This window comes from Castor canadensis, chromosome 16 (assembly GCF_047511655.1).
Source record: "Castor canadensis chromosome 16, mCasCan1.hap1v2, whole genome shotgun sequence".
Taxonomy (NCBI): domain Eukaryota; kingdom Metazoa; phylum Chordata; class Mammalia; order Rodentia; family Castoridae; genus Castor; species Castor canadensis.
In genome coordinates this window covers 23,352,737-23,414,878 of record NC_133401.1, presented here as the reverse complement: position 1 = coordinate 23,414,878, position 62,142 = coordinate 23,352,737, and the positions used below count along the sequence as shown (strand labels likewise).

Here is a 62,142-nt window from a genome sequence, read left to right as displayed (position 1 = left end):
TTTCTCTGCTTTCTGTGTGGCTAAGTAAAATCAAGAATGAATTTTTCAGTTTAATCACTTACCTAGACTCTTAAATGGATTTTCCCATTGGACTTTGCCTCTTAGATTTCACATGGAACGACTCACAGACTCCATCTCTTTGTCAGAATGGCGATCTCAGTGCAATGGTCTCTATGAATAGGTCATGAGCTTGAGGGAGGCAGCCAGTTCCCGAGTTATGGGTCTGAGATTCTGTGACCTCACATCCCCTCAGACCTGCAATTACCATTTTACCTGTAGTAGCAAAAGGTGTGCAAACATGGGAAATCCAAACTTTTTGGAAAGTTTTTTTTCCCCAAGTGACAATTATCAAAGAACAATGACAAGTTCCTTGTTAGGATGTTTTATGAAATTATTGAAGACTATTAAGAGGCCCTTACTTATCCATTATTCCTGGAGGCAAAAGGACTTTCCCAAAAGGGAGCTGGAAATAATGAGGTCTGATATATGAGGGACCAGCAGTGAGCCATACATGTCTCAGCATGTTCCCTGAGAGATTATCTAACTCCAAATGTTGTTATTTCCTACTACAATCTCAGCAGGGAAGCACAATTATTTAAGTTAGCAGGAGATAAATGGAATGAAGCCAAATGCTTGAGAAGGCTTTGCAAAGAGACAGGAATAAAAGATGTTAGTGATTCACCTGTAAACCCTTAGATGCATCTGCAAATATAAGTCAGTTAATTTGTACTTGCTCACACAATGCAGTGCCAATTCTTACTGAAATTTTGTTTAAAAATGTGTTTTATCAATAATGACCAGCAATAGTAACAAAAGGAAGATGACAGAACAATGTTACCTTGAAGAAACAGGATTTAAAAATGACCCCTCATGTAGAGAACATCAGGATTAGATGGTACAGCAGATCAAATTTACCATTTCTGCAGCTGTTAAACTCGAGTGCTTCTTACATTAGCTTAAGAACCTCAACTGGTGACTATGAATGGGAGAGTCCACTCCATTTTTCTAATGCCTCAAACTCTTCACCATTTAGCAAGGATTTGAGTATTTCTGTGAGCCTCACTGCTTAAGGAAAGACAAGTGGTAGAAAAGTGGATGTTTTGGGGCATTGACATTGCAGAGGTGTGAATTAAAAGTGGGAGAAAGAGAACATGGAGAAAAGGGGGTACAGGGTCAAGATATTGGTGCAGATTCTAGGTGCTAAGGAAAAAGAGAGCAAGAGAAGAGAGGATAGAGGGAGATAAAAGGCAACAGTTTGTGAAGTATCCCATAGGAGACCAATTCTTTGCTCAATGCTACCAAACATTAAAAAAAACTGACAAAATGCTCTCCAAACTGTTCCATAAAGTAGAAAGAGAAGGAATGCTGCCAAACTCATGCTATGAAGTCTATCTTACACTTACACAAAAACTGGAGGAAACAACAAAATGAAAATTTTAGACCAATTTCCTTGATGAACAAACCTGAAAAATTCTCAACATACTTGAAAATTTAATTCATTAACATATTAAAAAGCTCCTTGACCATGATCAAGGGAGGTTCATGCCAGGAATGTTCAGCTTATGCAAATCAATAAAGGTGTGACCACACATAGAAGAATCAGGGACAAAACTCTCAAGATCATCTCAATGGATGAAGAAAAACCCTTGGACAAAATTAATCATCTCTGCATGATAAAATCCCAACAGAAACTAGGAATAGAAGGAACATACTTCAACATAATAAAGTCTACATACCACAAACCTATAGCCAACATCATACTAAGTGGGGAAAACCTGAAATCATTTCCTGTAAAATGATGAAGTAGACAAGGGAGACCATTCTCATCACTCTTATTTGATAAAGAGCTTAAATCTTAGTCACAGAATTAAGGCAAGAGGAAGAAATAAAATGGATACAAACAGGAAAGGATGAAGTCAAATTCTCTCTATTGGCAGGTAATATGATTCTATATTAAAAGACCCTAAATGCTCAACCAGAAAATCATTAGGTCTGATAAGCACTTCCAGCAAAATTGTAGGATGAAAAAATCAAAATGCAGAAATCAGTGATCTTTCTCTACATCAGTAACAAACTTAGTGAGAAAGAAATCAGGTATATTATTCCATTAGTAATAACATAAAAAAAGAACACACCAAGGAATAAACATAATGAAGAAGTGAAAGACTGTAAGCCATTTACTGGTGGAACTTGGGTGACCGAAGCCAGAAGAGATGAGGGGACTACTGAGTCTTGTTCAATAGCCACTTTAATGAAGCATACTTTGCTTTTTATAAACTCCTTTTACACAGAGAGCACTTGGTCAGAAGAAGCATGCCAAGTATTATGTATCAAGGTTACATTAGCACAGGGAAGCACAGTTAAAATTAACTCTTTGTTATGTCTCCTTTAAAATGTGAACAGAGAAGCAGGAGAAGCACATGGTGAACATAACTTTCTTATTTACATCTGAAGGACACAAAGCCATCTGGGAACCTTGAATACTGTTTTTATGGACATCTGGCTTTCTCACAAGGCCAGATGCCAACTCACACAGGCACAGTCTAGTTCTGAGGCCTTTGCCTCAGTTCCTTGGAGTTTTCTCACAAGGCCAAATGCCAACTCACACAGGCAAGGTCCCACTGCTGGCTCCAACAAAAGACCTCTACAATGTATCTACAAAACACTGAAGAAGGAAATTCTGAAGGCAGTGCAGATGAAAATAACTTCCTTTTTCAAGAAGTGGCAGAATTAATATTTTGAAAATGGTATATTACCAATTTAATTTAATCCAAAATAAAATGTATTAAATTTTTATTCTTACAAATAAGATGTTTGCAAGAATAGAAATAAGAACATTAAAATTCCTATGGAAGCTCAAAAGATACCAAATAGCCAAAGCAATCTTAAACCAAAGCATCAATACTGGAGGTATTACAATAACTGACCTCAATTTAGACAACAGAGTCAGAGTGAAGGAAAATCAGAACGGTACTGGCACAAGATAGGTGTGTATCACACATGTTCACCCAGAATTAACACACAGGTACAACAGAGTTATCTTTTACAATCATGCCAAAAACTTGTGCTGAAGAAAAGGCAGTCTATTCAACAAATTGTGTTAGGAAAACTAAATATCCACATGTAGAGGACTGAAACTAGATCTCTATATCTGACCTGAGACAAAAATCTATTTAAAATGTATAGATAGTATAAGACCTGAAGCTCTGAAATTACTCGGGGAAGCACTTCAAGGTCTAGAAGTATGCAATAATATTGTGAACAGATCTCAAAGAACCAAGACAAAAAGACAAGAACTGACAAATAGGCTAGCATCAAATAAAAAAAATCAAAACACCAAAGGAAATGGTTATCAGGGTGAAAAGAAAGCCTACAAAATAGGAACTTGAAAAAATAAACACCAAAAGAACAAAGAACCCAGTGAATACATGGGCAAATGAACTGAATAGACATTTCTCAAAACAACTACAACCAGCAAGTTAATAAATGAAAAAAAAGTTCAAAATTTTAGCCATAAAGGAAAGTCTGATCAAAAGTACATCAAGAACAACTCTTGTGATGATGGATTAGAAACACCCAGTACTTTCCTGCATCTCCATGAATTTGAAACAAAATCACCAGATTCATGGCTCAGGAAGAGGATGATGTTATGATAAATTAAGGGAGGGCAACTGTAAACAGTAGACAGAAAGCAAATGAAATTCAGAAATACTGAAATTTAGAACTATAAAAGAAATGTGAACATTCCTGTATACCAATTAGCACAACAGAAGGAAGAGAAGCCCTTTGCTCCAGCAAGGTCACAAAAAAAGAGACAAGTCAAGACTCAGAAAGACCCACATGTGTGCACCAGCTGGCATGCTATGGGAATAAAATTCATGACAAGCAATCCAAATACTCTGAAGCAAGCAGATACAAGTGAAGGTGGCCATCCAACTTCCTAGCTCCCTTACTGGCAAAGTGGAAGGGATTCACGTGGGAGAGGCAATAGTCGAACCTCTTCCTTGGGAAAATAGTAGAGAGCCTGCTTGCTGTATTCCTTTTCTTTTCTTTTTTTTTAAATCTATATTTTCAGACTCAGAAAAATTTTCTCCTTCACTGCCTGAGTGAATGACCATTTTAAGAACCACTGTGGACAAAGGAAGTGGGTGAAGCTTGGTCTCAGATTTATCAAGACAATTTACCATTGTGGGAAGTCCCAGATGGAGCCCAGGTGAGTATCCACGGACTAAAACACCAAAACAATAGCAGCAGAGCTGTGGGTGAGACCTCTGCAGGGGTGGGTGAGTGGAGAGCTACACACAAATTCTGAACTCCTTAGAGAGGAGACACCATATAGATATGTATACACATACGTATATATCACACTATAGTTTTTTCGTTTAACTTATGAGTTTTTCATTTCCATTTTTTCAGAATGTCAACATTTCATCTAAACTTCTCATCCTTGCTCCTGATTTTCTCATATGGATCTTGAATTGATTTCCTTACTTCATGCCACTGATTGCTTGAATCCTATATGAGGTCATTGATAATTTTTAGAAGTATACTTCGAATTTTTCAGCTAGCATTTCAGCCATTTCAGTATCTTTTGATTTAATCATTAGGGATTTATTTATTAGGAATGTATGAACTTTTGGAAGGGACATATTGACTTGCTTTTTCATATTCCTTGTTTTTCTTCATTGTAATTTGTGCATCTGCTGGGATGGATTTTCCTGTCTGGATAACTTCAAAACACCACATTCAACTATATCCACTCATTTTTTATAAAGGTGCCGAAAATATATGATGGAGAAAAGACAGCCTCTTCAACAAATGTTGTTGGGAAAAGTGGTTATCCATCTGCAAGAAACTGAAACTAGATTCATGTCTATCACCCTGTACTAGTATCAACTCAAAATGGATCAAGGACCTAAATATCACACCTGAAACTCTGAAATTAGTACAGGAAAGAGCAGGAAACACTCTGGAACAAATAGGTATAGGCAAATATTTCCTCAATAGAACCCCAGCAACTCAGCAACTAAGAGAAAGGATGGACAAATGAGACTTCATAAAATTAAAAAGCTTCTGCTCAACAAAAGAAATGGTCTCTAAACTGAAAAGACCACCCACAGAGTGGGAGAAAATATTTGCCAGCTATACATCAGACAAGGGACTGATAACCAAAATATACAGGAAACTTAAGAAATTAAACTCTCCTAAAATCAATGAACCAATTAAGAAATGGGCAACTGAACTAAATAGAACTTTTTCAAAAGAAGAAATTCAAATGGCCAAAAAACACATGAAAAAATGCTCACTATATTGCCATAAAGGAAATGCAAATAAAAACCACACTAAGATTCCACCTCACCTCTGTTAGAATAGCCATCATCAAAAACACCACTAACAACAGGTGTTGGCGAAGTTGTGGGGAAAAAGGAACCCTCATACACTGCTGGTGGGAATGCAAGCTGGTGCAACCATTCTGGAAAAAAATTTGGCGACTTCTTAAAAATCTAAACATAGACCTGCCATATAATCCAGCAATCCCACTCCTGGGGATATACCCAAAGGAATGCAGCACATGTTACTCCAGAGGCACCTGCATACCCATGTTTATTGCAACTCTATTCACAATAGCCAAGTTATGGAAACAACCAAGATGCCCCACTATTGATGAATGGATCAAGAAAATGTGGTACTTGTATACAATGTACTCAGCCATGAAGAAGAATGAAATCTTATCATTTGCAGGTAAATGGATGGAACTGGAGGACATCATTCTGAGTGAGGTTGGGTAGGCTCAGAAGACCAAAAATCGTATGTTTTCCCTCATATGCGAACATCAGATCTAGGGCAAATGCAGCAATGTGGTTGGACTTGGATCACATGACAAGGAGAGAGCACATACAGGAGATATAGGAATAGGTAGAAAACCCAAAATATGAAAGCATTTGATGTCCCCACTCCAGAGGAACTAATAAAGAAACCTTAAAATGACAGAGGTTATCATGAGCAGGGATCGGGAACCAATGTAAAGATCAGTTAGAGTTGAATCAACATGGGTCTTAACACCTGGTACATGAAAGCAATAGTAAGAATCTCTCTGTATAGCTATCCTTAACTCAACTAGCAAAAATGCTTTGTCTTCCTTACTATGCTTATGTCATTTCTTCAACAAAATTAGTGATAAGGGCAGAACGGGACCTGCCTGGAACTGAGGTGGGGAGAGGGAAGGAAGGGTGGAGAAGGAGGGCAGGGTAGAGAAATGACCCAAACAATGTATGCACATGTGAATAAATGAAAAAAATAATAAAGGTCCCTTCAGCCAAAAAAAAAAAAAAACCACCACATTCATCAGTAAGTATAGCATCTAGACAAAAAAATAAATGTAGACTCTTCAGAGTAAAACTGCACCATAGACCAAGCAGACTTAACAGATATCTACAGAATATTCTAGCCCAGTGCTATGGAACACACATTCTTCTCAGTAGGCCATGTAAATTTGTAGTAAATAGGTCATATTTTGTATTTGTCTTAACGAATACAAGAAAACTGAAGGAATTTCTTGTATTGTATTGAACACAATGAAGGAAAATTAAAATGGAATGGGGGAAGGGGGATAAAGGAGACTGATAGAGGGGATAAAATTCAACTATGACATATTATAAGAAATTTTATAAATATCACAATGTACACCCAGTACAATAATAAAAATGAAGTATAAAAATTAGATATCAGTAGCAAGACTATTTACAGAAGCTACCCAGACACATGAAGTCTGAACAGTAAACTGTTGAATGATCAGTGCATTTTCACAACAATGGGAAGAAATTAAAAAATTCCTAGAATTAAATGAAAATCAAAACACAACATTCCGGAAACAAATGTTTGCAGTTAAAGGTTTACAGTTTCTCTTCTAAGCAGAAAGTTTAAAACTATCAGTACCTAGTTTAATGTCAGTGAGATCTCAGATAAAAAATATACAGTTCAAGGTCTTAGAAAAAGAGGATATCTCAGATAAAAAATATATAGCTCAAGGTCTTAGAAAAATAAACCTCTAATTTGTAGTTGGAAAGAAAAAATAAGATGGGGTAAAATTCAGTGAAATAGAGACCACAATTATACAAAAATGAATAAAATAAAAGCTGGTTCTTTGTATACATTAACAAGATAAATAACCCCTTAGTCAAATTAACCAGAAGCAAGAGGGAGGGAAAACCCCAAGTCTATTAAATTAGAGATGAAATGAGGATGTTATGACAGAAGATTGTTAGGGAATATTTTGAAAAATTGTATTTCAATCAATTGGAAAACCTAGAAGAAATGAATAAATTTCTAGACACGTGATTAAATAAAAACTGAGCCAAGACATAAAAGACTCAAATCAAAACATCACTTAGATTTCATGTCACCCCAGTTAGAATGGCCAGAATCAAGGGCAATAACAACAACAAATGCTGGTGAGGATGTGGTGAAACAGGAACGCTTACACACTGCTGGTAGGAATGCAAACTAGTACAACCACTATGGGAAGCAGTGTGGAGATTCCTCTAAAAAGCTAAAGATAGAACTGCCATATGATCCAGTGATACCAGTCCTGGGCATCTACCTAAGGAATGTTAAGTCACCATACAATAGACACACCTGTACTCAAATGTTCATCGCAGCGCTATTCACAACAGCTAAGCATGGAAACAAACCAGATGCCCTACAACTGACAAATGGATCAAGAAAATGTGGTATATATACATGATGGAGTATTACTCAGCCATCAGGAATAATGATATGTGGTTTGAAGATAAATGGATGCAATTGGAGGACATCATGTTAAGTGAAGTATGCCAGGATCAGAAATACAGAGGCTGCATGTTTTCTCTCATACATGAAAGATAGATCCAAAAGATAAACATATACACAAAAACAAACATGGTCATTTACAAAATCATATATACTACACAGCACTGGGACACAAGGCAAGGAGTCCTCCCTCTCCTCTTGACTGCCTAAGTGAAGGGGACTTTGTCACCAATGCAATGGTATTGACCGTGGTGGGTCATGTTAGAGTAAATTAGGTCATGGGGCATTCCACCCTCATGAATGGATTGCTGTTGCTTTCAGCAGAGTGGAGTAGGTAGTTTGAGGGTGGGTGACTATCATATGAGGTTAGATTTCTTCTCCCTTCTTTCTCCTCACATGCTCCTTCCACACAGGTCTGTGTTCCACTTTCCAGTCCTCACCATGATACTTTGCAGCATGAGGCCCTCAACAGAAGATGAGAAATGCTGACTCCTTCCCAACCTCCAGAACCATAAGCTAAAATAAACCACCTCTTTACAAATCACCCACCTGTAGACATTGTGTTATAGCACAGAAAATGGGCCAAGAGATTGACCTAAATTGGAGGGGTTTGAGTTGATACTCTGTTGGCTTAAGGTTCTCTCACCATAAATTCTATTTTTATCACAGAACATCTGGCATTCCACAAGGCCCCCATGGAAACAGAGACACTCAACAGGCTGCATTTCACAGTCTTAGTGGTTATCTGCCCAGACTTCAGTGAAAAGACCTCTCTTCACTTTTTCACAATTTCTGTCACCCTCTAAAAATCCCTTCTGTGTACGTTGTAGTGAGCAGAGCCAATACAGAGAATGGTCAGTTCTCTGTCTCCCTAATGCTGTTACTTTGCAGAGTGTCATATAAATGGAGTAATATAGTACATAGCTGCTGAGTTGGCCTTCATTCACATAACACAGTGAGACTGATTTTTGCATATGTTTTGTACACCAGCAGTTGGTTCGTTTTGCTCTGAATATAATTGTATTGTAAGGATGTATCATAATATGTTTCCCCATTCACTATTTGAGCAGCATTTGTGGTTTTTGTCTATTTTGGGTTACCATGGAGAAGTTTACCATGTGTGCAGGTAAATGGCAGTTTGTAGACACCAGCCCTTTCCTTAATCTCTAGAACTCTGAAACAAACATGAGGTGCATGGCTGTGGAGAGGGGTTGTTTGTATGGAAAATAAGGGAGGGAAACAGTAAGCAGTAAACAGTTGGAAACTAAATGAAATTCACAAATATTGAACTTTAGATTAATAAAAGAAAAAATGGACTCTGGCATGCAGCAATAAGCAAAATAGTATAGAAGAAGGAGAATCTCCCAACTCCCCACTGAGACTGCAGTCAAAAGAGAAAAGAGCCATCCAGGAAGTACTACAGGCACACAAGCTGCCACTCTGCAAAATCTAGTTTAATTAATTAATTTATTTTTGGGTGGGACTGGAGTCTGAACTCAGGGCTTTGTGCTTGCAAAGCAGGTGCTCTACTGCTGAGCCACATCTCCAGTCCCCACATCTATTTAAGACAGTTCCCAAATCTATTGCAGTGCAGCAAGCAGATGCAAAAGGGTTCCCTGCAATTCCTAGCTTGCCCACTAGAGCCATTACAGGGAACCATCTTGGGAGAGGTTCAACAATCAAACTTCTTAGCTAAGGAGAGCAGAGAACCCCACATTTTTGTGCCTCCAAACCCCCAAAACACCCAAACTCCTACTACTAAGTGAGTGATAACCCTGAGAATCATTGCAGACCCAGGAAATTTGTTGTGACCTGGACCAAATTAACAGACAGATCTACATGAGTGGGAAATGTAAGTTGCAAGCTATACCACAGAGGAAAGCTAAGGCTGAAAATATCAGTATCAGCAGATCTGCAGTCTGGACTGTAGAGGAAAAAGACCAGCTGTGTGTGCACAAGAGATGGTGTGTTGAACAGAAAACTGTGAGACAAGGACACACAGGATTAATCAGAGCCTGTGCCTTTCCCATCCAGTACATTCAACTTTGTCTTGGTTGCTTTGTACACACACAGAATGTGATAGAGATTTGTGGAAAGCAACACTACTTGGGAACTTCTTAAGCCAAACTGGGGAAGCTCCACTTGTGCAAGGAACCCAGGGGTTCCCGAGATTCAGTTGTAAAGAACAGTTTGAGAGCAACTCTTGTTTTTCCCCATTGGCAGGCTACATAGGGCAAAAAAAGAAAACAGTGACAGAAATTCAGCCCTATAGTAAAAGCCGTATAGGACTCATCTTGCTGATAGCTTTTTCTGTTTGAATTTGGACTTCAGAGAGAAAATGGCTGCCCCTTCATACTCACACCTAGTAAACTGCAAAAACATGCTTGGGAAAAAATATAAATCCATCTTTGTCTCCTAAAAATGGGTGTTCTGTTTTGTTTTGTCTTGTCTTTCTCTCTACTAATTTGTGTGCTCCCTTAGTATTATTTCTCATACCTTCATCCCATATATATTTACTCCTTTTTTTCTTGCTTTTTCTCTGTTTTTACCTTTTCCCGCACTTCATTCTTCTATTTGTTAATAGTATTAGCTTTAATTATTATAAGACTCATAGTTTGTCCTATCACGTCTTACTTCCTCTCTTTTGTAACCTTATGAGGGTGTAGTGGATGGTACTAATTTTTTAGTATATTTAAATATCTAGTTTCCTTTTGGCTAGCACTGTACCACTTGAGTCATGATCCCAGGACTTTTTCTTTTTGAATTCCTGGTTTTGCTACTGCTGTCTGCTTTTCGTCCTCTGAGTGGGGATTGTAACACCAGGATAAATTGCCCAATAAGAAGACCCCATTAAAAAAACAAAATTCATCCCCATAAATGCTTAAGTTGTAATGTACAAAGCTAAGAAACATTAGAAAGTATGGCAATGTGACTACACAAAAGGCTCAAACTCCTAAATAATTGAATCCAAAGTACTAAATGAACAAAAGATGTAAAAGTCTATTTTGAAAAATTACCAGTGGCTTCCAAGAGGATTCAAGTAAACAAACAAATGAAGTAAGGAAGTAAATTCAAGACCTACATAAGAAAGTAGGAAGTATGGTTGAGAAATTCAGCAATGAAATTAACATTTTTAAAAAAAATAGAAATGTTGAAAATGAAAAATTCAATGAATCACATAAAAAACAGTGAAAAGATTAATCAATAGATTAGACCAAGAAATAGAAAGAATATTAGGGATTGAAGACAAATGTCAGAGATATTATATTGAGACAATATAAAAAGAATATTGACAATATAAAGAAGAAACTAACAAGCATGACCACAACGTTCAAGAACTGAGACATAATCAGGAAGTAGCACAGAGGAGAGCGAAGATGGCAGATCAGAGATACCCTGCACTTTCCTGGATTTCCACTAATCTAAAAAATAATCCTCAGGTGATTGACTCACGTGGGTGACACAGAAAGACAAGAGAAGGCAAAAGTAAACAGCAGACAGTGGGAACCAGATAAAATCCAGACATCTTTAACTTTAAATGTAGAAAAGAAACAAAGAACCCTGACATACAGCATTGTCAAAATGGTAAGGAAAGAGGAGACTTCCCTGCCCCACCCCACAGTGGAGCTAAAAGCAAACCAGAAAAGGCAAACTCCAGGAAGATCCACAGGCTCACACCAGTAGGAATTACATTTAAAAAACCTTAAAGAAGTATATACATCAAGCAGGTGCTGGGGAAGAGACACCTTGCATTTTCGAGCTTGCTTAGTAGTGAGGTGGAGAGGAGTCAGTGCAGGAGAGGTCTTAGTCACACATACAACAACAACAAAGTCAGCTATAATATCTTCAGAATCAATTTATATACATTACCTTTATGGAAAAAGCACTCAAATCACTACTTACACATGAAAGAAATTGATCTGAATGGCCAAAAAAATTTTATAGCCATAAAATATTTTAAAACTAGTGAAGGAGAATATCTCTCAGATTATATAAGAAAGGGGTTCTGTATTTTTTGTGATGGGTATTTATTTATTTTTTCTTTTATTCATATGTGCATACAATGTTTGGGTCATTTCTCCCCCCTTCCCCTCGCCCCCTCCCTTATCTACCCCACCGCTTCCCTCTCCCCTCCAACCCCTCTCTATCAGGCAGAAACTATTTTTCCCTTATCTCTAATTTTGTTGAAGAGAGAGTATAAGCAATAATAGGAAGGATCAAGGGTTTTTGCTAGTTGAGATAAGGATAGCTATATAGGGAGTTGACTCGTGTTGCTTTCCTGCACATGTGTGTTACCTTCTAAATTAATTTTTCTCAAACTAACCTTTTCTCTAGTTCCTGGTCCCCTTTTGCTATTGGCCTCTGTCACTTTAAATTACCTGCATTAGTTTCTCTGCATTGAGGGCAACAAATGATATCTAGTTTTTTGGGTGTCTTACCTATCCTCATATCTCTCTTGTGTGCTCTTGCTTTATCATGTGATCAAAGTCCATACCCTTGTTGTGTTTGCCCTTGAACTAATGTCCACATATGAGGGAGAACATACGATTTTTGGTCTTTTGGGCCAGGCTAACCTCACTCAGAATGATGTTCTCCAATTCCATCCATTTACCAGTGAATGATAACATTTCATTCTTCTTCATGGCTGCATAAAATTCCATTGTGTATAAATACCACATTTTCTTAATCCATCATCAGTAGTGGGGCATCTTGGCTGTTTCCATAACTTGGCTATTGTGAATAGTGCTGCAATAAACATGGATGTGCAGGTGCCTCTGGAGTAACCTGTGTCACAGTCTTTTGGGTATATCCCCAAGAGTGGTATTGCTGGATCATATGGTAGATCTATGTTTAGATTTTTAAGAAACCACCAAATTTTTTTCCAGAGTGGTTGTACTAGTTTGCATTCCTATAAGCAGTGTAAAAGGGTTCCTTTTTCCCCCACATCCTCACCAACACCTGTTTCAGTGGTGTTGCTAATGATGGTTATTCTAACAGGGGTGAGGTGGAATCTTAGTGTGGTTTTAATTTGCATTTCCTTTATGGCCAGAGATGGTGAACATTTTTTCATGTGTTTTTTGTCCATTTGAATTTCTTCTTTTGAGAAAGTTCAGTTTAGTTCACTTGCCCATTTTTTATTGGTTCATTAATTTTGGGAGAATTTAGTTTTTTGAGTTCCCTCTATATTCTGGTTATCAGTCCTTTGTCTGATGTGTAGCTGGCAAATATTTTCTCCCACTCTGTGGGTGGTCTGTTCAGTTTAGAGACCATTTCTTTTGATGAACAGAAGCTTTTTAGTTTTATGAAGTCCCATTTATCTATGCTATCTCTTAGTTGCTGTGCTGCTGTGGTTCCATTTAGAAAGTTCTTACCTATACCTATTAGTTCCAGAGTATTTCCTACTCTTTCCTGTACCAACTTTAGAGTTTGGGGTCTGGTATTAAGATTCTTGATCCATGTTGAGTTAATATTGGTATATGGTGATATACTTGGGTCTAGTTTCAGTTTTTTCCAGACTGCTAACCAGTTTTCCCAGCAGTTTTTGTTGAAGAGGCTGTCTTTTCTCCATTGCATATTTTTAGCCCCTTTGTCAAAGATAAGTTGGTTACAGTTGTGTGGCTTCATATCTGGGTCCTCTATTCTGTTCCACTGGTCTTCATGTCTGTTTTTGTGCCAGTACCATGCTGTTTTTATTACTATTGCTTAGTGATATAGTTTGAAGTAGGATATTGTGATACCTCCAGTATTGTTCTTTTGACTGAGTATTGCCTTGGCTATTCATGGCCTCTTGTGTTTCCAAATAAATTTAATGGTAGATTTTTCAATCTCTTTGATGAATGTCATTGGGATTTTGATGGGAATTGCATTAAACATGTAGATTGTTTTTGGGAGTATAGACATTTTTACTATGTTGATTTTACCAATCCATGAGCATGGGAGATCTCTCCACTTTCTATAGTCTTCCGCAATCTCTATCTTCAGAGGTTTATAGTTTTCCTTGTAGAGGTCATTCACATCCTTTGTTAAGTTTACACCTAGGTATTTGATTTTTTTTGAGGCTATTGTAAATGGAATTGTTTTCATATATTCTTTCTCAGTGTTTCATTATTAGTGTATAGAAATGCTAATGATTTTTCTATGTTGATTTTATATTCTGCTACTTTGCTAGAGCAAGGTATCTAGGTGCTTTTGAGTAGAGGTTTTTGGGTCATATCGTCTGCAAATAGGGATGTTTTGACACTTTCTTTACCTATTTGTGTTCCTTTTATTCCTTCTTCTTGCCTAACTGCTCTGGCTAGGAATTCTAGTACTATGTTGAATACGAGTGGAGATAGTGGGTATCCTTGTCTCATTCCTGATTTTAGAGGGAATGGTTTCAGTTTTTCACCATTAAGTATAATGCTGGCTGTAGGTTTGTCATATATAGCTTTTATAATGTTGAGGTACTTTCCTTCTATTCCTAGTTTTCTTAGAGCTTTTATCATGAAATGGTGTTGGATCTTATCAAAGGCTTTTTCTGCATCTATTGAGATGATCAAGTGGTTTTTGTCTTTGCTTTTGTTTGCGTTTATTGATTTTCGTATGTTGAACCACCCCTGCATTCCTGGGATGAAGCCTACTTGGTTGTGGTGAATGATCTTTTTGATGTGTTGTTGAATTCAGTTTGCCATTATTTTGTTGAGGATTTTTGCATCAATGTTCATTAAAGTGATTGGCCTATAGTTCTCCTTTTTGGAGGTGTCTTTGCCTGGTTTTGGGATAAGTGTAATACTGGCTTCATAAAATATGTTAGGCAGCTTTCCTTCCCTTTCTATTTCATGGTACAGTTGAAGAAGTGTTGGTATTAGTTCTTTAAAAATCTGATTGAATTCAGCAGTGAATCCATCAGGTCCTGGACTTCTCTTTTTTGGGAGACTCTTAATTGCTGCTTCAATTTCATTTTGTGTTATGGATTTATTCAGGTGATTAATGTCTTTTGTTTCAGTTTTGGATGGATGTACGTATCTAGAAATATGTCCATTTCTTCAAAATTTTCAAATTTATTAGAATATAGGCTCTCAAAGTAGTCTCTGATGATTTCCAGGTTTCCGGTTTGTTGTTATCTCCCCTTTCTGATATACTGATTTGAGTTTTTTCTCTCCTCATTTTAGTCAGGTATGCCAGGAGTCTGTCAATCTTATTTATTTTTTCAAAGAACCAGCTTTTTGTTTCATTAATTATTTGTATTCTTTTTGTTTCTATTTCATTGATTTCAGCCATTATTTTAATTATTTCTCTCCTTCTGCTTGTTTTGGGATTTGCTTGTTCTCTTTTTTCTAGGAGTTTGAGCTGTAGTATTAGGTCACTGATTTGAGATCTTTCTGACCTTTCAATATATGCACTCATGGCTGTAAAACTTTCCTCTCATGACAGCCTTTGCTGTGTCCCATAGGTTGTGGTAGGTCATGTTTTCATTTTCAATGACTTCCAGGAACCTTTTAACTTCCTCTTTTATTTCACCAATGACCCATTGATCATTATGCAATGTGTTGTTCAGATTCCAGTTGTTTTCATGTTTTTAACTGCTGTTTTTGTTGTTGATTTCTAGTTTTAATGCATTGTGATCAGATAGAATGCATGCGATTATTTTTATTTTTTTATATTTGCTGAGGCTTGCTTTGTGCCCTAAGATTTGATCTATTTTGGAGAAGGTTCCATGGGCTGCTGAGAAGAATGTATATTGTGTAGAAGTTGGATGAAATGTTCTGTAGACATCAGCTAGGTCTATTTGGTCTATGGTATGTTTTAGATCAATGGGTTTTTTTACTGTTTTTTTGTTTGGATGACCTATCTATTGATGATAGTAGGGTGTCAAAGTCTCCCATGACCACTGTGTTGGAATTAATATATGTTTGATGAAATTGGGTGCTTTGACATTGGGTGCATATAGGTTGATAATTGTTATTTCCTTTGGTGTATTTCCCCTTTTATTAGTATGGAATGTCCTTCTTATCTCGTTTGATTAATGTGTGTTTATAGTCTACTTTGTCTCAGATAAGTATTGCTAGTCCTGCTTGTTTTGGGGGGCCACTGGCTTGATAAATCTTCTTCCAGCCTTTCATCCTAAGCCTATGCTTATTTCTATCAATGAGATGGGTCTCTTGTAAGCAACAAATTGTTGGATCTTCCTTTTTAATCCAGTTTGTCAGATGGTGCCTTTTGATGTGGGAATTAAGTTTGTTAACATTAAGTGTTAGTATGGATAGGTATGTGGTGATTCCTTTCATTTAGTTGTCTTAATTGTTTGAGAGTTTGATTGTGTGTAGCTAAATCGATGCTACTCTCTACTTTCTTGCTTTTTCTTTTCCTGTAGTTTGGTACTGCCTGCGTTTCATAGTTATGTTGGGTTTCACTTTCTGTGTGCAGAATTGCTTGAAGAATCTTTTGTAGTGGTGGCTTTATGGTCATATATTGTTTTAGTTTCTGCTTATCATGAAACAGTTTTATTGCTTCATCTATTTTGAATGATAGTTTTGTTGGGTTGAGTATCCTAGGGTTGAAGTTATTTTCCTTCAGTGCCTGGAAGACCTCACCCCAAGCTCTTCTTTTTAATGTTTCTATTGAGAAGTCTGCTGTGATTTTAATGGGTTTTCTTTGTATGTTATTTGTTTGTTCTCTCTTATAGCCTTCAATATTCTTTCTCTAATTTTTTTACTTGTTGTTTTAATGATAATATGTCGTGGGGTAGTTCTATTTTGGTCAGGTCTGTTTGGTGTTCTGAAGGCTTCCTGTACCTGGATGGGTATAGTTTTCTCTAGATTTGGGAGATTTTCTGTTATTATTTTGTTGAATATATTACACATTCCTTTTGCTTGCACCTCTTCTCCTTCTTCAATGCCCATGATTCTCAGGTTTGGTCTTTTGATAGAGTCAGTAATTTCTTGCATTTTCTTTTCACAGGTCTTCTTTAACTATTAGTTAAACAACTAATAGTCCTTCAGTTTTCCCTTACTTGCCATTTCATCTTCGAGTTCTGAGATTCTGTCTTCTGCTTGTTCTAGTCTGCTGGATTGGCCTCCCAATTTGTTTTGCATCTGTTTCATTCTTTTTTCTGAGGTTTTCCCTTAATCTTTAATATTGTCTATTTTCATTCTGAGTTAATTTATCTCTTTATTAATCATGTTCTTTGTTTCACTTTGGTGTTTACACAGTGTTTCTGTAGTTTCTTTTATTTGTTCTTGTGCTTTCTCAAATTCTCTATTTTTGTTGTCTTGGAATTTCTTGAGTGTCTCCTGTACATTTTGGTTGACCACATTCAGTATCATCTATCTCTTTAAAATTCTCATTGATTACTTGCAGGATTTCTTCTTTTAGTTGCTCTTGTGGGCTTCATTGGGTTCTTTGGCATAGTTTATCTTCGTTTTGTTGGAATCTGGATCTGAGTATCTGTTTTCTTCTTTTCCCTCTGGTTCCTGTACTAATTTATTATTGGGGGGAAAATGTTTTCCCTCTTTTTTCTGTCTTCCCATCATTGCCCTTGCTATTGTTACTCTCCCTGTACTGTGTGTAATTCAGTACTGTCTAGCTTGTAATAATAACAATGGTGATATCTACATTGGAATGGTGAGAGGAGAGGGAAAGCAAAGAAGTTAAAGAAAAAGGGAAACAAAAGGAACACACACAACACACACACACACACACACACACACAGAGCCAAAGAAATAAACAGGGGGAGATAGTGTACTAATCAATGGTGAGCTAAACAAGCATTAGAGAGACAGAGATAGGATAATAAATTAAAAAATCCTCAAGTTCAAATGCAATAAAGTTTCAGTCTTAATTTTGATGTTAGTCCTCTGTTTCCAGTTCTTTGTTGGTGTCTGAGAAGTAGTTCTGTGGTTGTCTCATCAAAGGGGAAAAAAGAAACAAAAACTACCGTAAACCAAAACAAATAAATCCCAAGTTCAAATGCAATACAGTTTCAGTTAGTCCTTCAGCATCCAGTCCTAGTTCTGTTGTTGTCTCATCAAAGGATGAGAAAAACAAAACAAAACAAAAAGAGAGTCTGTAGACAGCTTTGTGAATGTCTATCTGAGGCTGTGGCTCACCTGCCACCTATTGTCAGCCATCTGCTACTGCAGTCTTTATTTATGCAGATCTCAGTAATGAGCTTTACACTCACCTAGCCCGCAGGCTTTGTTTATTTAGAGTTCTCCTGGACACGTGCCCCTTTTGTTTTCTCCAGTATACAGCCCTACCCACCTGTTGCAATTGCAGTCCTTTTTTAAAACTATTTTTAGAGTTCACATGGGGAGATGCCCCTCCTCCACTCTCTGGTGGATCGTGCCACACTTTAGCCACTGTTACAAGCCTTCCCCTCTCCAAGCACACTGGGGGAGGTGCTGCCACTCCTGCCTTCTTCCACCAGCTTGTTTATTTACAGTTTGAGTGAGAAGTGCCCCCTCCTCACTCTCTGGAGCTCAGGGCGCCCTACCCACTTTGCTACATGTCTATTTTTTTTCAGCTGCTTTTTTATTATTCAGTTTGGTTTTTATTCCCTGGGTAGGGGTCAGTTTGTCCAGGGGGCTATGCTGATTTACCATGTGCCGCTTAGCTGACCTGATGGTCTGCATTTCCCAAGCAGTCTAGGAGCTGGTGTCTGGCGGCATGGGAGCCCACCTGGTTTCTCCATTTAATGTGGAGTGGGAATGCTGTGCGTGGGCTGGGGGTTTGGAGGAGTCAGAGTTTTGCCTCTTCCTGGTGGTTTTATCCTGCCAGGCATATCTCTAGCATCTCTCCAGGGTTTTACTTTAGGAAGCACGCTTTCTGCTTCTTCCATCTAGTCACCGTCTTGGAAAATTCTGGGGTTCTGTTTTTAAAATTTTTTGTTGTTTGTTTGCCTTGGAGGTATTTAATTTGTGATGATGGGGACTGATGACAGAACTCACACACTAATCAGGTTAGGTAATACTGAGGTACGTTCCCAGCACTAGGACAATAATTCCTATAAGAATGAAAAATTCTAGGATTGTTAGAGGAAGCAATTGAAGATATAGGCATAGACACATACTTTCTAATCATGAGTCCCATACTGGAGCTGAAATATCCTGAACAGATGAGGCCCCAATTATGATACTGGACTTGATTGTTGTTCTCTAGGTGCATGTCCTGGCACAGTGGATGAATGAAGGTGCCAGACAAGCAGTTAGGAGTTAAAGCAAGTTCACACCACAGACCAGTAGTTAAGAATACAGCAAGCACAAAGTTTATTGGAAGGAGAGTAAAGCACCCTGTGAGGTGGGGCTTAGTGAAAGATCTAAGCCAAGCAGTGGCAGAAGTCTCGGAGATGATACAGGGCACTAACTGGCCTGTATCACAAATTAGTTGGCACTGAGTCAGCTTCTCGCTGAACTCAGGCACCTATCTGTCCCTTTCCTTATGGAACTGAGCATTTCAAGAAGGTCTGATCAGCTCATCCTGGTCTTGGGGCCTACATCTTGCAGCTGCATTTTGTTATTTTGGTTGGAGGTTTGTTATTTTTGTGAGAAACCTATTGCTTGTCACATCCCCTTTACATGTCTGATTCTAAAGCGCCTCTCTCATCTGAAATGGAGTCATCTCTGTCATTGCTCCCCTTAAAAGTCCAGCAGCACAGGAAATAAGAGTAAGAAATTACAAATTGTACTGAATCAAATTGAAAAAGCATCTGCATAGCAAAAGAAACAATTAACAGACTGAAGGGACATCCTACAGAATGGACGAAAGTCTACACCAAATATTCATTCAATGTTGGATTAACATCCAGAAAATGCAAAGAAGTCCAAAAGTTAAACACCAAGAGAACAAATAATAGAATTAATAAATGGGCAAATAAATTGAAGAGATTCTTATCAAACAAAAAAGTGCAACAGGCCAATAAACACCTGCTAAAATTCTCAACAGATTTAGCCATTACAGAAATGAAAATTAAACCTACATTGAAATTCCACCTTCCCCCATTCAGAATGACTGTTACTAAGAAAATAAATAATGATAACATCTGGTGAAGATGCAAAGTAAAAAGAATTTTTATTCACTGGTGGTGAGAATGTAAATTTGTCCAGCCACCATGAAAATCAGTATGGAGGTTCCTCAAAAAATTGAAAATGGAACATCCCTATTATCTAGGCATACCACTTCTAGGTATATTCCACAAAACAATCAACTGACCTTATTAAAGACAAGCCACCATACCCATGTGTAGTGTGACACTGTTCACAATAGCCTAATTATGGCATCAGTCTAGGAGCCCATCAATGAACAAATGAATAAAGAAAATGTGCTAAATCCACACCATCAAGTTTCCCTTAAGAAAAATAAAATTATGTCACTTGCTGGAAAATGGATAGAACTTGAGAACATCATGTTAAGCAAAATAATGTAGTCCCACAAAGATAAATATCATATGCTTTCTCTCATTTGTGAAAGCTAGGAAGAAAAAAACAAACCCCCAAAACCAAGGTCATAAAAGTGAAAGGAGGATGACTAGGGAGGTGAAAGGAGGATGACTAGGGAGGTGAGAGGGGAAAACAAAGGGGTTAGGGAATACAGATGATATGAAAGAGAAATGGAGAGGGTAAATAAAACCACATGTAAGGAAATGTCATGATGAAACCCCTTTGTGCAATTTAACTTCTGATGAAAATATTAAAGTACATTGCATTAAAATTGAGAGCTTTATCCTGGTATACAATTCATGCTATTATTTTGAAAGAAAGGTTTGAAATATTTTCTAAAACTGAGGTGTTGCAAACTCATGTAAGCATGTAAACCTGTGACCCAGCACATAAGCCCAACAGAAATCTCTACATGTAGGGCTGATCATGGTGGTACATGCCTGTAATCTCATCTATAGGGAGGCAGATAGCAGGAGAATCATGGTTCCAGGCTAGACCTGAACAAAAACCCAATCTGAAAAATTACTAAAGCAAAGAAGGGCTTGGGGGCATGATTCAAGTGAGCATCAGCCTAGCAAGTCCCTGAGTTCAATCTAGTATGTAAGTCAACAACGACAACAAAACCTACATCTACTACCCAAGCAGGAGGTAGAGCTTATATACCAAGAGGATTGAAGATGGGCCCAGACTGAAAGCTAATCACATGTGTGTCACAAAATGAGTGATAAAAATTGATTGTTGAATAGCTAGACAATGGAATTCTATCACTAATAGCTTGAAAATATAAATAAATTAGAAACATACAGAGTTTTATGAGTTAATCACTAGTGAGTTGATGCTGTGAGACTCCACATGTGTATAGTTCACAAGAGAGGAAAGTGATACATGCGGTTAGATTTCACATTGGTCATTCTTGGGCACAGTAATGGGAAAAATTCAAGGTGTCATTTGTGAGGCTGAGAATGTTCTGGTTTTGATGTCAGAGTTGTAGGCAGAGATGTGCTCAGTTTGTAAAATCTCACTGAGCATGGCACTCATAACTTGGGCATAAAATTGTCTTAAACACACATACTAGAAATTAAAAATTCATTGAAACAATGTAAGTGGATTTGTATACACTGATCTCATATTGTTCAAGGAGGAGGATAAAAACTAAATAACTGCACAATGTGACCAGTTTTGAAAATATATGATAATTTCAAAGTTGAATTCTCAAAGGTACTAAATATATACCACCATCAAAAATGGGAAACTTTAGAATTATGAAAATAAACAACATGGCAGAAATCAATATAGAAAGAATAAGAAAATACAGGTGTCATGAAGAATACATGACTTTTAGTAAATTATTTCTAAATATATACATTATTATATTAACCTGAAAAGCTAACTACTTATGTAAAGTTGAGTGCAATATATAAGTATTAATGTTTACATACTTTTCCCAGGAGAAAGAGGCAAGAAACAGAACTGAAGTGAATGAATGGGAATTCAATGACTATATTTTAACCAGTTGATCAGTTAGAATGGCAAGATAATGGTCCAATAAAAGAGATTTTCTTTTTAAGCAGATGGTCACTGTTTTAATAAGTAATGTATTGCATCTAAATTTTACATTTTGTTTTTGAGAACATTTAATATTGCCTCATGAGTAAACAACATAATCGAGATAGAAAATCTATATCTATCTATCTATACATTATAATATAACAAAGGTGTGTGTTAGCAGGTACATGGGAGTACATAGATTTATGCCACCTCCTTTGCTTATGAGACTGCCTTCTCGCACTAAAGAATGTGTGGTGATGAATAGTCAACTGAAGTTGATACAAAAGCAAAGGATTCACAAGCTCCTCATGTGACTAAGGAGTTTCCCTACTCCTTATCCAGGGAAAGCAGAGCCTAGATACACTCTGGTCACCACTCATCAGCAGGAAAGGACTCACTATCGAGAAACAAACATTGAGTATTGCAGCTGTGTTCAACAAAAAACAGCTTGGATTATAAGTTAAGACCCCCACAAAAATTAATGGTATTTGAAATCATACAAAAATAGACAATGGTGCTCAACAGAAGAAGAATGGTTTTAGTAGCTCTGGACTCAGGGGAGGATATGGGGGTGATGTTGGTCCTATGAATGTGCTGTATTCTCTGTGTGTTTCTGTACAGAATGAAAACAATGGAGCCACTGGACCAGAGCATGAACCTCACACAAAGGACATCAGGAAATGTCAGGATTGCTGAATACAGTATGTCACTGCGTTTATCATGAGGAACAGAAGAACAGTATCCATAACTTTTTACGCTGGTGATGTTTTCATTGCTTCACCTTGCAGTAATGAACATAAGATGAAGAATGTTTACAAGAAGAAACATGATCCAGCTCAGGAATATGGAGGAGCCAATGTGTCTGGGAGCTTTCACATTAAATTCTGCTCACATGGAGCCCTTGGGGTTGATGGTGATGGCCTGGAAGACACTCAGGAAACAGGTGCTGCCAACAGACACACCCCTACCCACTCTGTGGATATAGAAAAGCAGTTTGCATCCAATATCACTGACAGAAACTTCCAAACCAAAAGCTGCCATTGTCTGGGGAGCTCCTTTACACCCAAGATCTAAGATGTAAGCTACAATCAAGTGTTTAAGAATCATGTCTGTGGACCTTAGCCTGAACCCAGTGTAGGAAAGGAACACATAATAATACAGAAGACAGGAATTTCCAAGAATTCCAAGTAGAGTCTGTAATATGAAGATCACTCCTATAGCTGCAGTACTGCCTTCCATCCTGTGGGTTCCTGTTGTCTGAGTCCGAGTCCATTTCGTCAAGTGGTGCCTTTTGATGGGTGAATTAAGTACGTAAACATTAAGTGTTAGTACTGATAGGTATGTGGTGATTCCTGTCATTTAGTTGTCTTAGTTGTTTGAATGTTTGATTGTGTGTACTTCAGTTGGGGTTACTCTCTACTGTCTTGCTTTTTCTTATCCTGTGGTTTGGTGCTGCCTGCCTTTTCATGGTTAAGTTGGGTGTCACTTTCTGTGTGCAGGATCCCTTGCAGAATCTTTTGTAATGGTGGCTTTGTGGTCACATATTGTTTTAGTTTCTGCTTATCATGGAAGACTTTTATTGCTCCATCTATTTTGAATGATAGTTTTGCTGGGTAGAATATCCTGGGGTTGAAGTAATTTTCATTCAGTGCCTGGAAGATCTCTCCGCAAGCTCCTCTTGCTTTTAATGTTTCTGTTGAGAAGTCTGCTGTGATTTTGATGGGTTTGCCTATGTATGTTATTTGTTTTTCTCTCTTACAGCCTTCAATGTTCTTTCCCTAGTTTCTGAACTTGTTGTTTTAATGATGAAAACTTGTTGTTTTAATGATATGCTGTGGGGTAGTTCTATTTTGATCTTGTCTGTTTGGTGTTCTGGATGCCTTTTGCATCTGTATGGGAATATCTTTCTCTAGATTTGGGAAATTTTCTGTTATTATTTTGTTGAATATATTACACATTCCCTTTGCTTGCACCTCTTCTCTTTCTTCAATGCCCATGATTCTCAGGTTTGGTCTTTTGATGGAGTTGGTGAGTTCTTGCATTTTCTTTTCACAGGTCTTGAGTTGTTTAATTAATAGTTCTTTGGTTTTTCCTTTAATTACCATTTCATCTTTGAGTTCTGAGATTCTGTCTTCTGTTTGTTCTATTCTGCTGGATTGGCCTTCTGTTTTTTTTGCAGTTCTGTTTTGTTCTTTTTTCTGAGGTTTTCCATATCCTGGGTCATTTCCTCTTTAATGTTGTTTATTTTTGTCCTGAGTTCATTTATCTCTTTATTAATCACATTCTTTGTTTCACTTTAGTGTTTATACAGTGCTTCTATGGTTTCCTTTATTTCTTCTTTTGCTTTTTCGAATTCTCTATTTTTGTTGTCTTGGAATTTCTTGAGTGTCTCCTGTACATTTTGGTTGACCATATCCAGTATCGTCTCTATAAAATTCTCATTGATTACCTGTAGTATTTATTCTTTTAGATTATTCTTGTGGGTTTCATTGGGTTCCTTGGCATAGTTTATCTTCATTTTGTTGGAGTCTGGATCTGAGTATCTGTTTTCTTCATTTCCCTCTGGTTCCTGTACTAATTTTTTGCTGTGGGGAAGCTGGTTTCCCTGTTTTTCTGTCTTCCCATCATTGCTCTTGGTGTTGTTATTGTCCCTGTACTGTGTGCAATTATGTATTTTCTGGCTTGTAATAATAGCACTAGTGATATTCAGAATGGAAGGGTGAGAAGGGATGTAAAGCAAAGAAGTTAAAGGAGAAGGGAAAACCAAATAAGCAAGTAGAAAAAAACAAAACAAAGAAACAAACAAAAAAAGTTTCAAAGATATTAACAGGGAGCAACAGTTTACTAATCAACCATAAGCTGAAAAGGCATTAGAGAGACAGAGAGAGGATTGAAAATAAAAAATAAAAAATAAAAAAATATGTATAAAAAAAACCCTCTAAGTTCAAATGCAATAAAGTTTCAGTCTTAATAATTTTGGTGTTCATCCCTCAGCCTCCAATCCTGGAGAGGGTGTCTCAGATGTTGTTCTATAGTTGTCTCATCAAGGGGAAAAATAAAATAAAGCAAAACTGCACAAAATAAAACAAAAAACCCACAAAGTGTCCCAAGTTCAAATGCAATACCGTTTCAGTAAGTTTTTCAGCATATAGGCGTAGTTTGGTTGTTGTCTCGTCAAAGGTAGGGAGAGTGAAAAGACAAAAAAAGAGTCTGGAGACAGTTCTGTGAATGGCTATGTGCAGCTGTGGCTTGCCTGCCTGCTGCTGTCAGCCTGCTGTTTCTGGAGGCTTTATTTATGCAGATTGAAGGGGTGAGCTTAGCACTCACCTGGCCCTGCAGACTTTGTTTACTCAGAGTTCTCCTGTGTGTGACCACCACTGCTACAAGCTTTCCCCTTCCAAGCACACTGGGAGAGGTGACACTGCACCCACTTTCTCTGGCTGGTGTGTTTATTTACAGCTCACATGGGAAGTGGGTCTTCCCCTCTCCTGTGGAGTTTTCCTCCCACTGCCACTTTTACAAGCTATCCCACTCCTGATTGCTGGGCATGTGCTGCTACTCCTGCCAGCCGGCATGTTTGTTTACACCTCACGTGGGAAGTGGATCTTCCCCCGTCTCCTGTGGAATTTTCTTCCTTCCACCACTTTTACAAGCTTTCCCACTTCTGGAGCGTGTGCCACCGCTCCTGCCTTCTCCAGCCCGGCTTGTTTATTTACAGTTCCAGGAGATTCCCCTCCTCCCCTCTGCAGCACTCAGGGAGCCCCAACCTCTTTGCTACGTGTCTTTATTGTTCTTAGTGCTTATTACTCAGTTTCTCTTTTTTCCCTGGGTGGAGGTTGGTCTGTCCAGGGGGCTATGCTGATCTGGCCCAGGGTTGTCTCTGGGAGTACTGCATACTGCTTAGCTCACTTTGTGGTCTGTGTTTTCCCAAGCCATCTGGGCACCAGCATGTGATGGCAGCCTGGGGGGCCTCTTGGTTTCTCCATTTAACATGAAGTGGAGATGCTCTGTGCAGGCTGGAGGTGTGGAGGGGTCAAGTTTTGCCTCTTCTCTGTGGTTTTGTCTGTAAGGTGTATATCCAGCATCTCTCCAAGATTTTACTTTAGGAGGCACTCTTTCTGCTTCCTCCCTCTGGCCGCCATCTTGGAATCCCTCCTCAATCTCTTTCTTCAGGAGTTTTTAATTCTCCTTGCAGAGGTCATTCACATCTTTTGTTAAATTTACTCCTAGGTATTTGATTTTTTTTTGAGGCTATTGTGAATGGAATTGTTTCCATATATTCCCTCTCTGTTCATTGTTGGTGTATAAAAAAAGCAAATGATTTTTGTAAGTTGATTTTGTATCCTGCCACTTTGATATAACTGTTTATGGTGTCTAACAGTTTTTGGGTCTTTAAGGTATAGGATCATATCATCTGCAAATAAGGATATTTTGAAAGTTTCTTTACCTATTTGTATTCCTTTTATTTCTTCTTCTTGACTAATTTCTCTGGCTAGAAATTCCAGTACTATGTTGATAAGAGTGGGGATATTGGGCACTCTTGTCTCATTTCTGACTTTAGGGGGAATGATTTCAGTTTTTCACCATTAAGTCTGATGTTGACTGTAGGTTTGTCATATATAGCCTTTATAGTGTTGAGGTACATTCCTTCCTAGTTTTCTTAGAGCTTTTATCATGAAGTGGTGTTGGATCTTGTCGAAGGCTTTTTCTGCATCTATTGAGATGATCAAGTGGTTTTTGTCTTTGCTTCTATTGATGTGCTGTATTACATTTATAGATTTGCATATATTGAACGACCCCTGCATCCTTGGGATGAAGCCAACTTGGTCATGGTGTATGATCTTTCTGATGTGTTGTTGGATTTGGTTTGCCATTATTTTATTAAGGATTTTTACACCAATATTCATTAAGGAAATTGGCTTATAGTTCTCCTTTTGGAAGTGTTTTTGTCTGGTTTGGGGATGATAGTAATATTGGCTTCATAAAATGAGTTAGGAAGTGTTCCTTCCCTTTCTATTTCATAGAACAGTTTAAGGAGGGTTTGTATTAGTTCTTCTTTAAACATCTGATAGAGTTCAGCAGAGAATCCATCAGGTCCTGGACTTTTCTTTTTTGGGAGACTCTGTATTACTGCTTCAACTTCTTTTTTTGTGTTATAGATGTATTCAGATGATTAATGTCCTCGGTTCAGTTTTGGGTGGTTGTAAGTTTCTAGAAATATGTCAATTTCCTCAAAATTTTCAAATTTATTAGAGTATAGGCTCTCAAAATAGTCTCTGATGATTTCCTGGATTTCCATGGTGTTTGTTGTTATCTCCCCTTTTGTATTTCTGATTTTACTGATTTGGGTTTTTTCTCTCCTTATTTTAGACAGGTTTGCCAGGGGTCTGTCAATCTTCTTTATTTTTTCAAAGAACAAGCTTTTTGTTTCATTGATTCTTTGTATAGTTTGTGTTTTTTTTCTGTTTCATTGATTTCATCCCTTATTTTAATTCTTTCTTTCCTTCTGCTTGTTTTGGGATTTGCTTGTTCTTGTTTTTCTAGGAGTTTGAGCTGTAGTATTAGGTCATTCCTCTGACTCTTTAACATTTAACAAGTATTTCATTATTTCTGTGAGCCTCATCACAGACCTATAGTATAAAGGTGGAAGTTTTGCAGCATTGATACTGCATGGGTATGAAAAAAGAAGAAAGAAGACTTGGAGAAAAGGAGATTTAGGGGCAAGACATTGGTGCAGATTCTAGGGTCATGAGGAAAAACAGCAAGAGAAGAGAGAAGATAATGGGAGAAAAAAGGTCAAAGTTTGTTTAGTACCCAATAGGAGACCCATTCTCTGCTCAATTCCATCAGCCACTTAAATAAGAACAAAACACTGTTCCAGAAAACAGAAAGGGAAGAAATGCTGCCAATCTTCCTATGAAGCCAATGTTGCACTTATACCTAAACTGCAAGATACAATAAAAAGGGAGAAAATTAGACACCAGTTTCCTTAATGAACATACCTGCAAAAATTATTAATACTTGCAAACTTAATTCAACAACACATTTAAAAGCTCATTGTCCATGATCGAGTGGGTTTCATTCCAGGGATGCTAGGGATGGTCAACATATGCAAATTAATAGATGTGTTAACATACATGAATAGAAGAGAGACAAAACTCTCAAGATCATCTGAATGGATGCAGAAAAGTCCTTTGACAGAATTCAACACCCCTTCATGATAAAAGCACAGAAAAAATTAGGACTAGAAGGAACATACCTCAGTGTAATAAAGGTTATATACCACAAACCTATAACCAACATTGCACTAAACAGGGAAAACCTGAAATCATTTCCTATTAAGTGAGGAATAAGACAAGGTTGACTATTCTCTTCACTCTTGTTCAATATAGAACTTAAATTCTTAGCCAGAGCACTTGTCTTAAGACAAGTGGAAGAAATACAAGGCATATGAATGGGAAAGCAAGAAGTCAAATTGTCTCTATTTGCAAATTATATGATTCTATAATCAGTACTCAACCTGAAGATTATTAGATCTGATTAGCACTTTCAGCAAAGTAGTGGGATGCAATCAATATGCAGAAATCAGCCCCTTTTCTCTACACCAGCAACAAATTTGCTGAGAAACCATCAAGAAAATTATTCCATTAGCAATTGCCTCAAAAACCAAAATACTTAGAAATAAATATGAAGGAGTGAAAGATCTCTACAATGAAATCTATGAAATAATGAATAAGGAATACAAGAAGTAGAGCATGAAAAGTCCTTTCTTTTTTAAGAATTGGCAGAATTAATATTATGAAAATTATATATAACCAAAAATGATCTACAAATTCAATTTAATTCCCATAAGAATTCAAATAAGATTCCTTACACACAAATAGGAATAAAAATCTTAAATTTCATATGGAAACACAAAAGATACCAAATGGCCAAAGCAATCCTGAGCAAAAGTAGCAATGCTAGAGGTCTTGCAATGTCTGTCTTCCAGCAATTCAACATAAACACAATAAAGAAAAATTAGCATGAAATTTGCACAAAGCAGGCACATAAAACAATGGAATAGAATAGAGGACCCCAAAATAAGACCACACAGCTACAACAGACTGATCTTTGGCAAAGACGCCAAAACCTTATGTTGGAAAAAAAAAGAGAGCCTGTTAACTAATGGATAGGGCAACTGGATAACCATGTGTAGAGAGCCAAAAACAGATCTCTATATACCACCTTGCAAAAAAAATCAATTTATAATGGATTTTGCTATATAGGAGTGAAAGTCTGAAATGACTAGATGAAAACATAGGGAAAACGCTTCAAGATCTAATGATTAGGCAACAACATGTGACTAGAACTCTAATAACTCAGGAAATAATAGCAAATCAGTAAATAGGCTAGTATTAAATTAAAAAGCTGAATGCTACAGGAAACAGCTACTTGAGTGAAGAGACAGCCTACAGAGCTTAAAATTACAAATAATCCAATGCATAAATGGGCAAATGAATTGAACACACAGCTCTAAAAAAAACTACAACTAGCCAAGAAATACATTTAAAAAATGTTCAACATCTTAACTATAAAGGAAAGGCAGATCAAAAGTACATCATGAGAAACTGTTATGATGGTGGGTTAGAGACACCCAGCACTTTTCTGCACATCCATGAATCTGAAACAAAATCATCACATTGTGACTCATGGAGAGGAAGGAGTTGAGATAAATCAAGGAAAGGCAACAGTAAACAACAGATACAAATCAGCTGAAATTCACATACATTGAAGTTTATATTTATAAAAGAAACAATGTACTCTACCATAGAGCAAGGAGTGTAACAGTAGGGAAGTGGGGATAATCCACACCCCCAGCCAGGGCAAAGCAAAAGAGAAAAGGCAAGCCTCAAAAAGACCTGCACGTGTGAACTAGTTGGCTCTTTACAGAAATTAAATTCAATACAACAGATCCACATGCCCTGAAGCAAGCAGATACAAGAGAAGGAGCCCATCCAACTTCTAGCTCCCTTACTGGCAAGGTGGAGGATATCATTCCAGGGGGTGCAATAGTCAAACCTCTTGACTGCGATAGCAGTAAATTCTGCTTGTTTTTTTTCTTGTTTCTTTCTTTCATTTTAAAATAAATATTTCCAATCTCTGAAGATTTGCCCTTTCACCGCCTAAGCAAATGACCAATCTAAGAACCAGTTTGGGCAAAATCTATCTGAGTGGGAAGTGCCAGATGCAACCCAGCTGAAGAGCCAAGAGTTAAAACATGAAAAATGGCAGGAGAATTCTGAGTTTGTGGTAGCTGAGGTGGAGCACAGCACAATCTCTGAACCCCTGTAAGAGGAGTTCAGCTGTCTCTGAATGGAAGTTTAGATGCTAAGGCAGAGAATTATTAGGCTAGAGAAAACAGGAGCAATTGGAGCCATGCATCTTGTCCAGCTAGAGAAAATACCATTATCCTGACTGCTTTGCACACTTCCATAGGGCTAGAGAGATTGGTGGTGAGCAGTCACTGCTCAGGAATTTATTTCCCATGATAAACCAATGCTGGCTAACTAGGCAGGAATAACTTAAAAGCTGGCACTATATTCCCAGCATCTACAAGCATATTTACAGCTAAACACTGTCCTAAATTCAACCCATCAGGGAAGGCAGGAAAGGCTTAGTTTGTAAGCAGACTCCACTAGTACTCTTACAAGTTCAGAAAGGAAAACCTAAATAAAACAAACAAAAATTCTGCCTCCCAACAAAGGAACCTAAAAAGATGAGGCTGGGGGCTGGAAATCCAACAAGGAAGAAATATTGATTGTGGTTTATTTTTTTAAACATTTTTATTGTTATATGATAGTTATACAGAGAGTTTCATTGTGACATTTCCATATATACATATATTCTGGTTTGGCTCATCTCCATTATTTTCCCTCCTACCTCATTCCCCTTCTTAAACTAACTTCAACAGCAGTTTCACTGTCTTGCTCCTACACAGATGTGATGCATTTCATTATTATTCATGCTATCATTCTTTTCTTCTTTCCCTCCTCCCTTGGTCTCCTCTAACAGTTCCACTTTTGGAACTGTATATATATATATATATATATATATATATATATATATATATATATATATATATATATATATACTGTTCTGTATATGTGTGTGTGTGTGTGTGTGGTGATGCTTGTATTTGATCTATCATCCACATATGAGAGAAAATATGCACCCTTTGGCTTTCAGAACCTGGCTAACTAACTTCACTTTTCAGGGGCTGGAAAGAGGCTGTGGAATTTACATGATTCTGAAGGCCTGAGCTGAGGATTCTCAGTCCCACATGGCAGCAAACACATGCTGAGTTACAGGTTCTGGAGGAAGATTTCAGGGAAATCAGACCCCTTGGCAGTTCACCTCCCTTTGGTAGAAGGAGCCTGAGTCTGGACTTGGTGTGCCCAGGAACAACTGGAAGCCACTAAACCTAGCTAAAAGGCAGAACCTTGAGGCTGAGTACTATACCAGCCATTGGCTTAGTGGTTCCACCACAACCCTCAGGCAATGGAACTCACTTCTCACCAGGGAGGGCAGGAACTCTAACTCCTGTGCCCTTCACTGCCTAAGCTCCCTACTGCTGAAACTGCTCACCAGGAGCACATCAGACTCTGTCTCCCAACCTCCTCAAGTGTCCATCTCCCACCCAGGCACTGTGTCAGGGTGTTCCAAGACTCCCTGAGTCATGATTATTCCTTGAATTCAAGCCTCCAGAATGGCACAGTCTCAAATAATAGGTCCTCTTTGAAAATATGCATTGCTATATCTCTCTGAGATAAGGGGAGCAATAGAATTAATTTCATCAAGGTTAGCAGCCACTGTTTTACCAGTCTCCACTCTAGGTTTAAGGTATGTGAGAATTATGGAATTAACCTGAAGCTAGAATTACCAGTCTGTTGCCAAGGCCATCTGGTTTACTTGTGATTGTATCTTTGGCTTCTGCTTCCCCAGAGAGCCAGGGATGGGGTTTGAGACTATTTTCTGTTTTTCCTTTATGCATTACTGTTTCTCCATGCTTTTCAGCTGTGCTGCCACCTCTGTTATGGTTTCTGATGCTGTTCCTCTCTTTCCCTCTTCAGAATATAGTCTCTCCTTTGTTACTTGACTCTTCTCATTTGGAGACAAAATGGAGTATATTCCTGAAACACCAGCTTGCCCCTTCCCCCCAAAAAACCTTTTTCATATTAAAGATGGGGCTTTACCTTGTAAATTATGTCCTGGACATTCAAATGAAGGATTTGAGAATAATAATAACTAAATAATGAATCACTTGACTCATTAAATGCACATAAAATAAACATACCATGTTTTCAAGTTGACATGGAAATTTTGAGTTTATTGGTGTGGCATCTCCTCCCCAAAAAAGTAATCAGTGTCCTCAAAAAGGGAAGCTCATAAGAGACTGAGAGTGCCTGTCAAAACTAAAAATACTGGAACAAATTTATACTGAGTTCTAACTCCATGGACTTCAGTCTATTTTGAACAACAAACTTCCATGATCCTGTGAGAATAACTTTTGTTGATTTTATGCTTAGGCTACTTTTCCTGGTTCAGATTGGAACTGGGGTCCTGAGGAATACCTTTCTTCTTGCAGCCTATGCCCTTACATCCTGTACTGGCTGTGCACTGAGACCCACACACCTGATCCTCAACAATATGGCTGTGGCTAATTTCTTGGTTCTTCTCATTAAAGGAATTTCTCCAGATACTTATCTGGGGAATAACATAAATCTTGGGGAACACCGAATACAAACTTGTGTATTATATCCACAGAGAAGGCCAAGGCCTTACTCTTTGCACCACTTGCCTCTTGAGCAACTTTCAGGCAAACATCGTCAGCCACAGACCTGGTGGGTGGATGGAATAGCATCAGTTTCTCTTGCCTTTTGTGCTGGATCTCCAACTTGATGAATATATTTGTTACTATAAAAATTCGGGCCTTCAGCATTTGCACAATTCTACCAAGATACAGGTCTATGGAGTGTTCTCTTTAAAAAATCTTGAAACTCTGTGGGAAAATACATAATTCTATTAACTTCCCCAGATGTTATGTTCCTAGGATTCATGCCTGGGGCCAGTGTCTACATGGTTCTTCAATTACACAGAGGACATCAGTGACTGAGACATATTCAGATCCTCAGCAACCCCACAGACTCTCCCCTCTAGGCAAAAGCTACTCAAACCATTCTGCTTCCAGAAAGCACCTTCATGTTGTTTTCATAAGTTCAGTTTTTATGATTCACATTGCTGCTTTTTTCCTGTCTCATCTCTGTATGCAGCACACTACTAGTTTTTTGTCAGCATGTTATCCCACCCTCAGATCCCTGGAAATGATGCTGTGAGATTCCCAAGCACCAACTTGCTCATAGATAGTGAAAAAGAAATTCAAAATGGCTGGTATTTCCATTCAGAAGGATTAATCCGTTATCGAAGGAATGATTTTGGGGTGTCTGGAATATCAAATACATAGCTCAAACAAAATGGTGACAAAATGATTTGTATGACATTATTAACTGAACTGTGAAGTCTTTCTGCTTCACTCAGATGCTAAATAAGCAGTGGTAGTTTCTTCCTGGTGCTTTTGGATGTATCTTTTCTTTGAAATAGTGGAATTGTGGACATAAGTTGGGGTAGAAATTATTTTTGGTTGGAATTCTTCATTTGTTATTATGGCAATTATTAAATTGGATAGAGTATTGTACATTGATAAAGAGTAATTGCTTTGTGTAGCAACTACTCATTATTTACCTGTAGAAATACTAAACTGTGGCCTATGAGATTACTGTAGAAAAATCAATGATGTGACAAGGCAGGATGTCTAGAATAGCACAGTGAGGGCCTCTGAAATGTATTATCTATAAAAGTAACATAGATACTTTCAAAATTATCAAAATCACCTTTTTGATTCTAACTCTAGCAATTAATTGAAATATTATAATAAAAATTTAACCTCCATAAAAACAGTGGGATTTGTAGACTTTTTTTACAAATTCTACTACCATCCTCCTCTCCCAACCTACACTCTAGCTTTGAAAAGCTGCCTCACAACCATCATGAAAACCATTACCCTTGCATCCAAAACAGGGAACAAATAAGATTGAAAACCTTCAAAATCCTATCCTCAGAGCAATGTCATTATGTGAACTGTCTTAACTTAAAAACTACGTGAGCATTGATGTTGCCTTAACACATGCACTGTGCCCTTGGCAACAGATGAAAGACTTCCTGGCTCAAGGCAATCAAGGAAATCTCTGATCAAATATTAGGTAACCATGCAAAGACATCAGTGACTGTACACATCAGGAAATACAGTCTTTGTAGCCTGTTCCAGGAAGGTCCCTAAACAAACTTCAACTACAGCAGCAACAATGAAATCTAGGGAGAGGAGGAATCTTATCTCTAAAGTAGAAACATTACGTTACCTACAATGTCTAGCTTTATCAAGAATTTTTGATACACAAAGAATTTAGAAAATTATGGCCCAGCCCAAAACACAGGGAAAAAAGTGTTCTAGAAAAACAAGTGACCTGTTCTTCCTCTGCAATCAGACCACAATGAACACAGAAAACTTTTGTGACCCTAAATGGCATGAGAATTTCTCTCTACCAACAAGAAGGCAATTCTGTAGCAGTAGGTATCAGCCAGGTGTCCTTTAACAAATTCAATTCTGACACTAACTTAGCATCAGATCTCACAGGTTGAGGGCTCAGTCATCAAAACTAGCTCCTCACCCCCTACTCACTTCAGTTGCCAACTGAAAGCCTCAGGTTGTTTCACCTGTGCTTCTGTGGGAGTTCTACAACTCCCACCTTGCATACCATTAGTTTGCTTGAGTGGCTCACAGAACTAAGGGAAACCCTTACAAGGATATTACAAGGGACACAGGTGAAGAGATACATAGGTCAATGTGAGAAAGAGCACAGAGTTTCCAAGCCCTCTGTCTTATATCACCCTCCACATGTTTAGTTATCCAGAGGTTCTCCAAAGCCTGCCATTTTCAGTTTTTTATGGTGACTTCATTGCCTAGGCTTTATTGATTGCATCTTTGACCACTGGTGACCAATATAACTTTCAGCTCCACTTACCTCTCCCAGGGATTTTGAGGTAGCAATGAGAGTTATTCAACTTTGGTGTTTCTGACAACCAGCTCCCACAATGAAACTGCCTGGGGGCTGCCAGCCACCAGTCATCTCATCAGCACGTGGTATTTGGGAAAGAAGGCCAAGATACTGGAAAACACTATCAAGTTGAAAAAGAGAAACCTGGCCTCAAATACTTTCAAGAAAAATGTCACAGTGAAATTTCCTGAAGCTCGGAAGCCCACAAAGCTGGAGAGATCATAGAAGGCAATGCGGGACCTTTATATTTTTAAAGATCATGTGTTCATGTTTAAAACCAGGTCCTACTGCATAAAATTTCACCTGCTAGCAAACGCTTAGGGCTGGACAACCACAATCCTCTAGATCGGTGAAATTAAGTACTGAAATCATAATCCCTTAAAAATGACTAGTACACTGGAGTTCATCACCCAAGACCCAGAAGGGAAAAAGAGAAGGAGCAAAAGTGGTAAACTTAAAGATATTGGGTTTTTTGTGTGAATTTCCTTAAGCATTTATTTACTTCTTGGTCATGGGGCTGACCAAAAATTGTCTTCTCTATTGAGAATCCTGAGCTATTTGGATCCATGCAGTATCTAGCTGCTGAGCTAGTAACTGAAGCTTCAAATGGTAGTAAGCTGAGAAAGAAAGTAAAGGATAAGGAGTAAGAAACTACTGAAGGCAGTGCTGTTTTTTGAATATTTATCCTACCTGACTGATATCTGTATAAATATTGCATAGATACAATTATGAAAACATTAATATTGTAAAATATACCATTACAAAAGGGTACATTAAATTATTATACTTTCACATGTGCCCAAGACAGCTTGACAGGTAGCAGGAACATTTAGGTGTGGACAAATGTGTGATGCCACACTCATATCAAGAAAGAAAACATCCCAGAAGACCTAATTCTCACTTCCTACAGTGAACACCCCACCCATTTCCTTATATCCTCAGGATTCCTATAGAGGCCAAGAGCATTTTTCCCAAAGCCAATCTTACCTCTATTTTCCTTTAAGTCAGCCTTTCTCGGATTCTTCCCAGCCCAATCCTCTCTTCCTTGCCCAAGGAATGTATCCTTTGTTGTACAGTCCTCAAAACTGACCCCAAATGGTCAAGACTTCAAAGAGCAAGGAGTGTAAGGGAGTGCACCATCGGTAGTTTAGGTTTGACCAGCAATCAGCTGATTAGTTTTCTCTGGATCCAGGTTCCATGAAGACAGGTGGGATCATGTAAATGCTAGTGAGCATAAGTACCTCTGCTTATGGCTTTTAGGCAGATTAGGTGGTGCTGTTGAAGTGCCTTGGAAAAGGAATGTAAAAGACCACTTGCTAATGCTCCTTCCTGTGGAGCAGGAGGCCCACTGGCCAAAAGAATGGCCAACTTGGGCACTTTTTCCCAGGTGGCTGCACCCTGCAGGAAAGAGCTATGTGTAGAGTTTGGGGCTCTAAGCTTTAAGGAACAGGATCTGGAATTCCATTTCACCCACATTTCTACTGAGTATGCACAATAGCCTTGGGGACATGGCAGTGAGGCCAGTGAGCAGAAGTAGAGTATAGAAGCCTTATGCTTGCCAGATTCACAGTAGAGATCAAGCTCTGGTTTCTACAAATTGTTCTGCAATCAACCTCTGTGGGGATCTGTGATTTGGGGATGTAGAGTTCACATGTGAAGGATATCACTGGGGTTGGTGATTAAAGGTAGCATAGATGTATCCTAGTTCAATGTGTGCTAAACTCATCAGTGTTTGGGACAATATATTGTGAGTTGAGAATAAATGAGAGACCAAGGGGTCATACCCTCTTGTATAAGTCAGGGTCTCTAGAGGAACAGAACAAAAAGGATATGTGGGGGGATTCTACATTGGGTTACACAATTGGAGTATGAATAGTCCCACAATGGCCAGCTGCAGGCTGGTGAATCAAAGAAACCCATAGCTGCTCAGTCCAAAAAGCTGGAAGCCTCAGAGATGGATGATGCAAACCCCAGTCTGAGACTGAAGGCCTAGAAGCTCCCAGAAGAGTTGCTGGTGTGAATATTAGCTAAATGGTTGAAGAACCTTGAGTCTGGTGGCCACAGGTGATGGTTATTATGAAGATATTTTCATTTCCATTATGAGAGGAATCACTAGAGTAATATATCAAGAACTAGTGAACTATTTTCCTAAGTAGTTCTTTGTTTTGCAAAATTACCAACAGTATGTGAGAGTTAAAGTTGCTATACATTCTAACCAGTACTTAGTTTTGTCAGTCATCACAGCCATTAAAGTAGATGTGTAGTGATATCCCATTGTGGTTCTATTTGAAATTTTCTGAATGTTTGATAATGTGGGACATCATTTCTTTGATTATTTGCATCTAGTAGATCAAGACCAGTTGTCAATGTATTATTTCTGAGACCCAAATCTTTCCTCTGAGTTTTGTTTAATGATACTGAAGCTGGACAATGGCACAGTCTTTGCTTTATTAACAAAAGGTATAGGAGGGAAGCTCCCTGGTCATCTGAAAGGATCTTCTCTTTCTTTTCCAGTGTGTTCCCCCTTGAGCTCTGACTACCAGCATATTGGTATGTGTGGTTCCAAAGGCCCTCACAGGCATCTTCAACATCTTCCACACCCTCCAGTAAGCTTCTTCGGTATTAGGGGACACCTTTTGTAGATAACTGTGGCATACCACACCCTTCTGTGAATCTTTTTTGCCATGCTTTATGCTTATAAACTACCTCTGGCCCATATTCTCTTCCATATTTTTTTTTGCCAGTTGCAATTTTCTTTCCCCTTGCCTGTGGTCCCATGAAAAAGCTGGTAAAATTGATATACACCTACCAAAACTACTCAAGAAAAATGGAGGAAAATATCACATTATTATAATATGCCCATATTATCTGGGCATATTATGGAAAATATTTTCCAAACTCAGTTGAAAAGATTAATTTCCTTGAAAAACATGATTCATTAAAACTGATTTAACAAGATATAAACTATTTGTGAATAGTTACATAGCTATTAAAATTGAATTTATAGGTCATGTGCAGTGGCCTATATCTGTAATCCTAGCTATTGAGGACGTGTTGGTAGGAGGACTGAGGTTCAAAGCTAGCTCAGGCAAAAAATTAGCCATACCCTATCTCAAAGAATAAGCCTGGCATGTAGATATGACATTATTCATTCAAATGGTTTATAGATTCAACACATTAGCAGTGCAAATCCTTTTACCATCTCTTGGGGTAAAAGTTGACTTAGTGACTTAAAAAGTTTTATCCAGTTGTTTGCATTAGCCATCCTGCTGCTGTTGGTCTCTAGGGCCACCAATGCTGCCCCTGGCTCTGAGCTCCAGCTAAATGAGAAGGCAGATAAGTAAGGAGGTCTCTGTACCATGGCTACCCTTACAAAGCAGACTGTTAGCAAATTGACAGATGGTAAAGCACTGAGGAAACAACTGGCCACAAAAGCCAGTAGAGTGCACTCTTTACTGGAGGAAGAAACCTCATTAAATTTTTCTGGATAATGCCAGCATTTATGTATATTTAAAATAAGTAAATTTCTTATTGATGGCAAGCAAATGGTATTTGCAGTATTTTTATCATACAGTAGATTCCATCCATTCGGTACACTTTTCTTAGTTGTTCTGCATGCAAATATATGTTTTTAAATGTTGTCTGTCTTCTGTGCCATTTGCTACAGAGGCAGGCTCTGTAGCATGACTGTAATCCCAGCACTTAGGATGCTAAGGGTAATAGCTTATGCCCAGGAATTCCAAAAAGAGCATGGGCAGCATAACAAGAGTGCATCTGGGAAAAAAGAAAAAAAAAGTGACACTGAAATGTAATGTGCCAAAAGAACAAAATACACTGAAGAAAAAGTACACCACAGGACACCTTACTCTCTCAGATATCAAGAGTTATAATGCTCTCATAGTCAAGACCCTAATATTGACCCAGGGGTAAACAAACCAATGGAACAGAACAACTGGCAATACCATACAGTGGGAAAACCTTGACTTTGAATAGTGTTCTTGGGATAATTATCAATGCAGGATAAAAAAAAAGACCCCTATGTAAAATATTCACATGAACAAATACCTTGCAAGTTAGGACTGATCAGAATGCAGAGGCTCTCTCTGAGATACAAGTGATACTCTTTTGGTGTGCGTTGTGGTTGTCATCCTTGGCTCCATACCAGCTTCCTCAGTTCTCTTAGTGTCTGGAACCAGGGACCACACATCTAGAGTGCTCACCCTGACCACCTCTGTTCCCCCCAATTCACTTCTAGTCTCTTAATACCCATTTTTCTGAAACACATAACTGGGTGTCTTGTCTGTGAGCTCTTGCTAATTTCATGCCCTGGAACCTGTTCTTTATGAACCCAAACCTTTTCAAAATGGCCTTGCTTTTTGGACAGCTTCTCAAGGGCTCAGAAGCACAATGGGCGCAGCCATTTTCTGTTACATGTGCCCTGTGGTTGGTTAGAAGATTAGGTGACAGAGCTAAAATGCTATTCAACATACGTTGAGAGCTGTATGTTGACAGATATGCCAATGTGGAAGTACCGGGGACAGAAATCTTGTAAGGATGAGAAAGAAAGGAGCGGAAGCGGAAGTGGGGTATGGAAGTCTATCTTCCAAGGGGCGTCAATTCACATTAGATATTTTTTTAGGTTTTTGCAGCAGTTTGAAGAAACTGTGGGATGTGGTTTGTGGTGGATACTCCGAACATTGTTTAAAGCATCTTCAGGGTTAGGGGTGTTTGGGTGGCCTGGGCAGGCGTCAGTGTTTTTGGGGAGTGGGTTCAGGAAAACACGAGGACTTCTTGTTGACATTAACAGGTCGGCTCAGGTTGCATCTCAAGCATCGGGAGAGGTTCTGACTAGGTATAGTCAGTGAGGTCAGAGACTGGGGTTAGCCACCTGTCAGTCATCTGCGGTCCTGTGTTAAATTAAGTATTTGGGAGTTGTGAATGGGGTGACAGCTAGGAGCTGCCAGGGGTGGGGATAATATGGGCATCCTGGGACAGACTGGGGGCGTTGGAAGATGAGGGGGACTTAGGTAGACATACATTTAAGTGCTGGACTAAGCATTGAGGTGTGAATAGGAACGGAGTGACTATTCACACCAATATTTTATATTGAAGGATTCCAAGTATGCAGAAAAGTTGGAAGAACAGCAAAATGACCACCTGTGTACCATTCGCCTAGATCTCCGAATTGTTAAAATCATGACACAAAAGGGGAGATTAAGACAGGACTATATAGTGAGACCCTGTCTCAAGAATACTGTATTATTGACTAACATTTATTTACATTCTATACATATCCTCTGTATATGAACTTAAGTTTAATATTAAATGGAATTCTCTAAGTTTTTAAATCAGAAAATCATTAATAAAAATAGTAATCATAGCGTGATACTCATTCTGCCATTTGCCTGAGTGGCGGTGGGTAAGGTACCCAAGTTCTATAACTCTCAATTTCTGCACTATAAATAAATTAATGCCTTAATTTGCAGGTGTATTTTGAAGATGGCAAGAGATGTTATACCTAAAATCCTTGAAAAATTGTTGGCAGAAGACAGCTTAGGGTCCAGTGTGGTATACACACACATTGTAATCACAGCACTCAAGAGGCTGAGGCAGGAGAATTACAAGTTCAAAGCCAGATTTGGGCTAAATAGAATTACCCTGTCTCAAAAAAAAGTTTTAAAGATAATTTAGTTTAAAGATCTACTGGGCTTTTACTGGTACTTATCCCCATTCTATAAAAAAGGATAAATCATTCTGGTGTTTCACCTGAATGGTTGGAAATGTTACAACAAAAAGCAGACTGGTTAACATCATTACAACAGGTTACTTCTCTCTTAAACCAAAGGGAACTTCCTTGTTTCACTGACTCAGATAAACTTGTCTTATTTCAGATTAATTGCTCTGAATCTCCTATTGTAAGGGAAAAGTAGTATATTTGATATTTACCTGCTTCCTTAAAATTTTCACTTTTAAGGACTACTTTGAGAACCTATATTCAAATAAATTTGAAAATCTTAAAGAAATGGACAGATTTCTAGATACTTATGATCATCCAAAAGTGAACCAAGAGGACATTAATCACCTGAATAGATCTATAACACAAAATGAAATTGAAGCATAAATTAAGAGTCTCCCTAAAAAGAAAAGTCCAGGACCTGATGGATTCTCTGCTGAATTCTATCAGATCTTTAAAGAAGAACTCCTTAAACTGTTCCATGAAATAGAAAAGGAAGAAAACTGCCTAACACATTTTATGAAGCCAGTATTCCACTTATCCCAAAACCAGGCAATGACACCTCCAAAAAGGGGAACTATAGGCCAATCTCCTTAATGAACATTGATGCAAAAATCCTCAACAAAATAATGGCAAATCGAATTCAACAACACATCAAAAAGATCATTCACCACATGGTGAATGATCACCAAGTGGGCTTCATCCCAGGAATGCAGGGGTAGTTCACATATGAAAATTAATAAACGTAATAAATCACATTAACAGAAACAAAGAAAAAAACACTTGATCATCTCAATAGATGCAGAAAAAGCCTTTGGTAAGATCCAACACCATTTCATGATAAAAGCTCTAAGAAAACTAGGAATAGAAGGAAAATACCTCAACATTATAAAAGCCATATATGACAAGCCTACAGCTAGCGTTATACTTAACGGTGAAAAACTGAAACCATTCCCTCTAAAATCAGGAACAAGACAAGGATGCCCACTATCTCCACTCCTATTCAACATAGTACTGGAATCCCTATCCAGAGAAATTAGGCAAAAGAAGGAATAAAAGGAATACAAATAGGTAAAGAAACTGTCAAAATATCCCTATTTGCAGACAATATGATCCTATACCTTAAAGACCCAAAAAAACTCTACTCAAAAGCTCCTAGACACCATCAACAGCTATAGCAAGGTACCAGGATATAAAATCTACATAGAAAAATCATCAGCATTTCTATACACTAATAATGAAACACTGAGAAAGAATATATGAAAACAATTCCATTTACAATAGCCTCAAAAAAATCAAATACCTAGGTGTAAACTGAACAAAGGACGTGAATGACCTCTACAAAGAAAACTATAAACTTCTGAAGAAAGAGATTGAAGAAGACTATAGAAAGTAGAGAGATCTCCCATGCTCTGGGATTGGTAGAATCAACATAGTAAAAATGTCTATACTCCCAAAAGTAATCTACATGTTTAATTCAATTCCCATCAAAATCACAATGACATTCATCAAAGAGATTGAAAAATCTACCATTAAATTTATATGGAAACACAAGAGGCCACGAATAGCCAAGGCAATACTCAGTCAAAAGAACAATGCTGGAGGTATCACAATACCCAACTTCAAACTATATTACAAAGCAATAGCAATAAAAACAGCATGGTACCAGCACAAAAACAGACATGAAGACCAGTGGAACAGAATAGAGGACCCAGATATGAAGCCACACAACTATAACCAACTTATCTTTGACAAAGTTGCTAAAAATATATGATGGAGAAAAGACAGCCTCTTCAACAAAACTGCTGGGAAAACTGGTTAGCAGTCTGCAAAAAACTGAAACTAGATCCATGTTTATCACCCTATACCAGTATTAACTCAAAATGGATCAGGATCTTAATATCAGACCCAAGCTCTAAATTTGTTACAGGAAAGAGTAGGAAATACTTTGGAATTAATAGATACAGGCAAGAACTTTCTCAGTGGAACCCCAGCAGTTCAGCAACTAAGAGATAGCATAGATAAATGGGACTTCATAAAACTAAAAAGCTTCTGCTCAACAAAAGAAATGGCCTCTAAACTGAAGAGACCAGCCACAGAGTGGGAGAAAATATTTGCCAGCTACACATCAGACAAAGGACTTATAACCAGAACATTCAGGGAACTTAAGAAACTAAACTCTCCCCAAATCAATGAACCAATTAAGAAATGGGCAACTGAACTAAACAGAACTTTCTCAAAAGAAGAAATTCAAATGGCCAAAAAAACACATGAAAAAAATGCTCGCCATCTCTAGCCATAAAGGAAATGCAAATTAACACCACACTAAGATTCCACCTCACCCCTGTTAGAATGGCCATCATCAGCAACACCACTAACAACAGGTGTTGGCAAGGATGTGGAGAAAAAGGAACCCTCTTACACTGCTGGTGGGAATGCAAACTAGCAGAAACACTCTGGAAAAAAACTTGGAGGCTACTTAAAAAGCTAAACATTGATCTACCATATGATCCAGCAATACCACTCTTGGGGATATACCCAAAAGACTGTGACACAGGTTACTCCACAGGCACCTGCACACCCATGTTTATTGCAGCACTATTCACAGTAGCCAAGTTATGGAAAAAGCCAAGATGCCCCAGTACTGATGAATGGATTAAGAAAATGTGGTATTTATATACAATGGAATTTTATGCACCCATGAAGAAGAATGAAATCTTATCATTCGCAGGTAAATGGATGGAACTGGAGAACATCATTCTGAGTGAGGTTAGCCTAGCCCAAAAGACCAAAAATTGCATGTTCTCCCTCATATGCAGACATTAGATCAAGGGCAAACACAACAAGGGATTGGACTTTGATCACATGATAAAAGCGAGAGCACACAAGGGAGGTATGAGGATAGGTAAGACACCCAAAAACCTAGATAGCATTTGTTGCCCTCAATGCAGAGAAACTAATGCAGGTACTTTAAAGTGACTGAGGCCAATAGGAGCAGGGGACCAGGAACTAGAGAAAAGATTAGATCAAGAAGAATTATCCTAGAAGGTAACACACATGCACAGGAAATCAATGAGTTGACTCCCTGTATAGCTATCCTTATCTCAACTAGCAAAAACCCTTGGTCCTTCCTATTATTGCTTATACTCTCTCTTCAACAAAATTAGAGATAAGGGCAAAATAGCTTCTGCCTGGAAGTGAGGGGGTAGCGGTGGAGAGATAGGGGATGGAGGGATTATAGGAGGGGGTTTGGGGAAGGGGGGAGAAATGACCCAAACATTGTATGCACATATGAATAAAGTTTTTTTTAATTTCAGTTTTATTGTAAAACATAGCATGAGTGGAATGGTCTAATTTGTTGGGGCCTAGTGCAAGAGACTAGTGTAAAATAGTAGGCTTTTATAAACTTTGTTCAGCAATAGTATATTAGTTTAGGTTGCCATAACAAAATAAAATAGACTGGGTTGCTCAAATAATAGAAATTTGTATATTTTGCTTTGTTTTGTTTAGAGGGGCAGTATTTTAAGATAGGGTCTCAATGTGTTACCCAGGCTGGATTTGAACTCATGATCATCTGCCTCAACCTCCTGAGTGCCAGGATTACAGGTATGTACCACTATGCCCAGCCCAGAAATTAATTTTCTTATGGTTCTGGAGATTGTAAATTCAAAATCAGGAGTCCAGCATTGTAGGGTTCTGATAAAGGCTATTTCCTGGCTTGCTTATTCCTGCCTTTTCACTGTTTGTCCTCATGCAGCCATTGTGGGGGATAGAATATGGGGAGAACAAATTTTGTATTATCTCTTCTTATAAAGGTACTAATCCCATAATGGAGGCCCCACCCTCATGACTGCATCTGTCCCTAGACCCATTTCCAAATACCAACACATTGGAGATTAGAACTTCAGTATACATCTTTTTTGGAAGGAACACATTCAATCTATAACAGGTAGATACTTAACAAAAAGTAACTATTATTTTTCAAATGTATATTTCTCAATTATATATTTGTCAATTTAAAATAATTGCAAGCCAGACGTGGTGGTACACAACTGTAATCCCAGCACTGGGAAGGCTGAGGTAGGAAGATGTCAAGTTTGAGGCCAGTCTAGGCTACATAGGAAGACCCTGTCTCTTTATGCATTTAATTTTGGTGGTACTGGGATTTGAACTCATGGCCTGGTGCTGGAAATCTGTATTGAGGGTCCTTAAGAAAGTAAAAGTAGAACTTCCATATGATCCTGTTATATGATTCCTTGATACATATCCAAGAGTGTAATTTTTTTGAGTGTGTGTGTATGTGAGTGTGCTTGGGATTAAACCAAGTCTTGTGCATGGTAGATAAGCTCTCTACCACTGAACTGCACCCCCTTCCCTTTCAGGATATAATTTTTATAAAATGCATCAGACCCACAGTGAATGTCTTTTAGAAGAGAGTTTCACCAAAAGTCAAGGAGAAGTTCAGAGATAAATTTACACCAGAAGATTAGAGAAAGAGTGTAGAGAGACTACAGGAATTAAGCTGTCCTTAGTAGTTTTGTGCACTTGAAATCAAACCCATACCTAAGGGCAAGGAGAACTGTCTGGAAGTTAGCTGTATGGAGCTGGTAGAGCTGTATCTTCCCTCCACAGCCCCGCCTCCTACCCTAGTGATATGAACTGAAATTTGTGCTCTAACTGCCTCAGATGGCCTCACAGCCAGGTTGAACACAGAGGGGCCCTTCCCTCTCTCCTCTTCAGAGCCTCATGGACAAATTCCATTTCAACGTATTAGTAGAACCAACCAGAGAATAACCTTCAAGAAGGTGATATTAGTCAGGAAAGGCTGGTCCCAGTGTGGAAGAAATGGCTGTAACATGGTGGATGTATTGTGCTGCACCCAAGCTGGGCCAGGCTGGGCTGGGCCTGAATACTGGGCACTGACTTGGTTGCAACTGCTGGGTGGGGTTGCCGCTAACGTTCTCTCTGCATTTTAATTGTCTTTAATCGTTCAATTGATTACACGTGATTTGTGCTGTTGCTGGCTTGTAAACTCAGAGTACTTTTCCTTGCTTTTCTCTTCTGCCCTCTCTTCCCCATCCCTCACCATCTGATGTATGCCTGTCAAATTAAAACCATTTCTTCCTCCTCAAACATTGAGATCTGTATCATTAACCTAACAAGACACCAAGATTCTTTTGGATTCCTTCTTCCTGAGCTGTGACTGCAGCACCAGCATACAGGTTCACCTGTTAACCTCTGCTATTTGTGTCCGAAAATAGTTGTCGATACTTCCCCCATTTAATTGCTTAAGACAAAAGGATAATTCTGATAGTCCAGTCTATAATCAAAAGTTTTATCAGTTGTGAAGATTGGCATTTTAATCCCTCCTCCACAGGTAACTGGCTGTGTGCTTTTAATTTGATACTTACCCTTCCTTCCCTGGTTTTCTCTAAAATGGAATAATCATGTGCCCTGTACCTTATAGAGTTATTTTTCAAGTATATTTTTTGGTGGAACTGGGGTTTGTTTTCTGAGTATTAAATAACATGATAAGTTACTTAAAACTGTCCCTTGCATATTTAAGAACTTGCTATTACTATTTCTACATCAAATAAATCTTTGTTTGAATCCACAGATACAGCTCCTAAAACAGAAGACAAAAACAGATGTCAAGTCCAGAACTCATCCTTGTTGAGGATTCTCCTGATGAAACATCAATCAGTCTCAGAATTTTAGGATAAACAGATACTAAAAGTGCTAGCCATTTCCTGAAAGCTTCTGAAAACGACCAAGCCCCAGGTGAGCTGTTTTTTTATTTCTCATGAGGTTTCTGGAAGTTTTAAACAATGAATACAGCTAGAGATAGCAGCACAGATAGAAACATTTCAGCTGAGAAGGATGTGCTGAGATCTGGAGACAGAATATATGACGAAGCATAGTGAATCAGGAAGGAAGCTCTGTCCTTGTGTCATAGCTCCACAAGGTATTCATACTTAGCACATTGCTACATAAGCAGCAGGACACAGGAATGAGTTGTAAAAATAGAAACTATTACAAGAGAATTTTAGAAAATGCTATAAGATTTACTTTGTCCAGACAGAGGAAACAGATGATTTCCTTGAGATCAGTAAACACTAATTATCTTTGATTGGCCTTCCTCTTCCATTTATTTCACCCAGAATGTGGACCCAATAAATGGTTATCATTCCAAAGACACATAAAAGAAACTTTTGAAACCTTGTTTTATCTATAAGAGGAATAATAATGCTTACATAAGGGTGGTTATATAGTTCATTGTATTAATATACATAAAATTTTAGCATGACATGTAGCATATAGTAAGAGCTCTGTTTTGTTTTTATCAGTATCATGATTCATGATTTAGTATGTAGCACAGTCAATTTCAAAAATGCAAATCTGGACACAGCATAATTTTCTATATGAAAAACTGTAGTGACTACCAAGTGTCTGTGAGAAGTGTGCACTCACGCTCCAAGACCTGTTCCTGCCTGTCACATGGGCATCCGTTCTCTTCAGCCTCTTCTCCCACCTCACTGAACTATGCTACTCCTTACGCCTAGCGTGAAATTTGGTATCTTCACATGTGTTGTGCCCTTCTGGAAGACCATGGCCCCATCTCTTCTACCTCTTTCTGTCAAACATGCTGCTAATCATGCTAGGAAAAGCTCCAGCTTGACTTCTTCACTACTACTACTTCTTTACCTCCTTGTGCTCATGTACTAGCCAGAGTGCGGCTGTCATAACCCTGGATGAATCATAATACCTTGACATGCGTGAGCTCTCTGAAAAGGAGTGTACCTGCCACTCTGCAAGATCTGAAGCTACCTGAATCAGGACCATGTTTTATTGATATTTTTATTGTGACATGTATCGTGGGTTTCATAAATGCTGTAAGGTGGGTCACAGGTGACTTTAGGTAGTTCACCTTTAATGACCTTTTACACTGGATGACAAAATGTGAATGAGTAAAGGAGTGAACAAAGAAATGGTAGTTTTAATGAGTTTTCCTCACAAAGTTTAAATCAAAATTAGGTACAAAGGAATCACTGTAAAGTTCTATAGTAAAAAATCAGAATAATATTTTGTAAGTCTTTTAGACTTTATTCCATTATATGAAGTCCAGAATTATAGAGGTTTTGTTATTACAGAACTCACTGTCATTTAAAGATGTGGCTGTGGACTTCACCTGGGAGGAGTGACAGCTATTGGACCCTCTTCAGAAGAACCTCTGCCAGGATGTGATGCTGGAAAATCACAGCAACCTAATATCACTGGGTGAAGGCAATATTGCTGAACATCAGTGTAAGCTGATTAATTGCCCGTCTTTCTTCTGTTGCCACAAATTATAGGTACACTAATATCTTCAGTGGTCATAGACTTGGACTTTTATAGGTGATGGAACTTGTTTTCCTTTTGATCATACAGTGACTATATGTAATTTCTCTTTGCGAATGAAAAATTTCCATTTGGCTGAGATTTAACTATGCATTTCCTAAAACAGCACTTTTCCTCCCAAGCCTTAATGCTGCTTAGGTTCTCTGTATCACTTGCCAGGTTTTCATGCTGTGGAGCCAGAAGCAGTGATCCAGTTGGAGAAAGAAGAAGGAATAAAAGAAAGGGAACTTCAAGTCAGTGCAGTCAGAGTGAATGAGACCAATGAATGCATTGGTAATTAGGGAAGAAAATACCAGGTAACCCTTGATGGCTTGAAATCCTGTTACATTATTGTAATACTTTTCTCACAGTCTCTGAACCCTTACAGCTGATGTATGGTGAGTAAAATGAATATGAATAATCCTCATCCTTTTCTAATCTTTCCATATGCAGCTCCTATGGGAAGATGTCTTTTCTTTTAGCTACACTGGGTCTGATTCTTACCTATTCCATTTGCCCCTTTTTTGATTTTCATTCTTTTTTTGCTTCCTGTTAAAACACAACCGTCCTTCCTCACCCCTATCAGTATACTTCCTCTGTTGGACTTTCAAATATTCATAGAATCTTTTCCATGTTTTATGACACCCATGTCCTTCAGCTCATTGCCTATTATCTGTCTTGTTTACTGAATGTCTGGGACTTATGTACCTGTTGGATCACTTTCTGAATTGTGTTTGTAGATTACTTATGATTGTAGCTCTTTCTGCTTCACAATAGTGGTGGGATTCATAGATTTATTTTTCTCTCTCCAGATGTAATGTGGCAAGTTTACAATTGGCATCAGGCAGATGTGTTTAGAAAGGTGAACCTATGGAGAGAGATTATGAAAATAATGCCTTGGGAAAAGTATTTTCTCTGAGCAAAAACTTTGTTCCATTATAGAAAGACCCCAAAAATATGACTTAAAAGAAATAAGTCTGAAACAAAACTCAGATTCAAAGCTTGAAAGTAAAAACTATACAGACATGAAGTCTAATGAGCTAAATGGTCCTGGAAAATCATTTTTCTGTACTGATCATGGAACCTCCCAGCCTCAAAGCCAGTACTATGAACATAATTTATCCGTAAAAACTTTCACCATGGTGGAAAATCTTAATAGACATCACAGAATTCACACAAAACAGAAACCTTTTGAATGCAGTGAACGTTCAAAATCCTTTCAGTTTAAGTCAAAGCTCATAATACACCAGAGAACTCATACAAGAGAGAAGCCATATGGATGAAGTGAGTGTCAGAAAGCCTTCAGAACAAAGTATCATCTTGGTATACACCAGAGGACCCATACAAGACAGAAGCCTTATGAGTGCAAAGACTGTGGAAAGTCCTACTGGGAGAAAATAAAGGTGAGACTGCATTACAGAATAAATGCAGGAGAGAAACCTTTTGATTGTGGAGAGTATGGGAAATATTTTATGCAAAAGTCAAACTTGATGACCCATCAAAGAATCCATACAGGAGATTAACCCTATAGGTGTAGAGACTGTGAAAAGACTTTCTATACTAAGCCTCAGCTTGTTGTTCACTACTGAGTTCATGCAGCAGAAAAATCCTATGAGTGCAGAGAATGTGGGAAAACCTTCAATCAAAAGTCACACTTTATAACATATCAGAAAATTCATATAGGAGAGAAACCTTACAAACACATAGAATGTAGGAGAGGTTTTACACAGGCATCACAGCTCTTTGTACATCAGAGAAATCACACAGGAAGAAAACCTTATGAATGTAAGGAATGTGGGAAGGCCTTTAATAAAAAGTCACACATCACAACACATCAAAGGATTCATACAGGAGAAAAGCCTTTTAAGTGCAATGAATATGGCAAAGCTTTCATTGGCAAGGCCCAACTTGTTGTTCATCAGCAAACTCATACAGAAGAGAAATCTTATGAATCCAGAAAGTGTAGGAAAGCCTTTAATAAAAAGTGATCCCTCCTAACACGTCAGAGAATTCATATGGGGGAGAAGCTGTATAAATGTAGTGAGTGTAGAAAAGTTTCATAGACAAATTACATCTCATTGTCCATCAGAGAACTCATCCAGGGGAGAAACCCTACAAATGCAGTGAATATGGGAAGCATTAATACATAACACAATGCTTGTTGTACACCAGAGAACACATACAGGAGAGAAGCCCTTTGTGTGTCTTGAATGCCAAAAAGCCTTCAGCAATATGGCTATGCTCACTAGACATCAATTGATTCACACAGGAGAGAAGCCACATGGGTGCAATGAAGGTGGAAAAGCCTCCCACCAAAAAAGGCCCTATGGATGCATTCCATAAGGTCAGATCTTCAACCAGAAGTCATAGCTCATCAAGCATCAGAGATGGCACACAAGAGAGAAACCTTATCAGTGCAGTCAGTGTGGCAAAGACCTTTTGGGGAAATCATACCTCAGTGTCCATCAGAGAAGTCATGGGGGAGAGAAACCTTATCAATGTAGTGAATGTGGAAAATTTTTCTCTATCCACTGCTTTCTCACTTCATATCAGGAAATTCACACAGTAAAGAAATTTCAGGAGCACAGTGAGTGTTGGAAGGATTGTAGCAAGATGTCAGATCTCACTGAACACAAACAAATACTCATGAGAGACCCCATATGAATGCAGTGAAAGTTGGGATACTTTTTCATCAGTTTTGGTCTTTGTAGACATGAGAAGACTTATGTAGGGGAGAAATCTGTTAAGGGTATTGATCCTGGGAAAATGATCTCGCAACAGTGTAACTTTATGTTTCATGAGAGAAAGGCAACATAAAAGATGGGAATCTTTTCTTGGGGAAAGAAATTCTAATGTATGTCACCTTTTGAGTATGACTAATGTTTTTATACTGGCCTTTGTAAAATTGGCAATTTTCATTGAAGAAAAATTTCACAAACGCTATGAGTCCTGGAATACATTCCATACAAATTAGTTTTCACACCAAAGCATAAAGAAGACTAAACACTTGTGAATGAGAATGTTTCTGGCATGAAGTCCAAACTCATTGTGCATCAGAGAATATTTACTAAAGAGTAATACAGTGTAATGGTAGTGACTAAGATTGTTTACATATAAGCAATTTCATAGTTAAAAATTCAGATCCTCTTACATTGCCATGTGTTTATAGAAAGCACAAAATACTGAATTTTGAAGAGCAGATAACCTCAGTAAAAGATCTTGGTGGATGTTTGAGCAGTAAATGAATGAAGGTCCTGGATATATGTGTTTGCTGTGTATCTGAGTGCTTTTGTTATGTGTCTAATTTTACATTTCATTTCACATGATAATGAAAAACACCATATATTATACAATTCTCGTTCTTGTTTGTATGTTAGTATCCACCAAAAAAGGCCAACACTGTAAATTTTTTATATCATATGAATTGCAAGGGAAGTAATCAAATTTAAGATTAAATAAGAATTCTGTAATGTAATGCCATGTATGACTTTTCTTTATTATTTATGGGACTATCTAAATGAATCTGGTAGTTCTTTTCACCCATTTTACTTTATGTATTTATATTTTCGGGGCACGGTCTTGCTGTGTAGCAGGTTGGCCTTGGAGTCTTGATACTTCTGCCTCAGCTATCCTAGTGTTGAGATTATAGGCGTATGTCACCATACCTGGGTTTGTCCCTTTTAAATAAACCTTCTTAAACCAAATTTTCTTCTGTTAGAAGAAAACATCCAATAAAAGTACTGAAGTTTAAGAGTAATGAGTGATCACAACTATTTTGTGCCCGAGTACTGAAAAGGTGGACAGCTGATGTTTCCAAAGAAATGAAGATTAAAGCATCACTTTTGTTGGTGGCATTGCTCAAATGGGGACAGTGGTTTGGATTTATGACAGGATGTTCCTCTAACTGCTTCCCCCCAAAAACCTGAAGTATTAAGTTCTTGGGACTGTCATAATGAACTATACCAGTGCCCCCTCCTCCTGTGAGCAGCAGATTCCAATACCCCCAGTGGATACCTGAGAGTGGTTAGGAGAAAACCTGATCAATACTATGCTATTATTGTTTCCTTCCTTCCTTCTTTCCTTCCTTTCTTCCTTCTTTTCTTTTTTTCTTTCTTCTCTCTCTCTCTCTCTCTCTCTCTCTCTCTCTCTCTCTCTCTCTCTCTCTCTCCCTCCCTCTCTCTCTCCCTCCCTCTCCATATTTATGACATAAACTAAGCCCAGTAATAAAATTAAGAATCAGCAGGTGCTGGTGGCATCAGTTAGCTACTTGGGAGGCTGTGATCAGGAGGGTCATGATTCAAGGCCAAACTAGGCAAATGATTCATGAGACCTCATTCCAAAATAACTGAAGGAAAATCAACTGAAGGTATGGCTCAAGTAGTAGAACACCTGCTTTGCAAGTGTGAAGCCCTGAGTTCAAACCCCAATCCCACCCAAAAAAATGCCAAGAATCTAGTAAGATAGAACAATTATAACAATACATTGTAATAAATTTGTTAGCATCACTATTGTGCTTTGGGTCATTAAGTAAAATAAAGGTTACTTGAACACCAGCACTGAGATACAAAGACAGTGTTTCTGATAACTGAGATGGCTACTGTGACCAATGGGTGAATAGAGTATACAGCACGGATACATTGACAGTGGATATGACAGCTGAGATGACTGCTATGACTCAAGGGTGGGTAGTGTATACAGCACAGATATGTTGACAGTGGCCCTGACAACTAAGACAGCTACTGTGTGTGACTCATGGATGGGGAGTGTATACAGCATGGATATGTTATACAAACAGATGACTCACATAAAGTAGGGTGGGATGGGATGGTAAGAGGTTTCATCATGCTACTCAGAATGGCATGCAACTTTAAACTTATGAGTTGTTTATTTCTGGAATTTTCTCTTTAATATTTGCAGACTAGTTGAGTATGGATAACTGAAACCACAGAAAATGAGGGGAGACTATTGTGCCACAAACTGGGTGACTTAAAACAACAGAAATGTATTACTGTCTCACAGTTCTTGAGGCTGTAAGTCTGAATCCATGCTTCTCATCTTCCTAGAGCAAGTCTTTTTTCACATTTGTCTACCCCTCTCCATCATTACAGTGCTATTCTGGGCAAAGTGGTCATCACCCGTCATGTGGGTCACTGCCACAGCCTCCTCATTGCTCTTCTTACTGACATCCCTTGTTGCCTAGGAGGCTCTGCCCCAGCCTGTACTGTGGCTCTGGCTCTTTGTGTTCTATACATTTTTAAATCAGCTTATCATCTTGCATGTAACTTCTGCTGGGATTTTAGTCATATTGTGCTGACTCTGTGGGTTAATTTTGGGGAAAATAGACATTTTTGTAAAATGGAATTTTCAAATTCAGGAATGTGGCATATCCTTGTACTTCTTGAGGTTTTCTCTAATTTTTTGATAGTTTTTTTATTTTCAGTGTTCAGATCTTTCACATGTTTGGAAGACTTATCTTGAGGTATTTGCTGGTTCTGTTTTTTATTTTATTTTTGTAGTATTAGGCATTAAACTCAAGGCCTGGCACCTGCTGGGAATGTACTTTACCACTTGAGCCATACCCCAGTCCTATTTGCTGTGTTTTGATGTTAGTGCGAATGGTATGGTTTTTGAATTTCATTTTCTGATAGTTGTCTATTATTATGTATAATTATAATTCATTTAGGAATACTGACTTTATTATAGTCAGTGACTGTGAGAAATTCATTTATGAATTCAAAGAGTTTTGAATTCTTAGGGATTTTCTACATTCAAAGTGATATCCTTTGTGAATGATATATTTCTTTCTTAATTTTTATGCCCTTTCTTTCTTTCTTTTTCACTTTTGAATTGGTTAGGATCTTCATTACTATGCTGAGTAGAAGTGGTGACAGCAGGAATCCTTGTCTCATCCTGACCTTGGGACAAGAAGTTTTAATAATTCCCCACTAAGTATAATGTCTATTTTAGGTTTTATGTGGATATTTTTTAGATCAAGGAAGATCACTTTTATTCCTATTTTGCTTAGAGTTTTTATATTAAAGTGTCTTTCTGTTGTTCTTGTTATCTTATGATTTCATGAAGTATCTGATTACAAAGTCTTTATACTAATCAAATATTTCAGAAATGCTACATGCAGAGATTTTAGAAGAAGAGGAATTAAATTACTTGGCTTACTTTTTGCTTTACTGCAAATTTCTACATGGTGACAAATCATTACAAACCAAAGTTTGCATTATTGTTTAAGGATTAAGTATTTTTTCCATTTATCACCAAGACATTACTGTAAGAAAACCACTGTGAAACCAGTAATGTACAAAGCATGCCTACTTTTATAGAAATTGCATGATTCAAACATGATATAAGATGTTTATCCTTCTGTTATGTCTGACCATGTCAAGCAAATGCCACCACTTTTCTGTAACCTTGGTTACAGTGAAGGGTAATTGAACATTAACCTTTTTTTTGGTGGCATTGGGGTTTGAATTCAGGGCTTTGCATTTGCAAACCAGGAGCTCTACCACTTGAGCCACACCTCCAGTCATTTTTGCTGTGGTTATTTTGGAGATGAGTTCTCACAAACTATTTGCCAAGGCTGGACTTGAACCATAATCCTCTAGATCTCAGCCTCCAAAGTAGCTAGAATTACAGGCATGAACTAGCAAATGAACATTAACTTTGATGCTGGCTCATAAGTCACATTATTATTCTTCAAGCATAATTCATATTCAAATACTGAACTCACATATTTAAAAGTAAACTAGGAAGTGCTCCTTGCCTGTTTCTCCTGAACCCGCAAGGTAGCACGGGTGTCTGCAATACCAAGGAGAAGGCTGCACTGGTCACCCAGTGACAACGTATTTGTGTTACTTCCTTCTTAAATGTTTCACAGAATTTGCAGATGGAGCAATGCTTGCTTTATGTGGTTTGGTCAGGAATTCAGTTTCTTTTTTATCTGCTGTGCTTTTGAGATTCTTTCCTTGTTTTTATGTCAGTTTGGTATGTTGTGCTTTTCAAGGGCTTTGTCCTTTCCACCTAAATTGTTAAATACAGTGACACAGAGTTACTAACAAACTCCTTTCATTGTGTTTAAGATCTGTGATGATGTGTGTGTCTTCATTCCTAAAGGTTGGTAATTTGTGTTTCCTCTTTTTCTTGATTAGGATTACTGGAGATTTAATCAACTTTTTGATATCTTAAACTAATCTACTTTTTTATTTTGTTGACTTTCTTCCATTTCATTGATTTTAACTTTTCTTTTCTATTATTTTCATTTATATCCTTTGGATTTAATTTGATCTTTTTCTAGCTTTTTGAGCTGAAACATTGAGTTCACATCTTTGTCCTCTAATAGAAACACTTAAAGGTAAAAAGTTTCCTTCTAAGCACCGCCTTTAGCTGAAATGGTATATTGTGTTTTTATTGTAATTCAGCTCAAAATTCCTTTCCTTCCTTCCTTCATTGAGATAGGGTCTCACTATGTAGCCCGTGCTCCCGTAAACTCAAGATCCTTCCTGTCTCAGCCTCCCAAGAGCTGAGATTACTGATGTGAGCCTCAACACTCAGCAGTTCAAAATACTTTCTAGCTTTCCTTGAGACTTCTTATTCATATGTTTCCAAGTATATTGCTTAATTTTAACACATTTTCTACTTATGTTAACATTGCTGATCTCTAACTTGATAGAATATAAGTTGGATGATTTAAAACTTTGATCATTGTTGGAACTTAACTTTCTATTTCAGCACTTGAAATGAATTACTATATTGTGTATTGTATTATGTTTCTTTCTTGGGTGTAGCATTTTACAAATGTCAATGAGGTCACTTGATTGTGTTGTTTAAATCTTTGTTATGTCTTTATGATTTTTTTGTTACACCAATGATATTTTCCCATAGATATTGAATACTCAGCTCTGTTTTCATTCTGTTTTAAATTTTTGATGCAGTTTGTATTCTTTCAATTGATCTGAATTTAAGTTTACTGACTGTGGAGATTTTTTTCCCCTCTTTGATACTGGGGACTGAACTCAGGAACTTGTGTATGGTTGGCAAGCACTCTACTGCTGAGCTATGTCTCAAAATCTTTTAAAATTTTTTTCTTTCTTTCCTGTATTTTATCATTTTTTTTCATTTACTTACATGTATATACATTGTTTGGGCCACCTACCCCTCTCCCCCACCCAACTACCTCCCCCACTGCTGCTTCCAGGCAGAACCTGTTCCACCTTCTTCTTCTCCTATTTTGTTGAAGAGAAAACACAAGAGGTAATAAGAAAGACAGTGTTTTTGCTAGTTTGAGATAAAGATAGCTAGACAGAGAGATTCCTAGCATTGCTTCCATGCACTTGTGTATTGCAACCCACATTGGTTCATCTCTACCAGACCTCTTCACTACTTCCCATCACCTTCCCATATTGACCTCTGTCAGTTTAAGATTACTGTATTTTCTCCTCTACAGTAAGCACAGCAACCACATTCAGGTTTTAGGTTTCCTTCCCTTTCCCTATTCCTCCCATGCACACTCCACCCTTACTGTGTGACCCACATCCAATAATATTTCTGCATTTGTTTTAGATCTATAAGCCACATATGAGGGAGAATGTGTGATTTTTGGTCTTCTGAGCCTCGCTAACTTTGCTTAAGATGATGTTCTCCAGTTCCATCCATTTTCTTGTGAAGGACAAAGCTGTATTCTTCTTTGTGGCTGAGTAAAATTCCATTGTGTATAAATACATTTTCTTAGTCCATTCATTGGTAGTGGGGTATCTTGGCTGTTTCCATAGATTGGCTATTGTGAATAGTGCTGCAATAAACATGGGTGTGCAGGTGCCTTTGTAATAACCCGAGTTACATTCCCTTGGGTATATTCCTAAGAGTGGTATTGCTGGATCATATGGCAGATCTATGTTTAGTTATTAAGAAGCCTCCATATTGTTTTCCAAAATGGTTGTACTAGCTGACGTTCCCACCAGCAGTGTATGAGGGTTCCTTGTTCTCTGCATGCTTGCCAACATTTGTTGGTGTTTTTGTTGATGGCTATTCTAACAGGAGTGAGGTGGAATCTTAGTGTGGTTTTGATTTGCATTTCCTTTATGGCCAGAATGGTGAGCATTTTTTCATGTGTTTTTTTGCTATTTGGATTTCTTCCTTTGAAAAAGTTCTGTTTAGTTCAGTTGCCCATTTCTTTATTGGTTCATTAATTTTGAGGGAGTTTGGTTTTTGAGCTCCCTGTATATTCTGGTTATCAGTCCTTTGTCTGATGTGTAGCTGACAAATATTTTCTCCCACTCTGTGGTTGGTCTCGTCAGTTTAGAGACCATTTCTTTTGTTGTGCAGAAGCTTTTTAATTTCAGGTAGTCCCATTTGTCCATCCTTTCTCTTACTTGCTGAGCTGCTGGGGTTCTGTTGAGGAAGTCCTTGCCTATACCTATTGTTTACAGGGCACTCCCTGGTCTTTCATTTACTAACTGCAAGGTTCAGTTCTGATATAAATTTACGTTGACTTGATGCTAGTACAGGGTGGCAGGCATGGACCTAGTTTCAGTTTTCTGCAGGCAGATAACCACTTTTCCCAGCACCATTTGTTGAAGAGGCTGCCTTTTCTCCATTGTATGTTTTTGGCACTTTGTCAAAAATAAAGTGGGCATAGCTGTGTGAATTCATATTCGAGTCCTATTCTGTTCCACTCATCTTCAGTTTTTGTGTCAGTGCCATGCTGTTTTTATTGCTATGGCTCTGTAGTATAGTCTGAAGTCAGGTATTGTGATACCTCCAGCATTGATCTTGGTTATTCATGGTCTTTTGTGTTTCCAAATGAACTTTAGGGTAGATTTTTCAATCCCTGTGATGAATGTCATTGGGATTTTGATGGGAATTGCCTTGAAACAGGGTCTTGCTATGTTTCTCAGGCTGGCCTTGAATTTGTGATCCTCCTGCCTCAGCCTCCTGAGTAGCTGGGATTATAGGTATGAACCTCAATTCCCAGCAAACTCACTGATTCTTGATGTTAAATTCAGTCTGCAGTTAAACACATCTTAGATCATACTTTTTATTTCTGCCACTTTAATTTGATCATCTTGTACAGCTTCTGACTGCTGAAATTTCCTAGATATTCACACATATCATCTACCTTTGCCACTACAAAGTTTAGCATTTTTATAATAAAGTCCTTATTTGATCATTCCAAGCTCTGGGCTTCTCTGGATGTCTGTTCTTGAATATGTCACATGTCCCTTCCCTTGTTATCTTTTTATTCTGTGTCCAATACTTTATATTTTTAAAAAAACTGTAGAGAGTGAAGTAAATATTTGCCTTCTGCATAATGCATTTAGAGATCACTGGCACTGTATTGTATTTGTTTAACCCTTTTTATTGCAAGGTAGAGGAGAGAGAATTGGAAGAAACATAAGTGAATGTATCACAATCTGTTTATCTGACACCTGTTGATGGACTCCTGGCCTGTTTCCATTTTCATATGTTATGATTAAAACTGCTATTTATCATCTTTGGTGGACATACATTTTTTGCTTCTTTGAAGTAAATATCTAAGCTAAGAAGCCTCTTCCAAATATGCAGTGTCCTTTTTGTATTTTATCTACCTCCCTAGATGATCCTCTTGTAACCAATGAGGTCAACATTTAGAAAGCTGCCACACATGATATTTGGAGATGGGAAAGGGGAAGGATGGAATGTGAGGGAGAACAGACAGACAATAGAAACAGTCCCAAGATTGCAGAACACCTATAAACCACTTTCTTCCTCCTAGTGACAGTGAAGGATGAGGTGGGTCAGTCTCTGGAATGTGCATTCCGGATGGATAGGATGTCATGAATTTCTTGGAAGGCTGTTTATTCAGAGATTTCTAGAAAATTCACGCTGGGGAAGCTGGCAGGAAAGTAAGCAAGCTCTCCTAAGGGCATTTCCTAATGAGAAGTAGAAGTGAGATTTAGAGAACTTCCATTTGCTTAATTGTGTTTTTAGCTCCACATAACCACTAGGTGGAAATTGTGTTCCAATTTGAGCTAGGCTAGAGTGAAATTGTGATTGGAGTGTGTTAGATGAAACTGTGGTTCTGTTGATGATATCAATACTGAGAACAATGTGTGCCATGTGTTTAGTTCCTAGTCTCTACGTGTCAGTCACTGAGCTAATCACACTACATTCATTACTTTGCATGCCAGTAGCTGAGAAGCATTCCCAGCAAGTACAAATGAGAATATTGCAGCAATAAGAAGGGAGCCACAGCAGAACAGTTCACAGAGCAGAGCGCTAGAGAAGAAAGAATGGCAGACTCAATATTGTTAAGACATCAGTTCTCCTCCAAGCTAAACCATAGATTGAATGTGACTCAAAAAATAAAGCCTTAGGGACAACTTGATCCTAAAAAAATTATATGGAGGCTGGGTATCAGTGGCTCACGCCTGTAATCCTTGCTACTCAGGAGGCAGAGATCAGGAAAATAATGAATCAAAGCCAACCCCAGGCAAATAGTTTGCAGACCCTTTCTGGAAAAAAAAACCCATCACAAAAAAGGGCTTGTGGAATGGTTCAAGGTGTATGCCTGAGTTCAAACCCCACTATCACAAAAAAAAAAGAAATTATATAGGAAGGCAAAGGAATTAAAATAATCAAAGCAGTTTTACAAGGGAACAAGGTTGGAGGACTGATGCTCTCTGACTTACAGTCAGATTGCAGTTATCAAGATAAAGCAGTACCGAGAGAAAGGTAGACAAATTCACCAGTGATGCAGCATAGAGCCAAGGAATAGACCCACACATAATATAGATAACTGACTCTTGACAAAAGTAAAAATAAAGTTATATGAGTGGGAAAAGGATAATGTTTTCGACAAATGGTACTGGAATGATTGGATACCATAGGAAAAAGAAAACAAAAATCAGAAAAAAGAACCCTTATCCTCATCTTTTTCGGAAAAGTGAATTCAAAATGGATTGCAGATTTAAATGAAAAACTCAAATTTATGAAGAAAATATTCAAGACATAGGGCAAAGCAAAGAATTCTTAGCCATGCCATAAAAATCACAGTCTTTAAAAGAAAAATTAATAAATTAGTCTGCTAAGGTTCAGACACAATAAAAAGGAAAAATAAAATAGACCAAATGATGATATTACACTGTTCTTTTCCTGCAATGGCTTCCAGACTTCTAAACTGGGATCTATTAACTCTACTGAATCTGGATCTGAGTGCATTTAATTGATATCTATTCTACTGCTCAAGAAAGTACAGCAGAAGAATGTTAATATGGTTGCAATTCAGAGACAGCAAGAGCGAGGGCGAGATGTCAAAAGGGAGGTCTGAGTGTGGACTTCCGATGAGACATTGCAGATTAAGCTAGAGATTTGGAGTCATTAAAATACATGGAACTTAAGGTTAGAAGAACACATTACCTAGAAGGACCACACTTGTTTAAAAAAGAAAAAAAGGATGGAGTCTAGGTTGAGTCTTCAGGTACTATAATATTTAGAAGTCAATCAAGAAGATCCAGCAGAACAGTTTGGAAAAGAGAAACCACAGAGATAAGATGATTTCACTGAAAAGGATTTCCTTTTTAAATGAAAGGAGGGTAAACTGAGTCCTGTGTACTCAGGGGTCTTTTTCTGTGCTCAAGGGTGTTAACATCACATCGCTGTCCCAAAGATGGCAGTTTCACCCGCAGTGTTCAAATACGGCAGCAGATGTCGCTATTGCTCTTCATAAAAGTAGTCTCAGTGGGGTAATCAGAGCATAAACCTAAGAGATGGGGTTGTGGAGGACATGAGAAATGTGGACCTAGAGAAGGGAACTGGAAGTCACCCTTGCATGTGCTTTCCAGGAAAGCAGAGAGATCAGTTGTAAAGTACAGGAATATGTATGTGGTGCAAACATTCTTTTTTCTTTTTAGGGTAGTAGATTCTAGGGGGCACAGTGGTGCTCAGTTACAGTCACAGTTATTTGGGAGGCTGAGGCAGGAGGATTGGTGGGGCCCAGAGTCCAAGGAGAGCTGGGCAAACATAGTGAGATTCCATTTGGAAGGAAGAGAATGGAGGGAGGGGAGGGGAAAGGGAAGCGAAGGGAGGAGGAACGAAAGGAGGAAAGGGAGGGAAGAGAAAAATGGATTCTAGAACATAGGTATTTGTTAACAGTAATGACAAAATAAGAAAAACTTGTAATACAGGAAAGAGGACAGAGAGAAAAAGGGAGAGGGAGAAGGGGAGAGACAGAGGACAAAGATGGAAATGGGGAGAGAAAAAGAGAGAAGATGCTGCTATAAGGGGGAGCATTTTAGGGTTTTCTTCATTTTATATTAGTATATAAAATAGACTGACTACTAGAATTCAGGTTGTTTGCCATTAACATGGTTTCAAAAATCAACTGGGCTTATGTATGTAATCCCATGTACTCAGGCAGCAGAAATCAGGAGGATTGAGGTTCCAGGCCAGACTGGACAGCTATAGAGACCCCCATCTCAATCAATAAGATGGGCATGAGTGTGTGCCTGTGATCCCAGCTACACAGGAGGCTGTAGGTAGGAGTATCCTTGTCTGAGGCCAGCTCTTGGCAAAACCATGGGGCCCTACCTGAAAAATAGCTAAAGCAAAAAAGGGCTGGGACTATGGCTCAAGTGGTACAGCACTTGCAAACATGAGGTCCTGAGTTCAAACCCCAGTACCACAAAAAAAGAACACTATACAGAACGCTATATTTAGAGAAGCGTCACTGTCCTCCCACCCCATCCCACCATCTCCATCAGCTTATGGTCTGTCATTCCTATTCTTTGTTAAACACAAGCAGATAAATGCTATATCAGCCAGGGTTCCACCAGAAGAACACCTCTCTCTCTCTCTCTCTCTCTCTCTCTCTCAATCTTTCTCTCACTCTACTCTATACACACACACATAAAAAAAGTTTATGTGACTGGGGACTAGATGAAATGATCAGAAATCTTCAGGGAAGGCCATTAAGAAAGTCATGCTGAAAACTCCCAGACCAGTACCAATACATCAATCCACAGGCAGAATTTCTTCTTCTTCATGAAAACTTCAGTTATGCTCATAAAACCACAGGCATAATCTATTTATTTAAGTCAATTAAATGTAGATGTTAGTCATATCTGAAAAGTTTGCTGTGATA

General features: G+C 38.1%; 1 pseudogene; it reads right to left on the bottom strand.

Annotated features, from left to right (window-relative positions):
• Nucleotides 1-22,205: 22,205 nt before the first annotated feature.
• Nucleotides 22,206-22,991, bottom strand: LOC141417900 (vomeronasal type-1 receptor 4-like; annotated as a pseudogene).
• Between the last annotated feature and the right edge of the window lie 39,151 nt (nucleotides 22,992-62,142).